General features: G+C 44.0%; 2 non-coding genes across 2 annotated transcripts; one reads left to right on the top strand and one right to left on the bottom strand.

The window, feature by feature from the left end:
- Window positions 1-36628: 36628 nt before the first annotated feature.
- On the bottom strand, window positions 36629-36703 carry Trnas-cga. Its single transcript has one exon. It is a non-coding gene; the product is annotated as a tRNA-Ser (tRNA).
- Window positions 36704-36811: 108 nt separating this feature from the next.
- On the top strand, window positions 36812-36886 carry Trnas-cga. Its single transcript has one exon. It is a non-coding gene; the product is annotated as a tRNA-Ser (tRNA).
- The last annotated feature ends 35203 nt before the right edge of the window (window positions 36887-72089 follow it).

Raw genomic sequence — 72089 nt, 5'->3', positions numbered from 1 at the left:
ACACTTCCTTTGGGAACGCCGGATGTTACTTCTGTTTTACTCGATGACTTTCCATCTATTACTACGAACTGTGACCTTTCTGGCAGGAAATCACGAATCCAGTCGCACAACTGAGGCGATATTCCGTATGCCGCAGTTTGGTTAGAAGACGCTTGTGAGGAACGGTGTCGAAAGCCTTCTGTAAATCTAAAAATGTGGAATCAATTTGACATCCATTGTCGATAGCACTTATTACTTCATGAGTATAAAGAGCTAGTTGTGTTTCACAAGAACGATATTTTCTGCAACCGTGCTGACTGTGTGTCAATAAATCGTTTTCTTCGAGGTACTTCATAATGTTCGAATACAGTACATGCTCCAATATATGTAGATGTACAAAGTTCTGGGGAGGCACTACATAACAGACAATCACCGCTTAATTCAGCTAGTTTGAAGGAAATATTTTTAATTACACACGCGAACTATCCTGTTGAATCCACTAGTTGTATCAAAAAAATTTTACAGTAGTTCCTGAATTGGCCTTCACAAACAGACTGAAAAACGCGACAGTGAAGTTTAAGTTATAGTATTTATAAATGAATCATCAAAAGGAAAATACACGCGAAGTGACGGTTTTGTGCAGATTCTGAAGTGATGCTATTACAATTCGCAACTATGTAAGTGGGGGGAAACTTTCCTAGGAGACCTCACGACTGAGCAAATTTTTTTGTCTGAAAGTAATTCGTTGCTCTCAACTGATCCGTTCACCGGAGAAGCCCAGAAGACCTCATCACACCCGCAGTTCTTTCGTTTGAAAGTGATTCGTTGCTCAAAACTGATTCCTGCACAGATGTCGTACGTGCGATAACCGAGGACGCGGAGTAGCGTTAACATCTGCCACTTTTCCGTGCTTTGGCATAATCAGCGCACGCGGTTTAATTAACAATGGCCACAGCTTGCTACTTGTTCCCACACGAGCCGTGGAAGCGCCGCGCCTCCGCCCCCGCGCGCAGCGGGAGGAACGCGGGTCACCTGTTCCATTATTAGCTGCCTAATTGCCGGCTGCCGCGATAAACGCCTCTCTGTCCGCCTCCCACGGAACTGACGCAGCGCCGGGGCGACGGCACACGCGAGGTGACGCCCACGCCTTCCCGAGTCCCGAAGACGCTACTGCTGCCGCTGCCGCTGGCGCAGCACGTGGTCGCTGGCGAAGCCAGGGCCGCAGCCGGCGGAAAAAAACGCGACGCTCGACCGCAGAGCGGGAACGAAATGACTCAGATCAGCGACTTTTTGCTGCCCCGCCGCGAGATAACCGCTCACACACACACACACGTCCGGCGTGCTTTGCTGGCGCGTCGACCTTCGCCCCAACTGCGATCTCACAGCTACTCCCAAAGAATTTCGAGGGAGCAGTGACCGGAACGTAAACAAGTGTCAGTAGTGACGAGATCTGTCGTAAATCAATTTCGTACGCATTCTGCACAACCCACTGTTGTTGTCGTCTTTAGACCAAAGACCGTTTTGGAGCAGCTCGCCATGCAAGTGCCCCATTGCTGGTTGTTAACGAAGGTACGAGAATATGAAATAAGTTCATAGATATGTTAGTGGCTAGAAGACTTCTTATATGATAGAATCTACCATACCGTCTCCGTCGCCATCCGTTGTGGCCGAGCAGTTCTCGGCGCTTCCGTCCGGAACCGGGCTGCTGTTACAGTCGCAGTTTCGAATCCTGCCTCAGGCATGGATGCGTGTGATGTCCTTAGTTTAGTTAGGTTTAAGTAGTTGTAAGTCTAACGGACTGATGACCTCAGATGTTAAGTCCCATAGTGCTCAGACCCATTTGAATTTGAACAGTCTTCGACGCCGAGGAAGGATAATTGGCCCCCATTTTATCGATGGCAATCTAAATGGTGCAATGTATGCTGATTTCCTACGTAACGTTCTATGACTGTTACAACAAGATGTTTCACTGCATGACAGAATGGCGATGCACTTCCAACTTGATGGATGTCTGGCACATAGCTCGCTTGCGGTTGAAGCGGTATTGCATGGCATATTTCATGACAGGTGGATTGCTCGTCGAAGCACCATGCCATGGCCCGCACGTTCACCGGTTCTGACGTCGCCGGATTTCTTTCTGTGGCGAAAGTTGAAGAATATTTGCCATCGTGATCCACCGAAAACGTGTGACAACATGCGTCAGAGCATTGTCAATGCATGTGCGAACATTACGGAAGGCGAACTACTCGCTGTCGAAAGGAACGTGGTTACACGTATTGCCAAATGCATTGAGATGACGGACATCATTTTGAGCATTTATTACATTAATGTGGTATTTACAGGTAATTACGCTGTAACAGCATGCGTTCTCAGAAATGATAAGTTCACAAAGGTAGATGTATCACATTGGAACAACCGAAATAAAATGTTCAAACGTACCTAAGTTCTGTATTTTAATTTAAAAAACCTATCTGTTACCAACTGTGAGCCATTTTTTATGACTATTACAGAGCCATCTATCACAAAGCGAAAAAAGTGGTCCAACTGAAACATTCATATTTCATTACGTACTACACGAATATGTAAAAAAAATGGTGATTGCTATTTAGAAAAGGCAATTTATATCCGTTTGACCTATGGCAGCGGGCCAACCATAGCGCCATCTGGTTTCCCCCTTCAAGCTAGACAAGTTTCGTTCTTTGTAATTTTTTCGTTTGACACTTATTTCGTGAGATATTTGGCTCGGTCACGATCAATGGACCATCCTGTACAACATTTCCAGTTGGTGTGCTGAACGGCAGCTAGCCATAAATGATCAAAAATCTGAGTTAATGCGGATGAATAGGAAGATCAAACATGTAAAGTTCGGAAACAGTTTTACCAGCGTCCTGTTTGACACAATCAAGTGGTTTAAATATCTGAGCGTAGCGTTGCGAAGCGGTATGAGGTGGAGAGAGCATGTGAGAACTGTGGTGGTGAAGGCGAATGGTCGACTTCGGTTTACTGGGAGAATTTTAGAAAACAGTGGCTCGCCTGTAAAGGAGACCACGTACAGGACGCTGGTGTGACCTGTTCGTCAGTACTGCTCGAGTGTTTGCGATCCGTACCGGGTTGGACTGAAGGACGACATCGAAGCAATTCAGAGGCGGGCTGCTACATTTGTTACCGGTAGGTTGGAACAACACATAAGTGTTACGGAGATGCTTGAGGAAGTCAAATGGGAATCCGTGGAGGGAAGGCTTCGTTCTTTTCGAGAAATACTACTGAGAAAATTGAGAGAATCGGCATTTGTAGCTGACTGCCGGACGATTCTACTGCCGCCAACATACATTGCGCGCAAGGAGCACGAAGACAAGATTCGAGAAATTAGGTCTCATACGGAGGCATGTTGTTGTTGTGGTCTTCAGTCCTCAGACTCGTTTGATGCAGCTCTCCATGCTACTCTATCCTGTGCAAGCTTCTTCATCTCCCAGTACTTACTGCAACCTACAGCCTTCTGAATCTGCTTAGTGTATTCATCTCTTGGCCTCCCTCTACGATTTTTACCCTCCACGCTGCCCTCCAATGCTAAATTTGTGATCCCTTGATGCCTCGGAACATGTCCTACCAACCGGTCCCTTCTTCTTGTCAAGTTGTGCCACAAACTCCTCTTCTCCCCAATCCTATTCAATACCTCCTCATTGGTTATATGATCTACCCATCTAATCTTCAGCATTTTTCTGTAGCACCACACTTCGAAAGCTTCTATTCTCTTCTTGTCTAAACTAGTTATCGTCCATGTTTCACTTCCATACATGGCTACCCTCCATACAAATACTTTCAGAAACGACTTCCTGACACTTAAATCTATACTCGATGTTAACAAATTCCTCTTCTTCAGAAACGCTTTCCTTGCCATTGCCAGGGAGGCATAGAGACAGTCAATCTTCCCTCGGTCTATTTGCGAGTGGAACAGGAAAGGAAATGACTAGTAGTTGTACGAGGTACCCTCCCCCACAAAGCGTACGGTGGCTTGCTGAGAATCAATGTAGATATAGAGGTCTATCGTGTGCGTATATGCCGCAAGCCACATCCTTTCGAACTTGCTTACTACATTAAACCATTAATCTCCCTTTGCAACGTTTACCAACCACACGTCATTCCATTCTGAAATTGACAATTCCTTGATACCTCAGGATGTCTCCTATCAACCGATCCCTTTCCTTAATCGTGCCATAAATTTCTTTCTCCCCGTATCCGATTCAGTACCTCCTCATTTGTGATTCGATCTATCCATCTGGTCTTCAGCATTCTTTTCTAGCATTACGTTTCAAGAACTTACGTTACCTACGTGTCTGATTTCCAAACGTTCGGTTTATATTTCCGTACAAAACTACGCTCCATTCAAATACCTTCAGAATAGACTTCCTAACACTTAATTGTGAGCCCCGATAACGGAGTGGTCAGCGTGACGGATTGCCGTCCTACGGGCCCGCGTTCGATTCCCTTCTCTGTCGGAGATTTTCTCAGCTCAGGGACTGGTTGTTGTGTTGTCTTCATTATTATTTCATTCCCATTCGGAGCGTAGGTCGCCCACTGTGGCGTCGAATGTAATGAGACCTGCACCAAGGCGGCCGGACCTGCCCCGCAAGGGGCAACACTTTAATTTGTATGTTGACTAATCGTATTTTTTCAGAAATGCTTTTTTTCTTGTTTCCAGTTTTTAATTTATGCCTTCTCTACTTTGGTTATCATATGTTATTTTGTTGCTCAAATAGCATAACTCGTCTACTACTTTCACTTTCCTGATCTAATTTTCCTCAGCATCGCCTGATTTAATTCAACTGCATTCATTTACTCTTCTCTTACTTTCATTGATGCTCATCTTATGATCTCTTTTGAAGACAGAATTACAGTGACATCGGCAAACCTCAGAATTTTCATTCTTTTCCGTGAACTTTAATTCCTTTCCCAAATACCTTCGTGCTTTACTTCACAGCTTGCTCAGCCTACAGATGAATACCATCGGCGTAGGGTAGACTGTCTCAATCGTTTTCAGCTGTGGTTTACCTTTCATATCCTTCGACTCATATCTGCAGCCTGGTTTCTATACAACTTGCAAATAACTTTTCCCTCCCTGTATTTTATACTAGCTACCTTCAAAATTACAGAAAGTGTAGTGTAGTCCACATTATCAATAGCTTTCTCTAACTCTACAAATGCTATAAACGTAAATCTTCTAAGATAACGGCATAGGATCAGTATTGCTGTACTCCTGCGGAACCTAAACTGTTACGTATCTGCCCGCATCTCGTGGTCGTGCGGTAGCGTTCTCGCTTCCCACGCCCGGGTTCCCGGGTTCGATTCCCGGCGGGGTCAGGGATTTTCTCTGCCTCGTGATGGCTGCGTGTTGTGTGATGTCCTTAGGTTAGTTAGGTTTAAGTAGTTCTAAGTTCTAGGGGACTTATGACCACAGCAGTTGAGTCCCATAGTGCTCAGTGCCATTTGAACCATTTGTTACGTATCTAAAATGCAATGGTTTACGACGTTCCTGTTTGTAGCGCGTCGTGCCTGCTGTACGCATTCCTGTGCAATTTTTTAAAGGACACTGTGGTCACCTTTCACAGTTTATCTCATCGAGTACAGGTTCCGCTTTTTTAGCGTTCGACAGAGCTTGTTTTGTTATTTAATTTTGTGGTCTAATGTACTTCTGGCGCAATTTTCGTCATGGTGATGTATGGGAGTGAAGTCGTGTGCCCGAATTGTATAAAATCTGTTCCATGTGTTATCATAGTTTAATTGTTGGGGGTGTCGTACCTCTTAACTGGAAATTTGGGATCAACCCAGTATATCTCTTACCGAGCGTTATAAATCGCCTGAAAACGAACCTCAGGTTGGTGATACGCTAGCAAAGTCTATTGATGCAAACTTCTCATCTGTATTCCACTGATCTTCCTTTTCGATGTACGTGATTTGCGGTGAAAATAAAGATATCTTTCTTTGCAACCATAAAAATAATCTTTCCCTATATAGTCTTACCGTCTGAGAGAGCGCCGTTTTAAGCAAAATTCTTCCGGCCGTCAACAATGATGCGTGAATGGTGCACGTATGTCCATAAGATGACACTGATGAGGATATTTGCCATGATGAACGAAATGTTGGCGTCAATTGTATCAGGGCGCCGAATTGTTGCCGTAGAAGTCAGTTTTATCAATAAACAGAGAACTTGAAAAAAAAAGGAGGAAGAGAACAACTTCTGGTTGGGTAAAAACGTCGTGTTTAAAATACTTTAAGTACTTCGGACACTTTAGGAACCCGAGATATAATTGCCTATCGTACTTATCATATGTTTGAAATTGCTAATAAAGACTTTGCTAAATCTGCTTATGATTCTACGTCTCCACTTGTATACACGTAACAAAAGAAAACTTAATCCTAATGAATCTGTATTTATTTGGATAAAAGGGAAAGGTGTATGTGAATATGTAGAATTTGTTGGTGATTGTACTGTATATTTCCATAAATAAAGATCTGTAGCGTCAGCCACTGACCGGTCAAGAGTACATCTAGAACCGGAGGCTCAATGATGCAACAGTTTTTTTATGTAAACACAGTTATCTTTTAAATGACGGACGAATCTTGGGATATTTTATTATATGGTTAAAGCCACACTCGGAATGTGTTTACTGAAAGTGGCTGCGGCCGCAGAAGTCTGCGCTCGCGTAGTGTGAAGATTTCCGCTGCCGTCATCGTGCGGTTTAAAACATTTTTAGCCCAGCGCATCGCTTCATCTACCGTAGTATTCTTCTCAACATTTTGGCGGCACTGTTGGGGCCTTTCTCCGGGACCTGAGGTGTAATTCCGACGAAACGAATAGCTGGGGATAGCCGCGCGGCCTGAGCACTCTTGTCACGGTTCGCGCGGCTGCCCCTGTCGGAGGTTCGACTCCTCCCTCGGGCATTGGTGTGAGTGTTTTCCTTAGCGTAAGTTAGCTTACGTTAGATTACGTAGTGTGTAAGTCTAGGGACCGATGACCTCGGCAGTTTGGTTCCATAGAAACCTACCAGAAATTTAAGTTTTACCGACGAAACGAAAGGGGCGAAAAGTAACGAAACGGATGCCGTACCTCGTTCTGAGAATGTTATAGCTCAAAAAGAATGATTCACTTAAGGTGTTTGTTGTAAAAACTCTGAGGTGTGCGTCCAGCATGAACAGTTATAGAGAAGTTGTAGGAAGTTTATTGTTTACTAGCACGCTGACATCGTTTTCGTCGTAAATAAAGAGATAGCTCCATTTTATGTTGTTTATAAACTTCACTGGTTGTGCTCTGGAAGAGTAGTTTTCACATTCGCCGGCACAAATTTGGGGATGTTGTCGTTGTTGGCCGCGCGGGATTAACCGAGCTGTCTTAGGCGCTGCAGTCATGGACTGTGCAGCTGGTCCCGGCGGAGGTTCGAGTCCTCCCTCGGGCATGGGTGTGTGTGTTTGTCCTTAGGATAATTTAGGTTAAGTAGTGTGTAAGCTTAGGGACTGATGACCTTAGCAGTTAAGTCCCATAAGATTTCATACACATTTGAACATTTTTTGTTGTTGTGGTCTTCAGTACGAGGATCGGTTTGATACCGATGTCCACGCTAGGCTATGCTGTGCCAGCCTCTTCATCTCCGAATGACTGCTGCTCAAACATTCATTTGAACCTGTTTACTGTATTCAAGCTTTTGCCTGCCTCTACGTGGTGTACCCTCCACACTTCCTTCCATTACCAAGCTAACAATTACTTGAGGCCTTGGGGTGTCTCCTATTAAACTACCTGTCCTCTTAGTCGTGCCATAAATTTCTTTTCCCCGCAATTCGACTTAGTATCTATTCATTAGTTAATCGATCTACCGATCTGTCTTTGGCATTCCTCAGCACCATCACATTTCAGAAGGTTTTCTCCTCTTCTTGCCTGAGTTGCCTATCGTCCGTGTTTCACTTTCGTACAGAGGTACACTCCAGACAAAAACCTTCAGAATAAGGTTCCTAATATCTAAATTTATATTCCTTGTAAACAAACTTAACTTTTTCATAAATTCTTTCCTTGCTATAGCCAGTCTGCATTTTATATATTTCCCACTTCGCCCGCGTCAGTTAGTTTACTGCCCAAACAGCAAAACTGCTTTTAGTGTCTTATTTCCTGATCTAATTCTCTCAGCATCGCCAGATTTAATCCAACTTGTTTTACTGCGTATGATGCTTATCTTATAACCTCTTCTCAAGACACTATGCATTCGCTTCAACTACTCTTCCACGTCCTTAGCCGTCTCGGAGAGATTTAGAATGTCATCGACAAAACTAAGAATCTGAAAGACCGATATGATGCTGCTTAACATGATAGTCCATCCTGGGCAAGCCTCTTCATGTCCGTTACCAAAACCAATAATGTGGCCAGCATGAACCTCGCTTCCCTGTAACCATGAACAGTGCTTCAACCAGTTCGCCAACTCTCAAGGCTATAATCAGTTATACGACATACTTTTATTTAACATTTAAGCGAAAAAAAGCTTGTCAGTTGTTAAAGGGAAGAAGGAAGTACAGGAGTATAGCCGAAGGTCTCGTCCATTATGAGCTCGTTCGACCGCAAGCTCGGATTGGAGAAGGAAACCGGTCGTGTCCTTTGAACCATCCCATCATTCGCCTTAAGGCGCAGGTAAATCACGGAAAATATAAATATGAGTAGCCGTACAAGGAAACTGATCCTCCTTTCTCTCGGTTGGAGAGTACTTTTAGTACTGATAACTGATACATCGAGTTATTAATATTGGGATAGATCTAGAGTGAAGCAGCAGCATGCGAATTAAGCATCCCATTTCTACATTCTTTTACTTATAGTGAAGAAATTTAAAACAGATAATTAGTGAGAATATTGCGAAATTGATTATGTCTATGAATATAAAGCGAATAGTAACCGTTTTCGTGCGATAGGAATGGTCGGCTTGCATCGGTACGATCCACTCACCATTCTATTATAATGTTGTAATGTCTGTTGCACCCAGACTGACACACTGGTGTACGTTGTGCTTCGATTAATAGATTGTAACCCATGAGTTTCATCTGAATTTGGTAAAAGTCTCGTTGGTAGAGACACACTAGTGATAGTGGATGATCGGCAGGATTCCCTACAAGAAACCTTGAACCTTAAGCAAAGCAATAGTATATGGTCCCACGTAGAACACTTTAGCAGCCAGCTGGCCGGAGTGGCCGAGCGGTTAAAGGCGCCACAGTCTGGAACCGCACGACCGCTACTGTCGCAGGTTCGAATCCTGCCTCGGGCATGGATGTGTGTGATGTCCTTAGGTTAGTTAGGTTTAAGTAGTTCTAAGTTCTAGGGGACTTATGACCACAGCAGCTGAGTCCCATAGTGCTCAGAGCCATTTGAACCAGAGTGCACTGAAAATATCTAACTGTTCAACATATTTAGTACCAACCTCAAAGCGTACAACTATAAAGGAGAATCGTAATTTCTACTCTTCTGAGCAATTGTTAAATCGCCTATATTTAAAAGATCATTTTATCCCCTTTATGCGTGAACTGCCTAACGGTGGGGAATTACGAAGGTAAGGAGATTAATGTATATCATTTCTTCAACGACCAAGTTTTTACTGACAGTGCAAAGGTATAGAATTGAAAGATAGATGAAGTAGGAAAGAGAGCGTCGTCTTTTCAATGAAATCATCCCAGCACTCAGTGATCTAGGTAAACCATGCAAAAGCTTCTTCTGAATGGCCCAGATAAGTATTTAACCTCGAATCTCTGCGCCTGCGAATCTAGCCGAAGCACAAAACTTCTGACAATACCACGAGCAAATTTTAAGTTCCCTTATGTGACTCTGGCATTTATTAGACAGTTGTGGAAGACAACGAGCCAGTGGTATCTGTCTGAAACAACTACTACTTCGTCCACATTCAAAGACTTGCTCGTTCCCATCTGTATGTACATCTACATCTATACTTCGCACTCTGTGCTACGGTGTCTGGCGGAGGGTACTATGCGTACCACCGTCGCTTTCCCCTTTACCTGTTCCAGTCTTGAATAAATCACGTAAGAGCAATTGTTGGTAAAACAACGTGTGAAATCGAGCTTCTCCAATTTTACACTCATTTTCTTTTCTCTAAGTACACATAGAGGAAGCAATATAGTGGCTGCCACTTTAGTTGACTCTCAGAATTTCAACGGTAAACCACATCGTTTGGTTTGATCCGTTAGCAACGTTTCGTGAAAGCGCGCGACTATAAAAACAATGGGTTTGTTGATGAAACGATTGTTATGGTATCAGTAAAGATTTTATTTATATTTATATTTTGTGAGAGGCGTTTCGGGAAATGATTCCCATTTTCAGGCGCGTTTTTCATAATTTTTAATTAAGGTTAGATCGTTATATAGTAGCGAAATTTGGAAACAACTTCTACTTACAGTTTTATTGTCGTTCAGTGATGCAGAAACTCTCACGTATTAAATAGCACGCACAAAATTTCCTGTGCGCAGTACACAATGAAAGTAGCAAATTTACATAAGCAAACAGTCGCAAGGTATTTTTGCATGAAGTTAGCAGAGATAACGCTATAGATCGTCCACAGAATTTGAATACGTACCTTCGTACAGAGGGTGCTTACCTTACTAATATGGATTTTTATTTGCTTGTATAATATATTAACACTGATATTTAATTCTATGCGTCACTATTTTATTTAAGGATACTGTCGAAGTATCTGAAGAAATTCGTTGATTCAGTGTCCAGTTTTTAATATTTACATGTCCGCCCTCGGTAGCTGAGTGGTCAGCGCAACCGAATGTCTATCCTAAGGGCCGGACTCGGTACCCGCCTGGGTCGGAGATTTTCTCCGCTCAGGGATTGGGTGTAGAGTTGTCCTAAACATCATCATTTCATCCCCATCGACGCGAAAGTCGCCGAAGTTGCGTCAAATCGAAAGACTTGCACCCGGCGAATGGTCTACCCGACGGGAGGCCCTAGTCACACGATATTTACATTTTTAATATTTACGTAAATTTTATATTGTGAATGTGGCTCCAGTTCTTTCAACAGATCCATTTTATGATCTTCATTTAGTCGGTGGAATACTTGCTCTACTTTTCCAAATGGATGTCCTATATTGCATATGTTTGTAGCTACTGGTGATGTTGTGTCTCTCTTGTGTGTGTGTGTGTGTGTGTGTGTGTGTGTGTGTGTGTGTGTGTGTGGTGTCTGTGTGTGTGTGTAGGCTTCAATGTGCCCTGTATACCCACTGTTGTACTCTTGGCTGGTTTGTCCTCGGTGGGCCATGGAGCTTTCCTGTTATGTTATACTGTATATGCCAGAGTCTAAATAGGAAGAATGATTACACATTACGTTATGTATTTTTATTTTGCAGCTTCTAAAGATATTTGCAATCTTTTGTGATATATTAACAATGTATGGAATACTAGATAATCATTTGTTTTAATCTTTACCGTCTGCGTGGTGTGGTTTGTGTCTTGGTCCTTCTTCACTGTGCCTAGTACTCGGTCATCCATGGAAGCAGCATAGTCAAGAACATCTCTCTTTCAGCGTCTGCCACCCGAGATGTTCCAACATCTCCGTGACGCTTACGCGCTGGCCATTTGAACCTATAACGAAATGAGCTCTTCCTCTTTGAATCTTCTCTTTCCGCTGTCAATCTTCTGTGAAACGGATCCCAGACTGGCGAGTAATATTTAAGTATTGGTCGAACGAGCGTTCTGTAAGCTTCCCCTTTGTATGTAGATTAGATTTCTTGAGGATTCTTCCAAAGAATCTCCATCTGGCATCTGCCTTATTTCTATGCAGCTGTGGCATCTACCTTATGTCCGCCCCAATAGCTGAACGGTAGGCCGGCACGGTAGATCGGCGTGTTCGGTCAGAGGGTTAGCTGCCCTCTCTAGTAAAAAACTGAATCAACGGCTCAACACTGAACTTGAACGGGTGTCATGGGACATCCGCAACGAACAAATGCAACGAACAAAATCGAACAAAATGAGAACAATAAAAAAAAAATGGTCAGCGAGTTGCAATTCCACGCACGGGGGCCCGGGTTCGATTCCCGGCTGGGGTGGGAAATTTTCTCCCCTCAGGGACTGGGTGTTGTGTTGTCCTGTCATCATCATTTGTCGACGTGCAAGTCGCCCAATGTGGCGTCGCACTCAGTAAGACTTGCATTTGGCGGCCGAACTTCCCGTCTGAGAACTCCCGGCCACTGAAGCCATACGATCATTTCCATCTACATTATTTCTATGCGACTGTTCCATTTTCAAATACGCGATCTCTTACACATTTTATGGATGCGACTGCTTCCAGTATTTCTTCTGCAATCGTGTATTCATACAATAATAAGTCTTTCTGCTTATTTGTTCGCAGTACGTTGAGGGTCAACGTCAATTCTCTACAGGTCTCCCTGCATTTCTCTACAATTTTCTAGCGTTGCGACTTCTCTGTATCCAAGAGCATCATCCACGAAAAAGCTCATTGACACACTGTATGCTGTTTGTTAGAAAATCTCCGATACAGCCATACTTCAGGTCTGATATTCCGCACGCTCGTATTTCGTTCATCATGCGGCAGTGTGAGACTGTATCTAACGCCTTCGCCGGCCGCGGTGGTCTCGCGGTTAAGGCGCTCAGTCCGGAACCGCGCGACTGCTACGGTCGCAGGTTCGAATCCTGCCTCGGGCATGGATGTGTGTGATGTCCTTAGGTTAGTTATGTTTAAGTAGTTCTAAGTTCTAGGGGACTGACGACCACAGAAGTTAAGTCTCATAGTGCTCAGAGCCATTTGAAACATTTCTAACGCCTTCAAATAATCCACAGCCTATCAACAGAACGGCTAACGCCTCACTACTATGCGTGTGTATGTGAAACTTTCAGAAGTATTAATGCTCCAGTAAACAATCTGAGTAGTTCTTTGAATTTTGTATCCAGTGCCCCGTAATTCTGACTGTATTTTTCGTTCTTAGCACTAACGTATAAAACAGAGACTGGCAAAGTAATTTCTGCTACTTTGAAAATAGTTGATTCGTGAGACACGTACGAAACTGCCTCGTGTGGAATAACTCAACGCAACTCTCCGCCGGCAAAGAACACACGTTTGACCCGCGCGGTCCGAGCTGATAAGTGGGGCTCCCTAATTACGTATTCTATTATGTCATCAATTAGCTGCTGGTATCGGCGACAGGTCGTAAGAGCCGTCTCATTGCGATATCGGCCCGGCCAATTGTCTCCCCTGCTGTGCTCGCTAGCGGGGAGATTATTTTTTGTCTCGTCCAATCCCCGGTGGCTCAGTGCGCCGCTAGGCCGCTTCGTGGAATTCGATACCTTCCCTCCCTCTTACATCTTGCTTCAGTGGCTCGTCTGCAGTGGCCGGGATTTGTGAAGGCGACTCCTCGTAATTTGGATATAAGACTAATGAGCGTATTAGGGCAAGCATATCAATTTGTGCTGGCCTTTCTTATTGGATTAGTACCGTCTGAAAGCCCAGAGACGCCCGACTATCAATAGCCATTAAAGTATACTGACCGCACGAAAAACGCGACACTTCGATCACTCAAATAAAATTTATTTTTTATTTCTTTATTTTAAATTACAATCACTTTAAAGCAATCTACTGCTTTATGATAAAATATTTTGTTACATTTCCATCTAGACGTCCATTAATGGAAAATAGCGATTATAAACAAAATTATATCAGAGATGCGATAATGACACGAATAGATTCACACTTCAAGCAAATTTCGAGGAAGCTCTTAAAAGTAATACACGTCGGCTTTCATTTTCTAAACTTCATAGACCTTTCTTCATATCTTCAAAAGCGTGTAACACCCCTTCTTGTACCAGTTAAGGCAGCCAACGATGCAGGCATGCTCTTGATTAATGCTGCAATGTCCTCTTCGGGAACCATCTTCCATACTTTTACCGAGGGATTTCTGTAGGTGCTGTAGTGTCTCTGAACAGTGTTGACAGGTTGTTTCTCCCATGTGGACCCATACATGCTCCATAGGATTCAAATAAGAGATTCGAGCAGACCAAGCCATAGGTTGAGTCTCGCTTCATCCAAGTACTTGCACAGTTGTCGCAACATTTTGTCATACGTTGTCATACATTAGTATAAAACACTCATCAATAAATGGAGCGGAAGGTACAAATTCTCCAAACGGATTTTCTTCACATACTGATATGCTGTAAGCCTCCCACGCTCCTCGAAGACAAAATCCGTCCTCGCAGTCGTACTGATTCCTCGCCACTCCGTCAGAGAATTATCCCGAAAAGGTGTAGTGTATGAGAATGTGCAAGAGGAATGTGGAATACCTTTCCCCAGGCCTTCTCCAGGCCCTTCCTACAACGACAGTTATTGCAGGCGTAATCGTGACCCATCGTTGAACAACACTTGCTCCCATTGTTGTACACTCCAACCGCGATATTCCGTTGCAAAATGTAGTCGAGCTGTGCAATGCTCTCTGGTGAGTTCTGGACCTGTAGCTGGTCTTCTTGGTTTAGAGATTGGCTTCTTCCAGTCTTCTTCGGGCGGTTCTATCACAGACATTCACCACTCGCACTTGCTGGAGTGGATTTCGTGCTTCAGTTGTGGTGGTGTGACGGCCGCGGAGAACTTCTAAGTTGCAAGAAGTGGTTATATCTTATCGATATTGCTCCCATCGGGTCTGATTCTGTCTTCTTATGATTCTGGAAACCGTGGTAGGTGTAGTGGGAGGTATAGTTCTCGTCTTCAACATAAAGCATGTTGCGACGATCTTCCGCCACTGTAACAGCTTTTGTGCCATCTTTAGGGTGTGACGACGTGTTTATTCCGGAGTCTGACCATGATTATCACAGAAAGATACAGCAAACACGTTTGACTAAAACGAAAGAGGTTCAAGATACAAAAAAGATGCTACAGGACCTCGATAACATTATCGCCTGACATCCAGTGATGTGTTTTTCAGGTTGCGCGGGGAAAAACATTTAAGTCTAGTGCAGTAAGCAATTGACGCATTTCAGCAACATGCCGCGTCTAAAAGTGCACGATATGGTGCTACACTTTGATATACTATTCTTGGTTTTCAGATTACTGACGGGGGTGACCTTCCACGACTTCCAGTTCTCCTTCATTACCGTTCACATCGAACACTGTCAAATCTTTGTTGCTCAGATTCTCGAAGTCAGAGTTTACGAGGTTACGCACATTCTCGTCATCGACATCAGTGAATCCAATCTGCCGTGCCATTGCTGCAGTTTCTCTCGTTGCAGCACTCTTAACACTTCACCTTCTAGCACTGATACAGCACAGGCTCGCAGTTTCCTCCATATATTTTGGAGTAATGTCAGTCCATGTGTCTCTAGTAAAACATCAAAAGATGAATGTCAACAACACGCTCACCTTTCTCATAGCGATCTAAAACTTCTGACTTTGTTCCTAATGAATATGACTTTCGTACACATTTCTTTCCCTTGACAGACACACTTTCCTACCTTTTACCCGACATTTTAAATATAGACCCTGCCAAGCGCAGCTTCATAGATCTATTGACCTTAACTGACGACTCACTCCCGACAAACACAACAGCAGATGCTCTTACGCTTCACTGCTTTCCCGTACTGTTACCAGATTGCAACACTGTACTTAAAATTAAAATGTCATGTATGTGGTAACGTGGATAACGAATCTTCGTATAATGAAGTCTACCTTTACTTGCATACAAACATACGTACACAATATACTGATAAGCAAAACGTCATGACCACTGCCCACTGCCTATATAGGGAGAGAGTGGCCAACCGGACGATACGGCGGCCATTTTTCTGCCAAACTGCGGGCGGGACTTTTGAATGGCCAGTAGTGGAGTACACACTCACCGAATCAAAAGCACAAGACAATATGGCGAAATCATTCGTTAAATGCCTTTGTTTATAAGAATAATGTGTTATAATAATTTTCAAACAGTCAATTTACAGGTCTGTTTTCAAATTTAACTATTTATATTGCAAGTTGTTTTATATGTAGTAAAAAGCAAAAACGACTTACTTAGCATAGGTAAGAGTACTTGGTTGGTTTCCACAAGGTTCCTGTTTGATTTATGTCAGCCCTGTTGACTGCGACTGCCCACTGCTTTCGTCTTTCTTCATTGCTTGGAAATGCTAAAATGCGAAATCCACCTTCGCCTCTATTGAGCCGGCCTGTGTGGCAGAGCGGTTCTAGGCGCTTCAGTCTGGATCCGCTCGACCGCTATGGTCGCAGGTTCGAATCCTGCCTCGGACATGGATGAGTGTGATGTCCTTAGGTTAGTTAGGTTTAAGTAGTTCTAAGTTCTAGGGGACTGATGACCTCAGAAGTGAAGTCCCATAGTGCTCAGAGCCATTTGAACCATTTGAACGAGCCTCTATTGGAACAACCAAATGCAGCACAACCTGGCATCGTTTACAAATGTCTGCAGAACGAATTACAGGTGTCAAAAACAATACTGTACAATTACTAACGTGTTTACTTCAGATATGTTGGCCTGCCGACTTCATCACAAAACGCTTCATTATTTCAACTCGTATATAAGATCGCAAACGCTACTTACGTACTAAAAACGATATACAACTAAATCGAACATGCTTGCGCAACGCATAACAAGTCTCTCAATAATTCAAATACCTTTTAATCGTTTCCAAAAGTCTTCTGAACTTCAATTCAACTCAAAAGCACGGCGAACACGGAAGCGCGAGAGCCGTTTGACGCCATTTTTCTGCCAAAGCTAATCAACCAATCACGGGCAACTTCACCTATGGCCACTCTCTCTCTCTATAGAGGCTCTCTAGCCCTCCGCGACGTCGGATGGCACCTGGTGGCGCTGCGCGAAGTGAAGTGGTAACAAAAGCATGTAAGCGGAGCAGACACGGACGGAAGATCACCCTAGCGAAAATATGGGCAGTAAATGAGGAAGTCCACTGAGAAAAGCGACTCTGACAAAGGGCAGATTGTTATTACGCCGAGCCTTTGAACGAGTATCTCGAATACAAATATTCACGTGCCACTGTCGTATCTGCGGAAAGAACTACGACAGTGAAACTAGCACTAGACGCTGAATGGTTGGACGTCCACGACTCTTCACACAACGTGGCGTTCTGAGGCCTGCCTGTTCTGTAAAGTACGGTAGGTAGTGATCTGTGGCACCTCTGCCGAAAGAGCACAATACTGGTGTACGCACAAGTGTTTCGGAGCAGATCGTTCATCGTACATTGTTGAACATGGAGCTCTGCAAAAGACCAGTCCTACGTGTCCACTTGTTGACCCAACGACACCTTCAGTTACGATTGTAGTGTGCACGAGACCTTCGAGGTTTGGCGTCGATCAATGGAAACGTGTCGGCTCTTCGGGAGAATAACATTTTTGTTACACTAGGTCGATGGTCGTCTCCACAAACGCCGTTATCGAGGTGGACGCAGGCTTCAAACGTGCAGCACGCTACGGACGAAGGTTGGTGGGAGTAGTATTATGCTACGGGAGACATTCTCCTGCACTTTCATGGGACCTGTGGTAGTAATCGAAGACAGCCTGGCAGCTGCGAATCACTTGCATCCCTTCATGCTTGATGACTTCTCCGACTGCTGTGTCTTCTTTCAGCAGTATAATTGTTCTTGTCTTGAAGCCTAAACCGTGCTACAGTGGTTTGAACAGCATTATTGTTAACCCACGTTGATGTTCCGGCGACCAGATTTGTCTGATATAAATCCTATGGAATCCATCTGGGTAGCTATCGGGCGCCATCACAGCGTACTCAAATCAGCTGCTGTGACTCACGCGAATTACATGACCTGTTCGTAGTCATCTAATGTCACATGGCTCCACAAACCTACCGAAAAACTGTCGGATCCCTGATACACAGAATATGTATTTGTTTCTAAACAAGGACAAACTAGCAATTAAGCAGGTGGTCTTTTGGATCGTCAGTCTGCATTCGCGTTTGTATATAGAGACTGGAAAAATGGTTCAAATGGCTCTGAGCACTATGGGACTGAACATCTATGGTCACCAGTCCCCTAGAACTTGGAACTACTTAAACCTAGCTAACCTAAGGACATCACACAATACCCAGTCATCACGCATAGAGACTGGAAAGACAATAACACGTACAATCAGGTGGCATAGCTAGTTGCTCACGGCCTTCGAGAACTATGCCAGAACACACATACACACACACACACACACACACACACACACACACACACACACACACACACACGCACACATACATACATACATACATACCGACAAATAAATCTTTCTTCACCGAAGAACTTATTTCTGCTGTCAGTACGAAAACAAAAAAGGCGTTAATGGTAAACGAAGTAATAAATGCCTTCTACTGCCTTTATAGCATTTTTAATATGCCAATATGCATTTCGAAGTCACGGCTTCACTATCAGGGTTGTCTGTTGTTATACTCGGACGTTCTATGCGATGCTGACACACCTGACACGCGTTTATGAATGCTCTGAAGGTGAAGCTGTGTAAACAGTTCTGTTGTCATGTCTAGATAGTACTTACACACCTGGAAAATATTCATTTCTCCATCTGCAGCTTTTGAAGGAGTTCTTACAGGTCATACAAAGAACATTTTATGATTAATTTCGATATATTGTCATTAATATGGACTGAATTGGGAATATCCCAAATGTGTATCAACGGCGATATACAATTCCTTATTGTGTTACCAGTAGGATTCTTACACTATACTGCCATTCTGTATCCTGCATTCCACTTTCGTCTTGTTTAGTCTTTTTAGTATACCCTGGTTGTAAATCTTGTTTTATATGGAATCAGTGCTTTGTTAATCCTATGTTACTTCATACCGGTGACGACTTAAAATAATGTCTAGCATAAATTGTCAAACCAAATTATGATATAACATTTCCTGTGTTGAGATGGCTGTATGGGAACGTTCCGAAAGACAATAAATTTAAAAAAAAAAGTCTTAAGCTGTGACTTCGGAATGTCCATTGGCGTAATAGAAATGCTGTTTAGTATTAAGTGTTCCATTTTTTCCACTGTCTCGGCATGCCGAAATTAACCACTATGGCAACTATAAAAATATCGTTTATTATCAGGTTTTACCTTAACACGACGTGTATGTGCGAACGACTTTATTTTGTAGTATAAATACCGGTACTTAAATACACCGCTACGGTCGCAGATTCGAACCCTGCTTCGGACACGGATGTGTGTGATGTCCTTAGGTTAGTTAGGTTTAAGTAGTTCTAAATTCTAGGGGACTGATGACCTCAGCAGTTAAGTCTCATAGTGCTCAGAGCCATTTTTTTTAACTTAAACACACCCGTTTCATGGACCAGGTGAGCTCTATGACTGCCTTGCGCATTTTGTAAACAACACAGTGTGGAACTTCATAGAGTTTGATAGCGATATTGTTATTAAACTTGACTGAAATAGTTAATAGTATTACTTATGAAATAGTTATACTGTTAAAATCATGTACTCAAAATAATTTTCATTAGTATAAGTCCATTAGGTTCATTTTTCTGCGCAGTACCAAACTGACATAATAACTGGACCACCGCAGTAGTATTGTGCATAAAAACGACATCGTCATTCGTGTTGCATTCCAGAAACGATACCTTACATCTGTGTCACGAGTTGCCTCACTTGCCGAGGTGAAACAAGGGGTGTCTCTAATTTCCCACCTCGTAAACAAAATCTGTGAAATTCTATACAGTCGAGCGCACAATCGGAACCTGCTCGTACAACTTGTCGCGAGCAACAGGCCCACCGTTAAACTGTGTCAATTTTAATGAATTATCGATAATTCTGTAATATAAACTGGAGTGGCAGGAACTCGGTAGCAGCTCGTCATCAGCTCTCGGCTGTCGGAGTACGTCGATGTCCAATTTACGCCGGGATTAAAATTTCACAAAAACCAATACACTGGGCGCTGTTCGCATTTCATCGCTGAATGTCGGGCTACGATTAGCTGGTAAGCAGGAATGGGTGGGGAGGGGGGAGTGGATGGGGAGGTCGGGTAAAGGAGTAGTTGTTGACTGTGAAAGGTGGGGGGGGGGTGAGAAAGAGGGGGAGTTTACGGCGAGGTTGAAAATAGCAGCCTCGTTTACAGCATCTGCCTTCGGCTTAGATACTTATAATCCCTGCCGCAAACGAATCGGTTAATCGCGGGTGAATATTGAAAATGGCAGCGGTTACACGCCCGATATCGGTCTATCGGGTTGGCTGCACTGCGCTGCGTGTGATAACGCGTCAGTCCGCGGGGAATACCCGCAACGGCAGTCGATAGCCCGTAAACGATTAGCAAGAGGCGCGTCGGGACGCGACGCTCTGCTACTGGGAAAATTTGTTTTACCAAACTTTTCTCCACTTTTCCCTTTTTTTTTTATTTAACGGAGAACTCGGCCGGCTCTGCTGTGCGGCTGCGCCGTCCCTCGCGAAAGTTTTCCGGGTCGCTTTAGGAAACTGGCCGCCAATTACGACAACATTTTGCGAATTACCGACCGCCTTCTCTCATTAAAAAGAATGTTCACAGTCGCGAAAATAAGGTGCCCGGATGAATAATGTATAACAGGGCACGCAGCTCTTCAGCGAGTCAAAACACCGCGTGGCGACACGGCGATTTTCCGCGCCGCTGAATGCCGCCTGCCTGAACATAGAGTGTCGCTCTCTGCATTTTAATACTCGTGTCTCGTCTCTCCCGCTACGCGATGCGGCAGCACTCTTAAAATTCCACCGAATGGCCGTTGTTTTGGGACGACAGTTTACATTTCGAAAACACGCACGGAATCACCTCGATTAGATATCAATGTCAATGTGGTCTTAACTTCAAAATGAGGACGCCGTAATTCATTGCGTGTAGGCGTTCGCTTTAAACTTTTTACGTTACTGTTTGTATATGGGATGACCTTCCGTATTGTTCGGAAAACTCGAACGTCCCAACCGATAATGCTGAAAGAAAGATTAGATACACTACCATTTTTCATACATACCACAATTTAGAATGCTGCCGCTACTTTTGTGTTAAAAAACGATATAAAACTGACTAACTGTGATGTGAAACACTCACAGCTTAGGAGTCATTCGGTAAAAGAACTGGAGATATTTTCGAAGTTTCAGAAAAAGTCTGTAAATTGTGGTTCTAGAGGGGATTCAGTTTGTGTTTACTAGATGTCATGAACATCTCTGCGCGCTAATTACTTAGAACGATCCTCTTGAGTACGAAGTCGCAAGTTCAATCTTTAGTATGGCTCATTTCAGAGTGCTGCGTTGATAATTGTGCCAGAAGAATGACTCATGCTAATGACTCACCGTGTGCATCAGCAGGGCGATAGAACAATGAGTTCACGAGGTGCAGAAATCAACCGTCTAGAGGAAGCACTTATTACACTTCACAAACTGGACATTGTCGGCCGGCCGGTGTGGCCGTGCGGTTAAAGGCGCTTCAGTCTGGAACCGCGTGACCGCTACGGTCGCAGGTTCGAATCCTGCCTCGGGCATGGATGTGTGTGATGTCCTTAGGTTAGTTAGGTTTAATTAGTTCTAACTTCTAGGCGACTGATGACCTCAGAAGTTGAGTCGCATAGTGCTCAGAGCCATTTGAACCATTTTATTTGACATTGTCGACATTTAGCTGTTGGCCAAAAGCAGTGCTCATATCATAGTTGTAGTGATCTTACACCCATTTCCCCACTGTAGCTTGCTGTGACGTAAATATTCACTACTGTCTGTCGAGAACATGCGCACGAGAGAGAAGCTTTGGGGAGAGAGCACCTCCAACTTCTCGCAGGACAATAAATAACTTTCCAGCCAGTTTACCATCCAGTTTAACAGTTGTAATAGTTGTATACGAATGCGTTAATGGCGCTGGTGTTAGTTGATCTTGATACAACTACGTTGGTACCCCTAATTTCCAGGGTTCTTTTCATATATTTCCTCTTTAAACCCTGATTGATCGGAGTTGAAAGCAAATTCCCTACCTGACTATGGGAAAGGTTTGTTTACCTCACCTACAAATTTTCGGGCCGATTCTGCGATTTGATGTCTGTCGTCAAAAAAATGGTTCAAATGGCCCTGAGCACTATGGGACTCAACATCTGAGGTCATCAGTCCCCTAGAACAAAGAACTACTTGAACCTAACTAACCTAAGGACATCACACACATCCATGCCCGAGGCAATATTCGAACCTGCGACCGTAGCGGTCGCGCGGTTCCAGACTGAAGCACCTAGAACCGCTCGGCCACATCGGCCGGCGTCTGTCGTCAAGCTGACTCAAGTTTCGTTATCTTACGTCTCCCAATTCTGTAGCACCGTTTGTATTAATTCAGTGGATTACATCTATGACATTTACAGTCGCCGGCCTGTGTGGCCGAGCGGTTCTAGGCGCTTCAGTCTGGAACCGCGCGACCGCAACGGGTGCAGGTTAGAATCCTGCCTCGGACATGGATGTGTGTGATGTCCTTAGGTTAGTTAGGTTTAAGTAGTTGTAAGTTCTAGGGGACTGATGACCTGAGATGTTAAGTTCCTTAGTGCTCAGAGCCATTTGAACCATTATTTACAGTCTTTTCCATTCTCTTCAGCCGGCTCAACTCTTCACGCAACACATGAAACAACACGCAAAACCGCAGACGAACACACTGTATTTTGCTAGCGCCGAAACAGAGAATACACGAACTTCCATTGATGGTTCGTTAAAAGACCGACAACCAGGGGAATACGAGAGAGCACCAGCCAATGCGAACCGAACACGACCGAATGCTGTCTGCTCGCGCTCACCTACTGTTGACACAACTGGGAATTCCCCTTCTCTGATACTCGCTTGTGTTCGCTCCGGTGTAAATCGGGCTTCATGGTCGTCCAACGGCGATACTTTCTCGTAGACAGCAGCATCGTCAGCGGTCTAGCAAATCAACAGGAGTACTGCACAGTTGCTGTTTGGTCACTAAATAAGAATCCATCAGCTGATAAACCAATAACTATAACTGACGCGTTTCGAGTTATACACTAAATGTGTGAATATGAATAATCATCAGCTATGTTATGGAATGACGACAATGATAAGTTGTGGATGCATTTCCGAAGGAACTTTTCATTGTATTTCTGAATAATAAAGGCACTGCAATATCGTAACTATCCACCTACAATGGGCAAGCGACTTTCAGGTAAAATGTGTCTCCTGTACGAAAATTACATAATTGATGTGCGGGCACAGGATGTAGACACTTGGTTGACGACATATGGAACTTTGGATATGGCTGAAAATCGTGCTCGGTAGCCAAACAGTAAAGCTACTGGTCACGGTAAACGAGAAATCCGGGTTCGAGTCACGGTCCGCTACAAATTTTTGTTGTCATTTCATTAGACAGATGATGGTTATCCATGTTCGCAACTGCCAATACATTTAATGTAGCCGGCCGAAGTGGCCGTGCGGTTAAAGGCGCTGCAGTCTGGAACCGCAAGACCGCTACGGTCGCAGGTTCGAATCCTGCCTCGGGCATGGATGTTTGTGATGTCCTTAGGTTAGTTAGGTTTAACTAGTTCTAAGTTCTAGGGGACTATTGACCTCAGCAGTTGAGTCCCATAGTGCTCAGAGCCAGCCATTTAATGTATTTCATAACGGCTGTAGTTGCCGCAGTGCAAGGAACTTTGCAGCTTGTTTCTGAGTAATACAAATATTGAATTATTTCAGATCTTCAGATTGTTTCCAAACCAGAAATGCAAAGCAAATAATAGAAACTCTATCCATACAAAGAATATGCAAGAGTATGAAACTACACACATCGTCAAAATTAAAAAGCTGAAATACACGCCACAAACATCCTGGTGATCAGATATATAAAGAAACAGTATGTAGCAAATAAAGTTGTCATGGCAGACTAACTGACCAGCTACGCCGTGATGGCTTTTCTTATACGTATTTCTCGAGGGTTCGTGTCCCCGGCATTCTTGACATCTAGTATACGAGGGTAATCCCAAAAGTAAGGCCTCCTATTTTTTTTTATAGGTTCAGAACTCTGTTTGTGTGGCAGTTGGTCACACTGTTGTGAAAGTGCTTCATGCGCTGTGTGTAAACATACGCACGCCTCTCTGAGACGCTCAGTCTTGAGAATGGAGCTACCGTTGGACGTCACCTCCAAGTTCGCATTGCGCACAGTTATTCGATTTTTGAACGCAAAGGGTACCGCGCCGATTGAAATCCATCGCTAATTGACTGAAGTGTACGGTGAGTCGTGCATAGATGTCAAAAATGTTCGTAAGTGGTGTAAAGAGTTTGCAGCTGGTCGTCCCGAAACTCGCGACGAACAAAGGAGCGGGAGACCATCAATTTCTGAGGAGACAGTGTTGAAGGTTGAGCCACTGGGACCACAATTGACGCTGACGGGTACTGTGAGACTCTGAAAAAACTCAAACGGGCAATTCAGAATTGTAGAAGAGGGATGTTGAGCAAGGGCGTACGCATTCTGCATGACAACGCTCGCGCCCATACATCGGTCGGCAAACCGTTGGTCTCCTGCGACAGTTTCAGTGGAACATAATCACCCAGCCACCCTGTTGTCCTGACTTGGCACCCAGTGACTGTCACCTGTTCCCTAGGTTAAAGGAACATTTGGCCAGAAAGCGATTCAGCTCGGACGACGACGAGGTGAAACAAGAGGTTCATAACTTTCTGATCAGCATGGTGGCGAGCTGGTGTGGCATGGTCATACAAAAACTGCCACAGCGTCTACAAAAATGCATCGACAGAAACGGTGATTATGTCGAAAAACAGCTAATTGTTCCAGCTGTCAAGTGAAGTAAACCATTGTAGAAATAAACAGGTCCATGTACTTATAAAAAAAAATAGGAGACCTTACTTTTGAGATTACCCTCGTAATTAATGCTCATGTACCGAATAGGTTGTTCTTACCAGCCGGCCGGTGTGGCTGTGCGGTTAAAGGCGCTTCAGTCTGGAACTGCGCGACCGCTACGGTCGCAGGTTCGAATCTTGCCTCGGGCATGGATGTGTGTGATGTCCTTAGGTTAGTTAGGTTTAATTAGTTCTAAGTTCTAGGCGACTGATGACCTCAGAAGTTAAGTCGCATAGTGCTCAGAGCCATTTTTTTGTTCTTACCACTGAGCCTACTACTTTCGGAAATTGTATTACGCCATCTGTTTTTCTTTGCGTTCCTTTGGTCTTCTGTTATCACATTATTTATTTTATTTTTAACGAGTTTTACTTATACGATCACCCTCACCTAATCTTGCTAGGGCTTGAGACCCTCCCCCAACTTACGACTGCTGTCATTATTTCTGTTTTATTGTACTTAGTAGATTGTTTTCCTCCACTTATTTTACTTACGTAACTTTGTATAAAGTTTTGAGTTTATATAAATTATCTGAAATTTTTGTTCTGTTATCTGTCATTTTACATGTATGTCATTTTCGTCGTCTGTATTTTCTATACAACTGTAAATCTATGTTCATCGCTCATTTTATTATTCACACTTTGTAAACTTTTGTAAAAGTTTAATTTTGTGTATTACATTTCTTATGAAAAAGACAAAAATTTTTTATGCTGCTCTTGTCGCTACGTGGTACTACTTCGGCATTCATCAGTGCTCTCTGATGGCGTTTCTTGTCTTCCTGGTTATCGCGTTGGAGGTAGTCAGTTAATCCGCCAAGACAGCTATGTTTGTTACACACTGTCTTTCTTATATCTCTGATCGCTAAGATGTTCATGATGTGTATTTCAGCAGTTTAATTTTGACGATATTTGTCGTTTCATACTCTTGCATATTCTTCGTATAGGTCCACTTTCTGTTATTTGCTAAGTGTTTCTGCTCTGCAGACAAACTGAGGATGGGTTCTACTTGAAACACGTCAAATAAAGTCATTGGTTAATAATATAGTGGCTTCTCATTAAGTGTCCTATATAGTAATTTTGCAATACTCCTCTGGATCTGCAATATGGTCATATTCTTCTTGCGTCACGTTATGCCACACTTACAAGGAACAGTCTCGCAATGTTTAAACTTCTAATAAACACAGAATCTTCATCTCTACTCTGTATATCGCGGTGCCTAATAAATTAACACACAAGTAGAGACCTAAGTGAATAGTGACTACTCCAGACCTTTTTCCTGAGTCGTTCTGAGGAGTAAACAACTAGACTGTCGGACACCGCTGTGCGATATCGTCAGAAGAGAGTGTTTCCGCGGAATGGCAGACATCACATCGCGAACCCCTACGCGGTTCGGAGACCCCGTCCCCCCAGCCGCACGTCAAAACAATGCTCCTTATCCGGCGCCCTCGACCACAACTGACGTTCCCCGATCGCGAGCTACGTGCAACGGTATTCGTGCATATCGGGTGCGCGCCGGGCCGTGAAATTCTCTGAAAGGGACACGCCGCCATGGAAATTGGTTTCGCCGGCCGGGACGAAGACGGCGCCGGTGGAGCTATCTGTGCGCCTCCGTGGGGGCGGGGCGGGCTTTATCTCCGCGCCTAACGGCACGTGTATATTTTGTCAGCGGGGTAAACGAGACATAAAGATAGGGGGGAAGCGTTCAATAAAAGCCGAATAGCTGTCCCGGCCCGGCTACCGGCGGGGGGCGGATCACAAGTCGCCGACGCATCGCAGTCACTGCCGCCACCCCTCCCCCCTCCCCACCCCCCTAATCGGCGGGGGCCTATCAGCTCATCTGAGTGCACGAGATAAAAAACTCGTACGTCAACAATTAATGGGAACAAAACTGTTTTGATAGTAAGGATATCGGGCTTTTGCTGTTGCGTGCAGAAAGTTTTTATTTTATTCTCGAGTCAGAAACATACAAATTTACAGTAGCCATACACATCAATATATATATATATATATATATATATATATATATATATATATATATATATATATATATATATATACAAAGATGATGTAACTTACCAAACGATAGCGTTGGCATGTTGATAGACACGCAAACACTCACACAAAATTCAAGCTTTCGCAACCCCAGGTTGCTTCGTCAGGAAAGAGGGAAGGAGAGGGAAAGACGAAAGGATGTGGGTTTAAAGGGAGAGGGCAAGGAGTCATTCCAATCCCGGGAGCGGAAAGACCTACCTTAGGGTGAAAAAAGGACAGGTATACACTCGCGCACACACACACATATCCATCCGCACATATACTGACACAAGCAGACATTTGTAAAGGCAAAGAGTTTGGGCAGAGATGTCAGTCGAGGAATGACAGGTGATGTATGAGCGGCAGCAACTTGAAATTAGCGGAGGTTGAGGCCTGGTGGGTAACGGGAAGAGAGGATATACTGAAGGGCAAGTTCCCATCTCCGGAGTTCTGACAGGTTGGTGTTAGTGGGAAGTATCCAGATAACCCGGATGGTGTAACACTGTGCCAAGATGTGCTGGCCGTGCACCAAGGCATGTTTAGCCACAGGGTGATCCTCATTACCAACAAACACTGTCTGCCTGTGTCCATTCATGCGAATGGACAGTTTGCCTTTACAAGTGTCTGCTTGTGTCTGTATATGTGCGGATGGATATGTGTGTGTGTGCGCGAGTGTATACCTGTCCTTCTTTCCCCCTAAGGTAAGCCTTTCCAATCCCGGGATTGGAATGACTCCTTACCCTCTCCCTTAAAACCCACATCCTTTCGTCTTTCCCTCTCCTTCCCCCTTTCCTGACAAAGCAACCTGGGGTTGCGAAAGCTTGAATTTTGTGTGAGTGTTTGTGTTTTTTTGTGTGTCTATCAACATGCCAACGCTTTCGTTTGGTAAGTTACATCATCTTTGTTTTTAGATATATTTTTCCCAAGTGGAATGCTTCCTTCTATATATATATATATATATATATATATATATATATATAATTGGTGTTTTGCCCTTAAAGAGCACAGTTGGACTAAACTACATGGCCAGTTCCTTTTGCTGCCTTCCTTGCTGCCCAAACTTCCCTCATTCGCTCTGTGTGTTTCTGCTTCCGGTCCTCTGTCCATGCTTCTTGTCGGCTTTGTTTCTTTGGCTTCATCTTGATTGCCTTTTTGGTTGCCCATATTTCTTTCATCTTCCGTCTGTGATCTTGCTTGCGTTCTTCGGTCCACTTTACGCATGTTCGTTTGTCACAGTGTATCTCATGTACTTTACTTTTCTTAATGATGTTTCTGAATTTTATTCTGTCGTTTATTGTGACTGCTGTTATGTTGAGTTGGTTCAGGTCGTTTATTATCTCTGCCACCCATTTGTTGTTTCTAGTGGTTACCCAGTCAAAGATCTGTTTGGTCAGTCTGTGTGATGGCATTCTGTATAGGTGTCCACAGAATTGTAGTCTGCGTTTTCTAATCTTTTCTGTGATTGTCTCTGTATGTTTGTATAGTTACTCTGTAGATTTCTTGACCCATATTCCATTGCTGTTAGTTGCGTCAAATATTATCCTAAGTATTTTCCGTTTTACTTTTTCTAGTTGTCTGATACGTGTATGCCCTAGGATTAGTGTGGTCTCTGCTGCATATAGTGCTTCGGGGAGCTCCACCGTGTCGTAGTGGCGTAATTTGGCTTTTTGTGAGATAGACTTCATGTTGTAATGATTCCACACTACTTTGTATGCCTTGTTTAGTTCATATATATATATATATATATATATATATATATATATATATATATATATATATATATAGTATTTATATTACATGTGCCCAGTACTTTGCAACCTCCAAGACGCTTGGAGTGGCTTGCAGGAGATCAATGTTCCTGCAGGATGTAGGGCACAAAAGGCACTGGAGCATGTGGCTTGTGGTTTTATCTTGTCCACAATCACAGGACGTATCTTCTGTTGTGAAGCCCCATCTCTTCAGGTTGTCTCTGGATCGTCCAACTCCTGATCGTAATCCGTTTAAAGATTTCCACACCAGCCAGCTCTCGTTGTGTCCACGTGGTAGTTCTTCAGGTTCTGGTGACTGCAGGTGAGGCGTCGACTTCTTCCATAACTTCTCTGGTGAAATGGTGAGCTTCTCGGATGTTCTCAGGAAGCTCTTTCGCGATCTCAGCCGTTGCTGTGGTGGATTATGTCGGTGCAGTGGATGGGCACTGTCCTGTTCCACTTTCAGTCTCTCCTTGTTGGCAACCACTGTTCTGCGGACCCATGGTGGCGCCATTCCAGCCAGGCAGTAGAGCTTATCAGTTGGAGTAGGTCTTAAGCAACCTGTGATCAACCTGCAGGTTTCATTGAGAGCAATGTCTACTTGTCTGGCATGAGATGACCTGTACCAGACTGGAGAAGCATATTCAGCAGTAGAAAAGCACAGTGCCATTGCACAACAGCGAATAGTTTGTGGATGTGATCCCCACTGTGTCCCCGCTGGTTTGCGAATTAGGTTGTTTCGAGTGGAGATTTTCATTTTGGTGTTCTTGCAGTGAGTTTTGAATGTCAGAGTTCTGTCGAGAGTGACTCCCAAGTATTTAGGTGCTTGATGATGCTGGAGTTGGATGTCTGACCATGCAATATGTAGCTCACGATTTGCTTCCCTGTTCCTTAAATGAAAGGCACACACTTGTGTCTTCGAAGGGTTTGATCTGAGTTGGTTCCGATTGCAGTAGCTTGACAGTGTTCTAAGTGCTGTTGTCAGGTTTCTTTCCACTCCGTGTCAAGGGCTAGGTCATCTGCATATAAGAATCTCCTTTTGCATGGGGTCAATGGCTGGTCGTTGGTACAAATGTTGAAGAGGAGTGGAACCAAGACGCTTCCCTGAGGTAGACCATTTTTCTGCGCTCTCCAGCGACTGCGTTGTCCTTGAAATTCAACAAAAAAACCTGCGGTTTTGGAGGAGGGTGCTGAGTAGTCTAACGAGGTGGGAGTTCTTGATCATATTGTATAATTTTGCATGGAGTAGCCGATGACGGACAGTAAGATCCACGAAGACCACGCCCGTTACTTGACGGGTTTCACAGCCATCCTCTATAAACTGAGTTGAGATTCAAAAGTTGCCCTGTGCAGCTTCTGTTTGGTCGAAAACCTGCTTGTTCAGGTATGAGAAGACGGTGTATTACTGGAAGGATTCTATTCAGAATCATACGTTCGAACAGTTTGTAAAGGTGACTCAAAAGGCTAACTGGTCTGAAATTCTTGGAATGATTTGCTTCCTTTCCAGGTTTCAGAAGAGCTATCACCCTGCTCTTTCGCCAGATCTTTGGTACTTGGCACTGGTTCATGCAGTTGTTGCAAAGCTGGAGGATCCACTTTCTTGTTTCTGGGTACATGAAAGGAGACGCCACGAAGATTGCAATGATTTTCGACCAAGATAAGACTTGCAATCGGGCGTACCCAGCGTCAGGTTTCTCTGACGGCTGATCCTTTCACACCACAAATATCATCTTGGTCCTTTTCAGGACCACAGTTGACCATCATATCGTGCAGAAAGTACGTCCCTGTAATAATTTAACGAGCACGATTGAAATTGTTATACGGTATCACGAAACACTAGTTCGATACATATCAAACTTTGTGCAGGTTTTCATCACTTAATGGGTACCGTATTAAAAGACTAAAATTTCATTCTGTTCAGAAATGACGACCATCATCGACATCAGTATGAGTTCTGTGGCATGGAAGAAGACAGAATCTGAATGTCATCTTCTTACTGTGCCTGAAACATATGCCGTGACAGTATAAGGAGGGTCAGGCCTGTCAAGGAGTCTTACTTTCCACAGGCGTTTCTGGTGCCAACTGCAGTTTGGGGTCGTGCGTTATAGTGCTGGAGTACGCAGTTGGGTCCCCTGGTCAGGAAGAGAATGACAATAGGGGTTACCATTCGTGACATATAACTGCGAGAATTCAGTCTCTATTAAGCTGTAAAATCAGTGCTATTGTTAGATCCAGTAGCTCCCATCACCACGGTTCAAAGAGCTGGAGAGGTTTGGGTTTCGAGAAGCGCTGAATCCTGTGACCCATTGAGTAGTTAGGGTCCATCTGATTGCGACAAACGATACGAGACTCAAAGCTGAACAACACATCTACATCTACGTGATTACTCTGCTATTCACAATAAAGTACCTAGCAGAGGCACTCAGAATGCTACTGTACATCCAAGTTAACAGTGGTTATGCACCATGCATGTCTCTGTTGCCCGTGATGTGGTGGCAGCGGTAACTGACGCATGATAAGGCGAGTAATCTGTTTCCCACGGTTCTTGTTGACGATATGCCCGTAACCTCTGTCCGAATTTCAGCTGGTCTGTTCGTCAGCTTCAGTCGAACATACATACGGTCGCCTTCCTTCACTTGTCCTGAACGCATCTCTTTACCAGTCTCCTGCACTACAGCCAACCTTTGTCCTGCAGTCGTAGAAGTACTGGAATGTCAGTTTGATACCGTTCGGACAAAGTGTTCATGGTTGAATTCTTTCCGTTTCTTTTAGTGTATGTAGAGAAGATGTGATGAGCCAGTATGTGACTCGAATGTAGTACGAATTTTGATGTTATGGTGTTATGACACTCTTATTTTGTGTCTTATGACCCCTTTTTATCTTAACAGTTGTCTAATGATGTTCCTGAGACTGAATGCGCTCCCGATAGTAATTGTGAATGAGATAGTTTCAAACAGTCAACACTTTATAGAAGTGATTTGATTTGAATAGTATGAACTCAGACCTTTTGCCATACTTTTTTATGTAAAACAAGATTCGCTACGGGAGTAGGAGATGAGGGAAAACAGGTGGAGGGGCCCAGTCAATTATAGAGTGTCGATGCTGAGTAAATTGGGTATGTATTAAATAGCCACTCCATTTCAGGACACGATGAATAAAATGGGAAAGAAGTTGTGTGAGAAAGAGCGAGGGAGGAGAAGAGACGGGGTTGAAAAGAGAGGAACAAATAGTAAAACAAAACAAAAAAAAAAAGGAAGAGCAAACGAGACAGTGAGAGACAGACAGACTGAGTGACAGAGACAGGAAGGGAGGGAGAGAGAGAAAGACAGAGAGAGCGAGAGAGAGAGAGAGAGAGAGAGAGAGAGAGAGAGAGAGAGAGAGAGAGAGAGAGAGAGAGTGACAGGGAAAAGTGGGATTCGGGGTCTCGAAGTGTGTGTGAGAGAGGGACTGTAGAAAAGATAGATGTTAAGAAAAAACAAACGAGAAAGAAAGGGAACGGAGAAAGAGGAAAAGAGCGACTCAGGGTTGGTGGATAGTGGTAGAGAGAGGGAGAAAGATTCTAAGCAAGGAAACAGTTTAGATCACGTTCCTTCAAAATCTGCCTGTTATTATTCTGTTTCGGCCCAATTACCACGTCTTGAGACCTGAAACTAAATTACAAGAAAATTATTGCTACCATCTGTGTAAAACGGTGCACACTGTTAAACTTTCGTTTCAGACTGGTTTCAAATTGCAATAGGACTGGCACTTTGGAATCCAGGGGCGTGATTTCGATCTCCGACGATATCTCAAATCCAACCACTGCTTCTTTACGCGGTTTTTGCCGTTAGTTTTCATAGTTACCGTTGGTGAGGCAGAGGCCAGCTAAGTGTCTCAAAGACGACTAGTAACGTAGCCGGTACGACGTACGACCGGTAGGGCGCGGGGCAAAACCGTGGATATGCAGAAACGGCCGCAAGTTGTAGGACGGCAAGAAGCAGCAGAGTCCTCGGTGGACCGAAGCAGCTGTTGCCGCTTCTTGCCGGACACAGACGCGGACCACTGTTGCTGTGCCGGGAGCAGCGGCCAGAGCACGGTTAATTAGAACGCAGCCGGCCTGGCCTGCGACAATTACAGGAACAAGGCAGGCGCTGGGACCGGCCGCGTGTGCCTCCTAATTACATTAGCCGAGCCCGCTGGCCAAGGCCAAGGGACCGGCGGAAAGCCGCGTCTCCAGTAGCAAGTGGCGTTCCGCAGCGCGGCAACGCTACACTGCGACAACCTGCCGATGTCATTACAGACGTATTCGTGTACGTACGTACCAACCAGTGTCCGGTGCTTCGTATCAGTATTATCCAATTTCAGGCTAAACCGTCTGCACATACTGCGTACAGTATTACACTACTGGCCATTAAAATTGCTACGCCAAGAAGAAATGCACAAGATAAACTGGTATTCTTTGGACATATATATTATACAAGAAATGACATGTGATTAATATTTCACGCAATTTGGGTGAATAGATCCTGAGAAATCAGTACCCAGAAAAACCACTTCTGGCCGTAATAACGGCCTTGATACGCCTGGGCATTGAATCAAACAGAGTTTGGATGGCGTGTACAGGTGCAGCTGTCCATGCAGCTTCAACACGATACCACAGTTCATCAAGAGTAGTGACTGGCGTATTGTGACGAGCCAGTTGCTCGGCCACCATTCACCAGACGTTTTCAGTTGGTGAGAGATCGGGAGAATGTGCTGGCAGGGCAGCAGTCGAACATTTTCTGTATCCAGAAAGGCCTGTACAGGACCTGCAACATGTGGTCGTGCATTATCCTCCTGAAATGTAGGGTTTCGCAGGGATCGAATAAAAGGTAGAACCGCAGGTCGTAACACATTTGAAATGTAACGTCCACTGTTCAAAGTGTCGTCAATGTGAACTAGAGGTGACCGAGACGTGTAACCAATGGCACCCCATCCCATCACGCCGGGTGATACGCCAGTATGGCGATGACGAATAGGCGCTTCCAATGTGCGTTCACCGCGATGTCGCCAAACACTGATGCGACCATCATGATGCTGTAAACACAACCTGTATTCATCCGAAAAAATGACGTTTTTGCCATTCGTGCACCCAGGTTCGTCGTTGAGTAAACCATCGCAGGCGCTTCTGTCTGTGATGCAGCGTCTAGGGTAACCGCAGCCATGGTTTCCGAGCTCATAGTCCATGCTGCTGCAAACGTCGTCGAACTGTTCGTGAGAACGGTTGTTGTCTTGCAAACGTCCCCATCTGTTGACTCAGGGATCGAGACGTGGCTGTACGATCCGTTACAGCCATACGGATAAGATGCCTGTCATCTCGACTGCTAGTGATACGAGGCCGTTGGGATCCAGCACGGCGTTCCGTATTACCCTCCTGAACCCACCGATTGCGTATTCTGCTAACAGTCATTGGATCTCGACCAACGCGACCAGCAGTATCGCGATACGATAAACCGCAATCGCGATAGGCTACAATCCGAGCTTTATCAAAGTCGGAAACGTGATATTACGCATTTCTCCTCCTTACACGAGACATCACAACAACGTTTCACCAGGCAACGCCGGTCAACTGCTGTTTGTGTATGAGAAATCGGTTGGAAACTTTCCTCATGTCAGCACGTTGTAGGTGTCGCCACCGGCGCCAACCTTGTGAGAATTGTCTGAAAGGCTAAGCATTTGCATATCACAGCATATTCTTCCTGTCGGTTAAATTTCGCGTCTGTAGCACGTCATCTTCGTGGTGTAGCAATTTTAATGGCCAGTAGCGTTCTTTGGATGGCGGTTACAGCTGAAACAATAGGTTTTCGGTTAAATCTTTTCTTTTTTCACCCCAGTTTAACCTGACTGTTTCAATCACTCAAAATAACAAATTTCCGTAACCGATTTTCGTTTTTTAGTTCTGTTACTTTCTATAGTAGCCAACAGCCTTGCCGCAGTGGAACACCGGTTCCCGTCATATCACCGAAGTTAAGCGTTTTTGGGATAGGTTTGTGCTTGCATGGGTGACCGTCTGGTCTGCCGAGCGCTGTTTGTAAGCGGAGTGTACTCAGCCCTTGTGAGGCAAACTGAGAAGCTACTTGATTGACAAGTAGCGGCTCCAATCACGAAAACTGACAACGGCCAGAAGAGCGGTGTGGTGACGTCACGTCCATCCATATCCGCATCCAGTGACGCCTACAGGCTTAGGATGTCACGGCGGTCGGTCAGTACCATTGGGTCTTCCGAAACTTGTTCGGACGGAGTTAAGTTTTTGTTTCATATAATAAACGTAGAAACCGAAAAAAGATTGAAAAAATTTTGATTTTCTCAGGTTCTGGATACATACAATCAAAAAATTAAATTAAATAGCCAAATAAAAGAAAATTTGCAATGAAATGAATACCCCTAGCTGCATACAGCCGTTGATATAAGTCAACGGGGTCAGTTGAAAATGTGTGCCCCGATTGGGACTCGAACACGGAATCTCCTGCTTACATGGCAGACGCTCTATCCATCTTTTTTTTTTTGTCTTTTTTTTCATCGTTGATCGTTGTGTTTGGTCGATGCGGACGTCACATGACATCCGATGACATCCGTTCAAGTTCGTTGTTGATCCTTTCATTCAGTTTTTTATTACAGAGGCCAACTGGCTCTCTGACCAATCCCTTCCCATCTGAGCCACCGAGGACACAGAGGATAGTGCGACTGCAGGGACTAATCTCTGGCACGCCTGCCGTGAGACCCACATTCGCAACTTTTGTTCCGCACTATATTCATAGTGCCCCTGCCCATCATACTCATTACTCGTGGCTTTACTGCCGATTCCCGTAAGAGTTCGGGCACTGTCTGTGCATCCGCACAGAAGAAGATGCTCAAATGGCTGGTGAGTCTTATATATATATATATATATATATATATATATATATATATATAAGATGGTATCTGTTCTTTCGGACATGTCTAAAAAGAAAAGTAAAGTTGGTCCGTCCAGAGTTCGCTGCTTTTGTCGAAAAGTGTTAGGTGGATGAATGCTAAAAAAAAAAACCAGTATTGTCCTACTGATTCTAATTTTTCGAAAATCTGCCCAAAAGTCATGTTGTAATTGAGGGTCATATCACTATTTCGGCATATCGAATAATTTGCGCTAAAGCATGAAAACTTAGGTTGAAGAACTCTGTTTCTTTGTTAATTTGTAAGTTTTCAAGGGCTACAAGCAGATAAACGGATATTATGTAGACACAGGCAGCAAATCGGTTGCTTTCAATTTTTGTTGCATACTGTGAATGAATTGTTGATTTTTTAATTTTTTACTGTTACCTTAATTCGCTTCTCTTTTATTATTTCTTAGAAACGAAAGACAAATCTCCACTCTTTTAAAGTAAATGAAGCATTGTACTTCATTGCTATTTCACATCATAAAAATATTTCCGAGCTAGGGTTGGTGCCATTCTGCAACACAACGGTTGTCCGATGACGATAGCAAGAAACTACCGCATAGACCAGGCGGGGCAAGTTTTGCACATTGTGTGTGCACGCGTACCTGAAGCCACGACACGTGGCGATAGGATGATTATTGTCTCAGGAATGCTGTACCAAATCTGTAGGCAGTGTGATTAAAACATCACTGATTGCTTTTCCCATATTCTATCATAACACAATATTTCAAACCAAACTACTCCTTGAAACTTCCTGGCAGATTAAAACTGTGTGCCCGACCGAGACTCGAACTAGGGACCTTCGCCTTTCGCGGGCAATTGCTCTACCAACTGAGCTACCGAAGCACGATTCACGCCCGGTACTCACAGCTTTACTTCTGCCAGTACCTCGTCTCGTACCTTCCAAACTTTACAGAAGCTCTCCTGCGAACCTTGCAGAACTAGCACTCCTGAAAGAAAGGATATTGCGGAGACATGGCTTAGCCACAGCCTGGGGGATGTTTCCAGAATGAGATTTTCACTCTGCAGCGGAGTGTGCGCTGATATGAAACTTCCTGGCAGATTAAAACTGTGTGCCCGACCGAGACTCGAACTCGGGACCTTTGCCTTTCGCGGGCAATTGCTCTACCAACTGAGCTACCGAAGCACGACTCACACCCGGTTCTGCAAGGTTCGCAGGAGAGCTTCTGTAAAGTTTGGAAGGTAGGAGACGAGGTACTGGCAGAAGTAAAGCTGTGAGTACCGGCCGTGAGTCGTGCTTCGGTAGCTCAGTTGGTAGAGCAATTGCCCGCGAAAGGCAAAGGTCCCGAGTTCGAGTCTCGGTCGGGCACACAGTTTTAATCTGCCAGGAAGTTTCATATCAGCGCACACTCCGCTGCAGAGTGAAAATCTCATTCTGCAAACTACTCCTTTTTTTTTTTTAAAAAAAATGTTATTTAGAAACAAAAAATTTTACCATTTGCACAAACGGCTATCACGCGCAACTTGTAAGCCACAGCTAGCGACGCTATAAACGATCGTATTAACAGATTATGCCAGTACGACAAGTAATTCGACAAGTCAACCGTTTATTATTACAAACGTAACAGGTACAGTATTACGCTGAAACTGCAACAGAGGGAGCGATTTATTTTCACCTCTCTTTGTATACCATTTATTCTTTCTCTTGTTGCCATGTTAAAACTAGAGCTTTTCCAAAAACACAGCGGCGATTACACAAAATAACCTCACTAACATGCTAATGCAGCTATAATTGCGACAGGATCCTGAAATAGGATTAACCAGAACAACTGAGGACAAGTAAGGTCAATAGCTCATGAAAAGCCCATGCATAGTATAAAAATAAAAATGTGATTCTTTCACTTACATTGTTACAAACTCATACTATTTCTCATTTCACCAGCTACCATAGAAAAAAATCTGTAGTCGCTTGTATACCGCAGTGGGTAAGAAAGTTCTGATGGTCAACTATAAGGAAAAGTACTCTCCGCTTGGGATGCTATCATTTGCCAAAAATCTCGTTCGTTATCTCGAACCTTTTCTGATATGAGACATGTTTTGAATATTTCACTTGTACTCATTTGCGCACACGATCGGTCATGAGTGCACTACATAAACTCATTTTCTCAAGGTTGAGCACAGATAGGTCTCGTCTCAAATGTAAAGAAATAATCAGTTTTTTTTTCATATGGCCTAATAAGTACCAACTGTTGATTCACTGTGACCCCTCTTTTTCATTGCAGGGTATTCGAATTTCACCCTGTTGCTTACTTAATATAGAAAAACTATAATAACTACAACCGTTAACGAAACGACAGGCAGTTCATCATGAAGCTGACAAATTACAGAATCACTTTTTTTGCCGTGTAGCTTCTTTAAAATCGTCGTAGAAATTTGCAGTGCAGATGGCGTGAGCTCGCCTCAGTTCCAGTAGTGTAACCGAGCGGGCAGGAAACGTTTCATGAGAACTGACGAAGCACTATGTAATAGGCAACTGAAGTGGCCACCCCTTCGGAACAGATGGGTGGACTCGCCCAGAGCTGGGAACGAGAATGCGTTTCTGCGCAACGGCCAAGTTATCTTGCGTAAGCACTCCCGCAGCTGAATGTTATGTGTGAAACAAACAGAAATGAAAAGATTAGACAACGTAGAATGACATTACAACAGGATAGTGTGGTGGGGAAGATCAGAGCAAGAAAGAATAGAAGAGAGGCGACGGATGTAGCAGCAAAAGAAAAAAACAGTTGGCCATAGAGACGGAAAATCTGAATCAGAACGAGAGAGGAAAAGAAATTGGAGAAAGTGGGAGAAAATGATGAAAACTAGTTGGACCAGTAAGACGAGAAATGAGAAACTGGTTCAAATGGATCTGAGTACTATGGGACTTAACATCTGAGGTCATCAGTCCCCTAAAGTTTAGAACTACTTAAACCTAACTAACCTAAGAACATCACACACATCCTTGCCCGAGGCAGGATTCGAACCTGAGACCGTAGCGGTCGCGCGGCTCCAGACTGTAGTGCCTAGAACCGATCGGCCACTCCGGGAGGCGAGAAATGAGAACTCTCCCAGAAAAAACATTGACTAGCGGAAGAGACAGGACGGCAGGATATCAGGGAACAGCTTCTGTGGTGCTAGAGAGAGTCGTAGAGACCAGAAAGTTGAGGAAAAGAAAGAGAGTGGGATATACACAATAAATAACTGAAGACGCTGGGTGCAAGTACACCTCTGACAAGGAGTTGCACAGACGAGGAAGTCGTGGCGGGCCGCATCACGTTAATCAGAACACCAACTGAAAAAGAGCTTCCATAGAAGAGAAGAAAACGAAGACCCTATGCAGAATGGAAAAATCAAGTAAAGCAAGAGGTCTGTAACGCTCGAGGGGCTTGACTAACTGGTTGCGAGAAACGACTCCAAGAGCTGTAAAATGACTTGCAAATATACAGTGACGGAAATAAATCGCAGCACCAAAAAATAATTAATGTAGAGTAATGAAATTTCGGGAATACATACGTCTAGCTAGCGTATGTAAATGAAGCACGTGCAAATGTGAAATGTTGGTACTTGAATAATCGGTGTTGCCGCCAGAATGTTGCGTGCAAACATGCTAAAGTTCGTAGATAGTGTTGTACAAGTACCGGATGTCAGTTTGTGGGATGGAGTTTCATACGTATCGCTCTTGGTCAGTCAGTACAAGGACGGTTAGTGCTTGTTGGAGTTGTCGTCCGATGTTGTCCCATGCGTGCTAGTTTGGGGTAAGGTCTGACGATCGAGCAGGTCAAGGCAACACGTCGACACTCTGTAGAGCCCGTTGGGTTACAACAGCGGTGTGTGGACGAGGGTTATCCTGTTGGAAAACACCCTCTGAAACGCTGTTCGTGAAGGGCGGCTCAACAGGTCGAATCACCAGACTGAAATACAAATTTTTAATCAGGGTGCGTGGGATGACCACGAGAGTGCTCCTCCTGTCGTACGAAATCACATTGCAGACGATAACTCCAGTACATATACAGTGTGTGTAGCAATCAGGCATGTTGGTTGCAGTCCCTCAAGTGGCCCCCTTCTAACCAGGACACAGTCATCAGTGGCACCGAGGCAGAACCAGCCTTCATCAGAAAACACAGCAGACCTCCACCCTGTCCTCCAATTATCTCTCGCTTGACAAGACTGAAGTCGCAAATGGCTGTGGTTTGAGGTCAGTGGAATGCACGCTACAGAGTGTCTGGCTCGGAGCTGTCCTTGAAGTAACCGATTTGTAAGTGTGGTGCCTGTCGCTGTTTAAATTTCTACTGCAGAAGAGTACGATCACTTAAAGCCCTGTTAGACGACCTCGTTCGACCTCAGTGACGTGTTTGTAATGGCGTTTTAAAGGTATTCTTAAAGTCCGACCATAAGGGTACATCTACATCTACATATATACTGCGCTAGCCACCAAGCGGTGTGTGGCGGAGGGCACAATTCGCCCCCAAGTCATATTTCTCCCACTCTGTTCCACTCGCGGATCGCGCGAGGGGAAAACGGCTGTCTGAACGCCTCAGTACGAGCTCTTGTTTCCCTTATCTTTGAATGGTGATCACTGCGCGATTTGAAAGTTGGTGATAATAATATATGCTCTACATCCTCGGTGAAGATCGAATTTCGGAATTTAGTGAGCATCCCCTTTCGTTTAGCGCGCCGTCTATCTGCAAGTGTGTCCCATTTCAAACTTTGTATGAGATTTGTAACGCTCGCGATGGCTCAATGTACCAGTCGCGAATCTTGCCGCTCTTCTTTGGACTTTCTCAATCACTTGAATCAGACTCAACTGGTAAGGGTCCCATACAGACGAACAATACTCTAAGACTGGACGAACCAACGTATTGTAAGCAATTTCCTTTGTTGAAGGACTGCATCACTTCAGGATTCTACCAATAAACCGCAATCTACAGTTTGCCTTACCCGTTACTTGTGTAATCTGATCATTCCATTTGAGATCATTTCGAACAGTCACACCCAGATACTTGACGGATGTTACCGCTTCCAAAGACTGGGCATTTATTTTCTACTCGTACATTAATGTGGATTTTCTCGTTGTTGTAGGCAGTAGGTTACACTTACTAATATTGAGAGATAACTGCCAGTCATTAAAAAAAAAAAGTTCAAATGTGTGTGAAATCTTATGGGACTTAACTGTTAAGGTCATCAGTCCCTAAGCTTACACCCTACTTAACATAAATTATTCTAAGGACAATCACACACACCCATGCCCGATGGAGGACTCGAACCTCCGCCGGGACCAGCCGCACAGTCCATGACTGCAGCGCCTAAGACCGTTCGGCTAATCCCGCGCGGCCAGTCATTACACTACGCATTAATTTTCTGCAAATCCTCATTGATTTGTTCACTACTTTCGTGTGATACTACTTTCCTGTAGACTACAGCATCATCGGCAAACAGTCTAATGCCGCTGTCAATACCATCAACCAGATCGTTTATGTATATCGTAAAAAGCAGAGAACCTATTACGCTGCCCTGGGGCACACCTGAAGTTGCGCTTGTTTCTGTTGAAGTCACCCCGTTCAGGACGATACACTGCTCCCTATCTGTTAGAAAACTTTCTATCCACCCGCATATGTCATCGGATAGACAGTAAGCGCTCACATTTTGGAGCAAGCGACAGTGCGGAACTGAGTTGAACGCCTTTCGAAAGTCGAGAAATATGGCATCAACCTGGGAGCCGGTATCTAGAGCCTGTTGTAATGCACAAAGAGGGCCAGCTGTGTCTCGCACGATCGCTGTTTCCTAAAACCGTGCTGGTTACTGCAAATGAGCTTCTCAGTCTACAAAGGTCATTATGTCTGAACACAAAATATGTTCCATATAACTGCAGCTCACGACCGTGATAGCGTGTATCTAAAGCAAACATGATTTTCATACTCATAGTTGCGCTACCAACGGCGCTGTTATGAGACTGGAGCGAAGCTGAAATAGACGTCATGTTTCAGATGCAGAAACACGCATACCAACGTTGATTTATGTCGCAGAACTCCTACTTGGTGTTGCGATCTTTTTTCTGTCTGTGTGCATGTATGTATTACGAACGGCTGAAGATCTACATCTACATTTATACTCCGCAAGCCACCCAACGGTGTCATTACCTCCCTTTTCTGTTCCAGTCGCGTATGGTTCGCGGGAAGAACGACTGCCGGAAAGCCTCCGTGCGCGCTCGAATCTCTCTAATTTTACATTCGTGATCTCCTCGGGAGGTATAAGTGGGGGGAAGCAATATATTCGATACCCCATCCTGAAACGCACCCTCTCGAAACCTGGACATCAAGCTACACTGCGATGGAGAGCGCCTCTCTTGCAGAGTCTGCCACTTGAGTTTGCTAAACATCTCCGTAACGCTATCACGCTCACCAAATAACCCTGTGACGAAACGAGCCGCTCTTCTTTGGATCTTCTCTATCTCCTCCGTCAACCCGATCTGGTACGGATCTCACACTGATAAGCAATACTCAAGTATAGGTCGAACGAGTGTTTTGTAAACCACCTCCTTTGTTGATGGACTACATTTTGTAAGGACTCTCCCAATGAATCTCAACCTGGTACCCGCCTTACAAACAATTAATTTTATATGATCATTCCACTTCAAATCGTTCCGTACGCATACTCCCAGACATTCTCAAGAAGTAACTGCTACCAGTGTTTGTTCCGCTATCGTATAATCGTACAATAAAGGATCCTTCTTTATATGTATTTGCAATACATTACACTTGTCTATGTTAAGGGTCAGTTGCCACTCCCTGCGCCAAGTGCCTATCCGCTGCAGTTCTTCCTGCATGTTGCTACAATTTTCTAATGCTGCAACTTCTCTGTATACTACAGCATCATCCGCGAAAAGCCGCATGGGACTCAGACACTATCTACTAGGTCATCTATATATACTGTGAAAAGCAATAGTCCCATAACACTCCCCTGTGGCACGCCAGAGGTTACTTTAAGGTCTGTACACGTCTGTCCATTGAGAACAACATGCTGTGTTCTGTTTGCTAAAAACTCTTCAATCCAGCCACACAGCTGGTCTAATATTCCGTAGGCTCTTACTTTGTTTATCAGGTTTATTTGATGATGGTGATGATGATGATAAAGTACGCGTTGCTGATGACTTTATCGCTTCAGTGCAGTATTCACTAGCTGGCGTGTCGTGCCGTGCCCCAACAGAGAATAGGATATTAACACGCACCGTGCGCAGTACATTTGAGTTCTCACTGAGCTGGAGACTGCTGCAGACGCGGAGTCCGGCGGCTAGCCCGGAGTCTCAAGTGCTCAAAGGGCGAACACGGCGACGACGCGGCCCCGGATTTGGAGAGAACGCGGCGACGTGCTGGCGCTCCTGGCTCACCGGTGCCAGGACACCGAACCATTACGGCGCCTGTAAATAATAAATGGCCGGGTAATGGCGGCTAAACGAACACGGCGCATCGCAACGGTAGCGCCGGCAGCAGCGGTCGCCGCTGTGTGTATAAAAAGAGCGCTGCGTTGGGAGCGCCGTATTGGCGCACAGTGCGTAGCTGTTACAGTGTGTAATTAGCGCGCTGCCGGCCATTGTGCGCCTTGCTTTAATTCGCCCTTTGTCATTTCGCCCGCCCCCCACCACACACGCACACCACCCACCGCCGTCCGGGCGGGCTCTTCGCTGCTTCCCGCTGCGGTGCCGCTGCTGTAGCCACCCCTTGCCACACACCGCACCGACCCGATGCCATCGACACATTACCCGGTGTGTGTGCGCGCGCGCGCTCTTTTCGCGTCCGTTTGTCGGTCTCTCCTGTGAAGGGACGGTGGAGGAGGTAGGGGGAGGGGGGAGGGAAAAAAAAGCGAATGTAGCGCGAGCTTTCGGCCGAATTCCGCTTTTCCTGCACCAGCTGCCGACAGCTGTCATCCACCTTCCCTGTGCGAGTCAGCTGATCAGAGGATCTTCCCTTTTAGCTTTCTACGGTCGCCATCGCCAACTGCCACATCTACTGCCTTGATCTATTTTTCAGCAGTCGTTAATGGCGATGATAACGCACACGAATGCTACGTCACCACGCGAGACGCAAATAAGGAAGTCGTTTACTCTCGTACAATCGACATTCCGCCGCTTTCCTGATCTTGACAGGAAAAGCGAGCAAGGCAAGACAGATGCAGTCCTTCTGGTCTTTTTGGCGAGTGGACTGATCAGAAAATATTCTGTTTACAAGAGTATAACGTTGTAAAATATCACAGCTACATCTGACAGCGTGTCTTGATCTATTTTTCAGAAGGCACTAATGGCGTCGATAATACGTAGCATGCGACTGCAATAGGCAAGAACAAACGCTTCCTGTGACCCGTCCGACGTTCCATCGCTTCCATAATCCCAACGTAACTACCGAGTTTAAGTTGCTGATCCTGCCTAGAAAAGTTTTGGGAGACATCTCCGGGTAATGAAACCATTCAGGTAAGATCCCTTTGACAAAAAACAGGTCATTCTCAATCAGCAGACTTTTGTCTGGAGACCGGTGTTGATCCGTTTCTCAGCTGTCGTTAATGTCGTTGATAAAACGTACGAACAGATCACCAAAAGAGACGCAAATTACGGAACTCTTTCTTTTGATCTATAAGACATTAAACCTCTTTGCTGATACGTTCTCCTGCGCTGAAGTTTCTGTTCCGGACAGGAAAAGAGCTCGACATTCTTTTGTGGAAGCCGACTGATCATAAAACGTTCTTTATTAGTGTGAAATCAGACGATTTACTTCAACATACGTATATGTCGTACTATACTTCATTGCTGCTGCCCTTTTTTCTTTCAATTTCTGCTTTACTTTAATGTCGGGAGGACGACGGTTCAATCCTGCGATCGGCCATGCTGATTTAGGTTTTCCGTGATTTCCCTAAATCGCTCCAGGGAAATGCCGGGATGGTTCTTTTGAAAAGGCACGGCCGGCTTTCTTCCCCGTCCTTCCCTAATCCGATGAGAACGGTGACCTAGCTGTCTGGTCTCCTCCCCCAAAAACAACCCAACAATCCAACTTTAAGTGTTCTCCACCATGTTTCAGTGAGGTCAGACTAAACGAAATTCACGAAAATGTACATTCATAAGTATCAACATTGGATCTTTTTTATGTGTACAATTCCGATATCATGAAACTCAGAAAAGCCGGCGCTGGCCATAGCTCAGTCCGAAAACAAAAAGCGTAGGCCACAGGCCAGTATGAAATATTGGTTTGTGTAAAAATGATGTGAAGTGCCTGCAAACGTTCTAAGTACGTCATGGGACTTGTGTTCAGAAGTCCTCAAGTCCAGGATGCAGTTGTGCGCAGGGTTCCTTTCTTATAATATGTAGCTCTGAGCAGTCCCAATTTATATAAGGGACAGTCAAATGAAAATGAGACACGTGGAAAAAATAGTAATCGTCATACTGTTAGTACATTCATCTCACTGTAAGACAAGACGTTCAGTGTCTTCATGAAGAGATATTTGCGGTTGTCTATGGAACCATGATTCTACTCAGGCGTGCACGTCTTCGTCCGAAGCAAATCGGAGACCAAGAATGTCTTTCTTCAGCGCACCAAAAGTTTGGAAATCACATTATTGTATGGAGGATGTGTAGTGCCTTCCCAGCGAGACGTCTGCAGCGTGCTCGAGGTAACCTTGGCAACGTGTTTACCAGCCAGGGTGTTGCCAATGTCGTTTCGACTACGTTGCAGAACTGTCTGCTTTGTTAACTAAACGACACATTAACACTGTCTCTGTAAGTCTATCTTTGTACAAGACGGTTGAGGGACTTCGGCTGTTCAGAAAATGTAAAATTAAAAACACCTTTGGCGTGCTGTATTTTGAATTTCATTTATTTGAGTGACCAGTATCGGCGTTTGACTACGCCATCTTAAGGCCTCCTGACCAACTTGTAGGAGGAATCGAACCTCGTATGCAATCGAAATGCCGGCCAAAGTGGCCGTGCGGTTAAAGGCGCTGCAGTCTGGAACCGCAAGACCGCTGCGGTCGCAGGTTCGAATCCTGCCTCGGGCATGGATGTTTGTGATGTCCTTAGGTTAGTTAGGTTTAACTAGTTCTAAGTTCTAGGGGACTAATGACCTCAGCAGTTGAGTCCCATAGTGCTCAGAGCCATTTTTTTGCAATCGAAATAGGGGCCCGTGTTAAGTAAGTAGACTTGCATTTTCAACAACGCGATCTCTTCTTTCGTCAACTGAAGACTACTAGAAAGTTTGGTTTGAATAGTTGTCTAGCAGTCTTCAGCTGATGAACCAGGGGATCGTGTTGTCGAAAGTAGAAGTCGTGCGGATATCAGTTACTTTATGCTGGCCTCTAGGTGCTATGTTTTATATTAACACTGTCGCCTAAGATATTAACATTTACTGAACTCATAGACTGTGTTAATATAGGCCAATTGGCTGTGCATGATGCGATCCAGAGCCATTGCTCTATGCTCAATTACTTCGCCACAATTTATGACAGGAAAATTTTGCGTCCACTACAAATACTTTACTGAGATGACTTATAATTGTGCAGATTACGGCCACCCCACGTCCTTGACGATAGAAAAGTTTCGTCGCACTGTATTGAACAATACCAACTTCGCCAATTCAGAACATCAACTGTACTACTTCGCTGCCTAGAGCCTAATCTCATTCTGTCTTCAGTTCTACCCTTGAACGCTAAACGTGTCAGTCATAAAAAATAAAAAAATAAAAACAGCCGTGCCAAAGGAAGAGACAGTGTGGTTCCCCCTCTCGGTTTAATTGAATGACTATTGGCTGTTGTGGCCGAGCGGTTCTAGGCGCTTCAGTCCGGAACCGCGTTGATGCTACGGTCGCAGGTTCGAATCCTGCCTCGAGTATGGATGTGTGTGATGTCCTTAGGTTAGTTAGGTTTAAGTAGTTCTAAGTCTAGGGGACTGATGACCTCAGATGTTAAGACCCATAGTGCTTAGAGCCATTTGAACCATTTCGAATGACTATTACAAACACGAATTCAACATAATATGAAAGTAGAATAGTCGTTCACAATTAATAGCCCGTGTACATAGTTAAAATACTTACCTCTCTGAGTTCAAAGATAGTACCATAGTTCTCCAGTTTTTCTGCTCTAGTTACTGTCGACTCACAATAACATTGATTTTTAACTTAACGAAAAATTTCAGAAACACTGAAATTCATATTTTCGTAACGTTATAAGCTGCATAAGTTGATGCGGTCTTTAAAGCACATGCTCAGTCACTGGACGTTTTCTGCCTTAACCAAACAGAAATCTAGCTTGCATTGGGCATTGTCCACTGCTAAACATCCGCCTCTCCTGCAATGATTTACTAGTCAACTTTGTTTGCATTTAGGACTAGGTCCTCCACTGTCCTCACCATATGAGCTTCTGAATGTGTTCATCCATGCAGTTTGGAAAATTTCTTTCTTTTTTCTTTTTGGTCATCAGTCTTCTGACTGGTTTGATGTGCCCCGCCACGAGTTTCTCTCCTATGCTAACCTCTTCATCTCGGAATAGCACTTGCAACCTACGCCCTCAATTATTTGCCGGATGTATTCCAATCTCTGCCTTCCTCTACACTTTTTGCCCTCTACAGTTTTGGCCCTCTACAGCTCCCTCTAGTACAGTGCAAGTCATTCCCTTATGTCTTAACGGAGGTCCTGTCATCCTGTTCCTTCTCCTTATCAGTGTTTTCTAATTATTCCTAACCTTATCAGTTCACCTAATTTTCAACATTCTTCTGTAGCACCACATCTCAAATGCTTCGATTCTCTTCTGTTCCGGTTTTCCCACAGTCCATGTTTCACTACCATACAATACTGTACTCCAGACGTAAATTCTCAGAAATTTCTTCCTCAAATTAAGGCCTATGTTCGATATTAGTTGACTTCTCTTGGCCAGGAATGCTCTTCTTGCCATTGCTAGTTTGCTTTCGATGTCCTCCTTACTCCGTCTGTCACTGGTTATTTTACTGCCTGGGTAGCAGAATTCCTAAACCTCATCTACTTCGTGACCATCGATCGTGAAATTAAGTTTCTTGCTGTTCTCATTTCTACTACTTCTCATTACCTTCGTCTTCCTTCGATTTACTCTCAGTCCATACTCTGTGCTCGTTAGACTGTTCATTCCGTTCAGCAGACCATGTAATTTTTCTTCACTATCACACAGAATTGCAGTGTCATTAGCGAATCGTATTAGTGACATCTTTTCACCTTGAATTTTAATTACACTCCTGAACCTTCCTTTTATTTCCATCATAGCTTCCTCAATGTACAGATTGAACAGTATGGTCGTCCACTCTTGCTATTCCCTCTTGGCTGTTGTACATATTGTATATGAACCGTCTCTCCCTACAGCTTACCCCTACTTTTCTCAGAATTTTGAACATCTTGCACCATTTTACATTGTCGAACGGTTTTTCCAGGTCGACAAATACTATGAATGTGTCTTGATTTTCCTTTAGTCTTGCTTCCATTATTAACCGCAACGTAAGAATTGCCTCTCTCGTGCCTTTACCTTTCCTAAAGCCAAACTGATCGTCATCTAGCGCATCCTCAATTTTCTTTTCCATTCTTCTGTATATTATCCTTGTAAGCAACTTGGATGCATGAGCTGTTAAGCTGACTTTCGGTAATTCTCGCACTTATCAGCTCTTGCCGTCTTCGGAATTGTGTGGATGATACTTTTCTGCCGGCCGTGGTGGCCGAGCGGTTCTGGGCGCTACAGTCTGGAACCGCGCGACCGCTAAGTTCGCAGGTTCGAATCCTGCCTCGGGCATGGATATGTTGTGATGTCCTTAGGTTAGTTAGGTTTAAGTAGTTCTAAGTTCTAGGGGACTGACGACCTCAGATGTTAAGTCCCATAGTGCTCAGAGCCATTTGAACCATTTTTTAAATACTTTTCTGCAAGTCAGATGGTATGTCTTGAGACTCATACATTCTAAACACCAGCGTGAATAGACGCTTTGTTGCCACTTCCCCCAATGATTTTAGAAATTCTGATGGAATGTTATCTATCTGCCTTATTTGGTCTTAAGTCCTCCAAATCTCTTTTAAATTCTGATTCTAATGCTGGAACCCCTAACTCTTCCCAATCGATCCCTGTTTCTTTTTCTATTACATCAAGCAAATCTTCCACCTCCTAGAGGTCCAAAATGGCTCTGAGCACTATGGGACTCAACTGCTGTGGTCATAAGTCACCTAGAACTTAGAACTACTTAAACCTAACTAACCTAAGGACATCACACACTTCCATGCCCGAGGCAGGATTCGAACCTGCGACCGTAGCGGTCGTGCGGTTCCAGACTGTCGCGCCTTGAACCGCTCGGCCACTCCGGCCGGCCCCTCCTAGAGGCTTTCAATGTATTCTTTCCACCTATCCGCTCTCTCCGCTACATTTAACAGTGAAATTCCAGTTGCACTCTCAATGATATCACCCTTCCTTTTAATGTCACCGAAGGTTGTTTTAACTTTCCTGTATGCTGAGTCTGTCCTTCCGACAATCATATCTTTTTCGATATCTTCACATTTTTCCTGCAGCCATTTCGTCTTAGCTTCCCTGCACTTCCTATTTATTTCATCCCTCAGTGACTTGTATTTCTCTATTCCTGAGTTTCGCGGATCATTTTTGTACTTCCTCCTTTCATCGATCAATTGAAATATTTCTTCTGTTACCCATGGTTTCTTCGCAGTTACCTTCTTTGTACCTACGTTATCGTTCCCAACTTCAGTGATGGCCCTTTTTAGAGACGTCCATTCCTCTTCAACTGTACTGTCTACTGAGCTATTCCTTATAGCTGTATCTATAGCTTAGAGAGCTTCAAGCATATCTCGTCATTCCTTAGTACTTCAGTATCCCACTTCTTTACGTATTTATTCTTCCTGACTAATGTCTTAAACTTCAGCCTACTCTTCAACACTACTTTGTTATGATCTGAGTCTATATCTGCTCCTGGGTACGCCTTACAATCCAGTATCTGATTTCGGAATCTCTGTCTGACCATGACGCAATCCAACTGAAATCTTCCCTTACCACACGGCGTTTTCCTCCTCTTGTGATTCTTGAACAGGGTATTCGCTATTACTAGCTGAAACCTGGTACAGAACTCAATTAGTTTTTCTCCTCTGTCATTCTTTGTCCCAAGCCCATATTCTTCCGTAACTTTTCCTTCTACTCCTTCCTCTACAACTGCATTCCAGTCTCCCATGACTATTAGATTCTCATATCCTTTTATATACTGTATTACCCTTTCAGTATCCTCATACACTTTCTCTATCTCTTCATCTTCAGCTTGCGATGTCGGCATGTATACCTGAACTATCGTTGTCGGTGTTGGTTTGCTGTCGATTCTGATAAGAACAACCCTGTCACTAAACTGTTCACAGTAACAGACTCTCTGCCCTACCTTCCTGTTCATAACGAATCCTAATCCCGTTATACCATTTTCTGCTGCTGTTGATAATAACCTACACTCATCTGATCAGAAATCCTTGTCTTCTTTCCACTTCACTTCACTGACCCCTACTATATCTAGATTGAGCCTATGCATTTCCTTTTTCAGATTTTCTAATTTCCCCACCACGTCCAAGCTTCTGGCATTCCACGCCCCGACTCGTAGATCGTTATCCTTCCGTTTATTATTCATTCATTTTTTTGTGATAACGACCCCCTTGGCAGTCCCCTCCCGAAGATCCGAATGGGGGACTGTTCTGGAATCTTTTGCCAATGGAGAGATCATCATGACACTTCGTCAATTCAGGTCACATGTCCTGTGGATAGACGTTACGTGTCTTTAATGCAGTGGTTTCCATTGCCTTCTGCATCAATTGCTGATTCTTCCGCCTTTAGGGGCAGTTTCCCACCCCTAGGACAAGAGAGTACCCTGAACGTATGTTCACTCCGCCACCCTCTTTGACAAGGCCTTTGACCGAATGAGGAGTGACTCCTTATGCCGGAGATCTTCGGCCGCCAATGCTGATTATTAATCAAAATTTAAGCAGCGGCGGGATTTGGACCCGAGACCGAAGACGCAACCCCTAGACCAAGGTAGCAAGCAAATTTCTAATTGCTGTTTATTTCTTAGGTGATTTTATTTAGCACTATATTAAGACATAAGGGGAGACAGTGCAAATAATATTACGAAAAATAACAGAACGGACGATGTTAGAAAACAGAAATGTGAGAAAGCCACAAACAAATACACCTTATGAAAATATGATGTTTTGCCCCTTCTGCTGGCGAAATTAATATTATTTTCGCCTTCGAGAGACCTGAGAAGCATCTCGGTTCTCTCTGCGGCAGTAAAACGTTTTAACGATGGGATGTTAGTTATTTGTTCCCTCAATATGTGAGTGTTTTTTGGTAAACGACAGTCCAAGTTTTATAGCTTCACGAGAAAATCTTATTACTTCCGCCTTGGTATACCTTACGTTGGCGTCGATGTTCGTATATTTCTTTTCCAATATCCGAAAGGCGGGAGCGGGGCAGAAAAATATTATCGCAATAATATTTCAGAGAAGCTTCTTAAACGTTCCTGGCGAATTGCCTCTGCTTTAAGGACTGCGCACTAACAGTAAATTATGGGCGACAGATATGAATATTTCGGACGGCCTCCCCCACGTGTTCGCGGGCCACACTTTTCAGCGGCCCCGTTTAGCTGCTATACATTCCGCAAGACGTCGCCAAAAATGAGATCTGGACCTCGCAGCAGTAAGGGATGGGCGTGCAGCGGCTCCTGGGGCAAGTTACGGGGCAGCACCGAAGAACGCCGGCCTCGAAGCGACACATCGCCACCGAGCTTCTTCGACAAGGCAGGAATAATGTGGAGCTGAAGGGTTCCCCTCCGCAGCTTATGAAAATAGCTGGCATATTTGAGGGCGTAAAGGAATTATTAGACGGAAGGCCTCCTTCTTGTACTTTTTATGAGGTTGAGGTGAAAATACTTGTGGCCTGGAACAAAGGTGCAGTTTATATATCGACGAATTTTGTTTCTGTTTCTTGATTTCTCATTGACATAAAACTATGGTAATAGCAGTTTCAAATGGTTCAAATGGCTCTGAGCACTATGGGACTTAACAACTCGGGTCATCAGTCCCCTAGAACTTAGAACGACTTAAACATAATTAACCTAAGGACATCACACACATCCATGCCCGAGGCAGGATTCTAACCTGCGACCGTAGCGGTCGCGCGGTTACAGACTGAAGCGTCTAGAACCGCTCGGCCACAGCGGCCGGCGATGTAGATGTAATCAAAGTGTTTTTACAATTTATTCCCACTTCCTCCGTTTGGTGAAACATTAAAGTGGCATATTTTATTGATTATTTATGTCCATATCTAAAAGTGTTTCTATAGCCGTCCTGATATATATATATATGTATCCTTTATAATTTCAGTGTCAGCCAGACAGTAGTAGAATATAGTAATCTGTGCGATATCTAGTACTTACCCTGGATGTAACCATATGACGATAAAATGTCAGACTGATGGATAAAAAAAAATGTAGCTTCTACGCAAATCTTAATAATATCAAAATATTGCATACATCACCGAAATATGCATACCGTTCAGGTAACTAAGTAATCTACCATAATTATCATTCGTTTGAGATACGGTTACTTTTATGTACTTCCTGTCAAAATTAGTACTTTGGGCACGACACTTTTTCAAACTCATCAAATTAGTGGAATCCTCCCCTCCCCCCTTCCTCGTGAATAAATTTCTGCGAACGCCCAAGGCGCTATCTAGAATATATAGTGTTAACTATGGTGATTGTAACAAAGTTTGTACAAGAAAACTTGTCGGAAGGTACGTACAAGTCGCAAGGAACAAATTTGCAAAAGTAATAACAATTGTAGAATTTTATTAGTATTTCAAAAGCGAAGATCATATTTTTTCGCATACAGATGATAACCTAAAATTGTTACACACAGCTGACAGAGGCATAGAAATGGAGATTTAAGAAGGGGGACTTTATAGACATTCACAGAAAATACCAAACCCTGTTTCATATTTCAAAGCAATAAAATTGGAAATGTTATGGATAAAATAATTTTCAAGGACGTGCCTATAAGATTTCCCGTTTAAGATGTTTCCACCAATTTTCTCACTGTATTACACAAAAAAGGGTATGCAAAGTGCCATCTACAGAGGCTGGACAAAAATAGGTATACACCAAAAATATAACACATTCACTGTCTAATACGCTCTAGAAAAACCCGTGGGTTTCAAAATAGCTTCCAGTCTTCCCGGAGTGGATACATACTAGAAATCTTACAACATTTTGCTGCCAAATACTGGTAAATTCACGTAGCAATCATGGAGGTGTATATAGATCACGCAAATTTTTGTCGAAAGTACACCACAGAATCTGAACTATATTGGAGTCTGTTGACTGTGGTGGCCACGCGAGTAGTGAAAGTTCATCCTAGGTCTCATAAAACCAGTCCTGGACGATCCAAGCTGGGTGAACGGGGACCTGTTGTCTGGGAACACACCATCACTATTGGGGAACAAGCATAGACCTGATCAGACAGAATGATCACGTAATCCTTGGCAGAGTATCCACAGAGCCCATTGAATACCATATCATTGCTGACCATATAATCACCGAACCTCTGCCGCATTTGCCGCGCGTGATTAGCCGAGCGGTCTAGGGCGCTGCAGTCATGGACTGTGCGGCTGGTCCCGCCGGAGGTTCGAGTCCTCCCTTGGGCATGGATGTGTGTGTTTGCCCTTTGGATAATTTAAATTAAGTACTGTGTAAGATTAGGGACTGATGACAGCAGTTAAGTCCCATAAGATTTCACACACAAATCAGCCGCATTTCACTCATGGGACGTAAACTGACCAGAAGTTCACTATGCAACCAGTCTACATTACCCATAGTCCAGTTTTTGGGGCTTCGGTACCACGTTTTCCTGTTACAGGTATTTGCATCGCTGATCAGTGGTTTTGGAATTCCAGCCAACCATGCAGTTCCGTGGTTACGGAACTCGGTACTGTTTTGGTGCTGAAAGGGTACGCGGGTGCGATATTCAGTTCTGCAGTGCCTTTTGCAGTTCCCACCTTCTTATTTTTCGTCACACTTCTCTTCAATGACCATTCGTCACGATCATTCAACACACACTTTCGTCCAAGTTGTGACTTAGCGGTCGTCGTTTTTCGGCTTTACCTGTGTGATCTTCGATTTACTGCGCCTCATGAAACACCAAACCATGATTACGGTGGTACTCACCATACGCGCACCAACAATTTGCCCACGTTCAAATTCACTTAGCTCTGATTTAATGCACTCACAACTACACAGAACACTGCTTTGACCACGACGGACACTTGAAGCGTATTGGGGGCAGTGCACAAGTGCCTCAGTGGTCAAATGCAAAAGCAAAACCAGCAAGCTTGGCAGGCATCTGAATTATGTTCAAACATGCATTTCTCGTGGCGTTCCCAAATTTGTGTCCAAACATTGTAAATCAGTAGGGAACATATACAGTAAATGGGCAATATACCGAGGCCGGCCGCGCGGGATAGTGGCGCGGTCTTAGGCATCTTGTCACGGTTCGCGTGGCTCCTCCAGTCGGAGGTTCGAGTCCTTCCTCAAGCATCTGTGTGCGTGTTGTCCTTAGCGTAAGTTAGATTAAGTTAGATTAAGTAGTGTGTAAGACTAACGACCGATGACCTCAGCAGTTTGGTCCCAAAGTACAACTTACCACAGATTTCCAAATTTCCTAAGCTCAGTCAGTTCTAAAAAATGTATTTTACTCTTGACGGCAATGATACAGAATGGCTTTTTTATAATTCTGCTTCTGTTATTGACGCAACAAAATAGATGTGATACCATATAACTCACTACAATAATTTTATGTTGCTTAATGACTTCTTAAGTAATAGAACCCAGTTCGTTGTCCTCGATGGTGAGTGTTCATCGGAGTTGAGAGTATCATCTGGAGTGCCCCAGGGAAGTGTGGTAGGTCCGCTGTTGTTTTCTATCTGCATAAATGATCTTTTGGATAGGGTGGATAGCAATGTGCGGCTGTTTGCTGATGATGCTGTGGTGTACAGGAAGGTGTCGTCGTTGAGTGACTGTAGGAGGATACATGATGACTTGGACAGGATTTGTGATTGGTGTAAAGAATGGCAGCTAACTCAAAATATAGATAAATGTAAATTAACGCAGATTAATAGGAAAAATAATCCCGTAATGTTTGACTACTCCATTAGTAGTGTAGCGCTTGACACAGTCACGTCGATTAAATATTTGGGCATAACATTGCAGAGCAATATGAAGTGGGACAAGCATGTAATGGCAGTTGTGGGGAAGGCGGATAGTCGTCTTCGGTTCATTGGTATAATTTTGGGAAGATGTGACTCATCTGTAAAGGAAACCGCTTATAAAACACTAATACGACCTATTCTTGAGTACTGCTCGAGCGTTTGGGATCCCTATCAGGTCGGATCATCACGCGAGTGTTGCGGAAATGCTTCAGGAACTCGGTTGGGAGTCTCTAGAGGAAAGGAGGCGTTCGTTTCCTAAATCGCTACTTAGGAAATTTAGAGAACCAGCATTTGAGGCTGACTGCGGTACAATTTTACTGCCACCAAGTTATATTTCGCGGAAAGACCACAAAGATAAGAGAGATTAGGGATCGTACAGAGGCATATAGGCAGTCATTTTTCCCTCATTCTGTTTGGGAGTGGAACAGGGAGAGAAGATGCTAGTTGTGGTACGAGGTACCCTCCGCCACGCACCGGGTTGAGGATTGCGGAGTATGTTTGTAGATGTAGATGTAGATGTAGGTTCCATAAAAATTGATAGGAAATAACATTTGTTTTATGGGGAGCTATTGTGTGACTTTCTTTAAATATTATAGGAACATTAAATCCCAAGGACACCATCTACCTTCTGTAGCACTCTTTTAGCATGCATAAAGCTGTATTATTTATCTCATGTATGTATATAAATCGTGTTATTCCTTTGTAAGTTTCAATCAGATTCTGGGCAGTACAGACCTTACTACTTCGTTTGTCGCCTGTCTGAACCTCTAGCTACTTCATTCTGGGTCACCGGATGTTGCGTGTAACGAACCCTAGGTCGATGAAATATGTTCGTCGCTAATGCTCAAGTTCTCTCCAATTCACAAACGATTCTCTGACTTCACTGACAAGGACTGTCATCTTTCCCAAGCTACCTCATAATCAAGAGTCTTTAGTTGTGGCTCTTTCTAGTCAACTTGTAATGACAGCCTTTGCAGACAGATGAAGTTAAAGGTCTTTAAGCTTCCAGCTGCCCTCTCTTTGAACAGAACCCAAATTATACCTTTGGCTCCCTAGAGCAGCTTAAAATTACAGCCACAGTAATGGAGTGCAGAGTTTTTGGAACACAATCGAAATGCGAACAAACGTTGTACGTTGCAGAGTGTGCATGGAGCTTCAAGATAAAAGTGTGTTATCATGTTTTGGCCTTTAATTTCTGCGAGTAATGAAATCGCTGACTCTTTACTTAATTGTAATGTTGCTCTGTAAAGAGGGTAAAGAGAACCGACTTTTCGTAAGGGAGAGTATTGTACCTTGTTACATACACTTGTCAGAAATTCGCCTCTACTCAGCTCTGATTTTTAAATGGTGGCGTTCACTTCTTAGGTGCTACAGTCTTTCTCTGAAATTACAAATACTACACCCGTAAATTAACGTTGTTTTCCAAATGTGAAAACTTGTTGCACCATACAACGTAGTTATGTTCCTACGAACAAAATTCTATTAAAATTTGGAAGTGTTTCAATCAAGAACATCTTCTCATTTTATACAAGACTATTCCCTCACCTCAAAATTTGTTATCTAGTTAGTTAGCTGTTTATTCATCAACAGATCATTTAAAAAAGGATATTAAACATGTCATCCTAATTTTAAAAAGAAACTTTTCTTTAAGTTCTAGTTAATGCATATACAGGAAGCAGGTTCAGAAAGGTACAGGTTGCAGTAGTTGTTTGGAGATGAAGGGGCTTGCGTGGGATAGAGCAGCAAAGGAGAGCTGCGTCAAACCAGTTTTCGAACTAAAGACCAAAACAACAATTCACGCTTACTATAATATTATTTTAGCAGAAATCTACTTTAACAGTAGTCATTTGTATCACTACACCGATATCACTACTCAAGTGCGCGCACACCCCTCCCCTGCCACCCACCAACCCACCCACACACACCCACATACACACACACACATACTCTCACACTCACACACACACACACACACACACACACACACACACACACACACACACACACACACACACAAGCGCGCACGTAGGTGAATGACAGGAAATAAAATGTATGTTAAATATAAAATTACTGGCATAAAACTTAATATGATCATGTGAGGTACATTATCAATTCCAAAAACATCTTATTTTCCAAATTAGTATTCTCTTCCAATTTTCAGTATAAATTGTAGGATAAATCATGCTTCCATTGTGTAACATGATTTTTAGCCACATATATAAACCAATATAAATTTAACTACTAATCATCATTTTTAATTATGTTACCACCATTTGACTTTAATAATTTTTGTATTATTGTTATCTAAGCCAGAATTAGGTCTTAGGCCATTTTCTAGTACAAAAACTTATTTATATATCACAAGACATCAGACTGGTATGAAACACAGACCTTGTTAAAATTTTGACACAGACTTCTATTTCATACCAGTCTGATTTCTATTGAGATATAAACAAGATTTTGTGCTTGAAAATGGCTCAAAACCTAAATCTCGATTGTGTAACAACAACATAAAAACTATCACAGTCAAATGGTGGCAGCATCATTCAAAAACTTCACCTTGACTGCGGCTCCATCCAAAATAAAAATTATTAATTGGCTCTGAGCACTATGGGACTTAACATCTGAGGTCATCAGTCCCCCAGAACTTCTAGGCGCTACAGTCTGGAACCGCGCGACCGCTACGGTCGCAGGTTCGAATCCTGCCTTGGGCATGGATGTGTGTGATGTCCTCAGGTTAGTTAGGTTTAAGTAGTTCTAAGTTCAAGGGGACTGATGACCTCAGAAGTTAAGTCCCATAGTGCTCAGAGCCATTCTTCAATCCTTATCATAATAATTGTCAGACAGAATAATAAACTAAAACCCACCTAGGACAGCGAACAGAGTGCTGAAACGTGTTTGGATAAGGCAAAAATAAATTGACAGAGTGTTGCACAAGGTGAAACTTCTCTCCAATTTTTGAATGAAATTACTTAAAAATTCATTTGTTCCTTATCACTGTGGCGCATAGTGCAAGAGAGTAAAGGAAAGGGAGAGTGGGATAGCTGCAGTGTCACAAGACTGAGTGTAGCGCCACGCAAGGGTGGGAGGGCGGCCAGCACTGGCGCACGCATCCTGTCACGGTCGCCAGTTCTCGGCTCCCGGCGGGGCCCCAGCCAGCGGCGCTGATTACTGCGCGCGGCTATTCACTTTGCGCGCCAGATTACGCGCTCCCAACTCTGCCCTCTGCCACGTCTGCCGACGCCCCATTTGCACTCGCGCAGCGCAAACACCATTTGCTGCCCATCCCATCAATCGACCCATCGCTGCCAAGAAGTGAAGAGCTGCGCCAGTTCCTGTGCCCTCGTCAGTTAGCAGTGCCAGGTGCTACAGTTTCGCCAGCTAAGCTTTTTGTCCGAATTTGAAGCTGAAAGCCCGATTTTTTACTTGTTAGCTCAGCCATGTGTAAGAGTGTGCAGCTGTGTCTGGCGGGTCCTTTATGAGGTAAAACTGATAGTTTCTTTGCGTTGGACGAGAAAATTGTGTAATTGATCGTCACTAACTATTAGGTTAACTTCTTCTATGCTACAGTTAATCTATGTCACTTCCTATTGAATGTGGAAGGTGGCTGAAACAAATGTTACCACTGCTTCTCATTCTGCGCTCATGCAAAATATATCTGTGTTCGATTGTGACGTGAATTATAGCCGTCAGACGCAGGAAAGCATATTTTAAGCGTATCTTTCAAATCTGGAAGTACAAAAAATGGCTCTGAGCACTATAGGACTTAACTTCTGAGGTCATCAGTCCCCTAGAACTTAGAACTACTTAAACCTGACTAACCTAAGGACATCACACACATCCATGCCAGAGGCAGGATTCGAACCTGCGACCATAGCGGTCGCGCGGTTCCAGACTGAAGCGCCTAGAACCGCTCGGCCACTTCGGCCGGCTCGGGAAGTACAGCTCAAGCAGCTCATCAGTTAAGGAAAAACTGCATGGAAATGTCTCGTGGTCGAAGAGTCTCATGGTAGCAGAATTTCCGATAACATGATACCACGTATTCATACGTTTGTGACTATTACATCGCCATCTATCACAAAGCCAAAAAAAGTGGTCCAACTAAAACATTCATATTTCTTTACGTACTGCACGAATATGTAATAAAAAATATGGGTTGCTATTTAAAACAACGCATTTGGTATCCGTCTCACCTATGGCAGCGCCATCTAGCGGGCCAACCACAGCACCATCTCGTTTCCCCCTTCAAGCTAGACGAGTTTCGTTCTTTGTAGTTTCTTCGTTTGATGCTTATTTCGTGAGATATTTGGGCGGGTCACTATCAATGGAGCACCCTGTATATCACATATGCTTGAATATCTAATGAAAATGTCTTTTCCGAGTTGCAGGTAGTTCCTGCAATGGACCAGAAATTTCTTCATTATACACTTCGAAACGATAACTATTGACAACATAAATCAACAGTAACTAAGGAATGCTACAACAGTGCGTAGGTCCTAAACAGTATTATAATAATAATAATTATTATTATTAGTGAGAGTGGTCAGTTACCAAGCATTGGCAACCTGACGGACTTCCAGTTTGCTGAGATCAGAAGGAAGGAGTGCTTCAATTAAGTGATTTACAAACAATAAGTATAGTGGATACATTTAACCTGACTGATTTTGGGTGAAAGAAGTGTTGCTAGGTGTCTGAGTGGTTTAGAGGAAGTATACCCTCAATATGGATAGTTAGCTGCCTTTTATGAAGGGGGATTTTAGATGGCACTCACGATGCACCGAGAATTCTTCAGCGTTCTATAAAAACAGGTTTTTAGAAATAAGGAGTATCAGTTGTCTCAATAAAGCTTCCGTTCTTAGTTTAATAAAACACACGCAAAAACTAAGTATTGTTTATCACACACCATTTTAAAAATGAAAGTGTTAAAGAAAAATCTTTTTATTTTTGAAGTTTAGCTAGGCCCTAATGTTAATATTGGTGGCAGGAAGTGGAGGAGGAAGGTGAGGCGGTAACAGCTAATATCTGATTGCACTCGGGGATAATGGTCTCAACAAGATCGGAAACCACTGAGCTACACTATGACAACACACACTGATTTTGTCTGGCGGGCCGCTTGAATTTCCGCACCCAGCGGCCTGATTCTATATGAAAAGAGCCCGGAGAGCAAGGATCGACATCAAATTGAACAGCACGGCTTCATACGTGGGAGGTCAACAGCTGACTCTTTGCAGCGAGGCAGCTCCTGGAACACCACTACGAATTTGGGAAAGACTTAGTGACGGCCTTTCTCGATACAGAAAGGGTATTTGATACCATATGTAGAAGAAAGGTCTAGAAACACTAGAAAAGAAGGGAATGGAAAAAGAGATAATAAGCAGAATGAGTGAGATGTACTGTGGAAGTCCGACTTGTGTGAAAGTGGGAAATGAAAAGACGGATTGGTCCCAGAAAACAAGTGATGTGAAACCGGTCTGTGTATTGTCACCTCTCCTCCTCATCTTGTGATGAGATAATGACTAGGAGAAGACAAGATTAAAGCAATGGTGTTTGCGGATGACTTGATGATCCGGGGAAAAACAGGGAGCAGGAGATTTAGGAACAGCTGGATCTTTGGGAAAAAACTGTGAGACAGGATGGAATGAAATTTAATGCCAACAAATGTGAGATCCTAGTTACGACTAGAAAGGAAGATGGAGCAACTAGCGGAGTAAGGGTAGGAGGTGAACAACTGAAGAAGGTGGAAAGTATCAAGTACTAGGGAAGTGTGATAGAGGAAAATGGAAGAAATGAGAGAGAGATCAGTCAACGTGGCAGACAGGCAGAATCATTATCGCGAAGTGTTAGGAGCCAGATATGGAGCAAAGACGTCCTACAAAAAAGCAAAGAAGAAATATATAGAAGATACTGCATGTCACAAGGGGAAGGCCTCAGACACGGCCAACCGATTCGGCTCAGATTTGGCAGGTCGCTTGTGTACAACCCAAAACGAAGGAATCTAAGATGTTACGACGAGCAGTCGACTCAAAATTGGCGGGATCGATAGATAATTGTAAATAGAGCATTTTTCATAATCAGGTACGGGGTCCGAAAACGCATACTTTTCCAGAAATCGAGGTAAGAAACTTTTATAACTGACGCTTCTGTACCCACATGGTAAATACGTTTCGCCGACAGCGCAGAGAGCGCAACGGCCAAGGCTGCCGGCACGGTAGCTCAGCGTGTTCAGTCAGAGGGATAGCTACCGTCTGAAACAAAACAAAACTGAGTGAATAGGTCAACGAAGAACCTAAATGGGTGTCATTTGACGTCCGCCCCGAACGAATTCAACGAACAACATAGAACAAAATGGGATCAATAAAGAAAAAAGTAACTGGCTGGGAAACTGAGAACCGGGGTTCGAATCTCGAAGAAACCTATCGGATGTTCTTCTTTTCGTTTGTATTATTCCATATCTCAATTGATAGGGATAGGAGGATTAATAAGGTAGGCAAATAAATTTCTCAAACCTCTTGAGATAGTAAACAACTAAAATGTTACTCCAGGTCACTTTACAATGGCTCTTCCAGTCACTGTTACGTGTCCTCACTTTTCTTCGAACAACTAGATGGATGGTACTTTTCATATAAGCATTCGCAACAAATGTACTCACTTCACCAAGAACATCTAATGAATGCAATCTTTCGACAGCTACACTATTCCTTCCGAAGAGTCGGCGGAAAAAAACTTGATTTACATTTAAAAATATGTCTTTCTCGGGAATTAATTTTGATGCGTACCACGCAGACGATATCATGGCCTGAAAAATCGGTGCTGAAAGTTGTTTATGAATTATGCTGTGAATAGTTATTGCATCCGTGCGGTTGTGCAATTCCTGCTGGGATTCCAGAAGTACACTGCATTTCTGAAGCCTGGAAATAAAGTTTTTAATCTGGCGATTGAAATAAACATCACACGGCTGGCACATAGGTGTGCAGTTTGGCGGTATTACTTTTACTGTGCACGTCGGCTGACCCTCGCCATCTATGCATATTGTGTCATATATTGTAGTATTAATTTTTCCACTCCAGGAATCCAATATTAGACAAAACTTGTCATCAGAAAACGTATGGTTTTAAAACATTCTCAAGAAATGTTCTCTAAATCGCATTCGCCAGTTTTCCGGATTTGGAGCAGGTAATGTAAACACTTTTCAACGAGTCGGTTAAACGATTGACTTCTTCTATAGCCCGAGGACCAAATGTAACAGCCGGCCGCGGTGGTCTCGCGGTTCTAGGCGCTCAGTCCGGAGCCGCGCGACCGCTACGGTCGCAGGTTCGAATCCTGCCTCGGGCATGGATGTGTGTGATGTCCTTAGGTTAGTTAGGTTTAAGTAGTTCTAAGTTGTAGGGGACTGATGACCAAAGATGTTAAGTCCCATAGTGCTCAGAGCCATTTGAACCATTTGAACCAAATGTAACATTCGTTTCTTGTAAACACAGGAAAACTTTAGGCAACACTTTTCCAGAGGCTTTGATGGCATATTGCGCCGTGTACGAATGTGTTAGTTTGCTTTTACTACCAACTGCGACAAGGGTTCGTCTTTCTCCCTTATGCGATAACGTGCGTCGAATGTTCGCCCAATACTCGCATCCTGTTTGATCGGTGTTGATCACGTAATCACGCCGTTTGCATGCAGAAAAGAACCGCCACTTTCTGCATATCTTCTATTTTTTGCACCTCCTTATGAGAGACGTATTTAGTGACGTGCCATTGACGAATTTTATACTCCGATTTGAAATTTCTTGCCGAAGATAATGATGCAGCAAATGTAAAATCCTTGTTGGCCGTATATTGAAGCGCTGAACCTGCAGCCCACGCCTGCATACTCGTTGTTACATTCTCGTTACGAGAACAAGATTCGACAAATCTGTCGTATGTCCACTTATTTGTCGTCTAGTATTTGTCGTATCTTGTCCCTCCTTTAACGATATCACTTTCCCACAATTTCAAGTCTTTCTTCCTTTTCAGGGCTGTTGTTGCTCCATTCTTTTGCAGTGTTTGTAAGTTCCAATTTGGATGATTCCTGGCTAGCGTTACTTTAACTTCTAGGGGTATAGCGCCGTGGTCCAATCGTTTAGTAATCGGTTCGTAATACTCATCGGGAACACATATTGGAGATTTCCAAAGTGTTATGACCATTTTGCGATTCACTAGTCGGGGTATCTTCCACTGAATCACCTTCTGCTTCGTCTTCATGATATAGTACTTCAGTATCAACAAAAGTCTTTTCGTTCGTCAGCTCCAAAGATCACTCGACGGTAGCCGCTCCTATCAATCTGGAACGCCGAGAAACAGAACTGCCTGCTTCCGGTAGTGCATTGATAATGCATCTGTCTTGCAACACTTTTACAAACCAAAACACAGCTTCGGTAACTTCCCGCTTGCCATCGTCTGTGACAGGCTCCCAACTATATATCACAGCGCTAGTCGAAGGGACTAAAGATATGACACAACAAACAATAACTAGTTACTACGGCATAAACAGACGAGCTAATTACTACAAACTACATACAGTACTCGTCATATGTTACTTACGGATAAACACTGTATTCATTCACAAAATGTATTTCATTCGGTGCATTAACCATGGAAAAATCACTACATGTATCCACGAGGTTCGCGGCAGCCTAATGACGGAAAACAACTCCTTCCGGATGACTTCTATAAGGCTCGTGCTGGACACCTTCACTCTTCCAGATTCACAACTATGATATGACGAAGAGGCAACCGGGACAACATAATTCTTCCCGCGTGCGTTCTGTCCAGTGCCTCGCTGTAAACAAGCGTCGCGCGGTTGGCTTTATGTGATCCCTCGTGAGAAATTCTCAGCACTATTACACAGAGTTGTTTCCATGTGACAAGGCTTCAAAGTTTAATACTTTACTAACTCACGGCGTTTGGGAAATTAGTTTGCCTACCGTATTATCATCATTCCTTATTGATTTACTTATCTTATTAACCCTCCTACCCCAATCAATTGAGATATGGAAAAATACAAATTAAAAAAAAAAGCATCCGCTACGTTTCTCCGAGATTCGAACCCGCTTTCTCCGATTCCCAGCCAGTTATCCTTGCCGTTGCGCTATCGGGGCTGTCACTGATAAGCGTTTACCATGTTGGTACAGAAGCGGCAGTTGTAAAAGTTTCTTTCCTCGATTTCTGGAAAAGTATGCGTTTGCGGACCACCTGATGATGAAAAATGCTCTATTTACAATTATCTATCGATCCCTCCAATTCTGAGTCGATTGCTCGTCATAACCTTTAGGGGTGATTTTCTCAAAATTGCGAGGGTGTTGACACAAAATATCTTAGAGTCCTTCGTTTTAGGTTGTACACAAGCGACCAGCCAAATCTGAGCCGAATCGGTTGGCCGTGTCTGAGGCCTTCCCCTTGTCAGTACTGACCTATGCATCTGAAACATGGCTAATGAAGAAAGGATGTGTAAGCACATTACTGGCATGTTAAACGTTCCTCATAAGTAGGTTAGGAGCAGCGTGCAGAGATAGGATGAAGAATGAGAAGGAAAGGGAAATAGTGAAAGAGAAACACTTGCAGAGCTAGAAACGTCACGGCAAAGCTGGTATGGGGACTTCAAGATAATGGAAAACAAGAAGTTCCCCAACAAGATACATGAAACCAACAAGATACATGAAATGGTGACCCGAAGGAAACGTCCAAGAGGAAGGCGAGAGGACAGATGATTGAAAGGTGTGGAGGAGTATGTTGAAAGAATAGACGAGGGCTGGACCAGAGAGAAAAAGAATTGTTGGGAAAACAGTACTTGATGGTGAGACTAATGTTCCAAACAGCCCCAGCACGGGGCTCGAAACAGTTGGAAATGATGATGATGTTGATAATGATGATGAATAACAATCTGATTGGCTGACTTTAGTGCCAGTTAGCTCGGAAACGGCTCAACGTATCGAAATTTTTTCTTAACAGTTTTTTCTCAGCCGAACCAACCCTGCAACATCCTTAGAAGCTTTTAGGCTGTTTCTGACCACTCTGTATAGCGACAATGAAATTTGAATTTCTAGTTCGTTGAAGAGTCGGTTACAAGATGGCTGTTTGCGAAGACCACATTTAGGCCTGTAGATTTGCGAAACTCCTCGAAATCAGTTGGAATGTATGTTAACTAAGTTGTGTAATCGTTTTCCGGAAGACCAAGACTTCGCACCAAATTTCTCGGTTTGTGTATGGATACATTATTACCTGTGCAATAGCGCATGGAGAGCCATGGTTAGTGTCAGTTATATGGTGCAGGTTGCAAAACGGACTGCACCACGCAAGTAACGAGCAGCCCTTAGTGCCTCGCCATCACATTTTCTTTATCTTAAATTTCTTTGTGACTAATGCCCTTTTTGCATATTTATTATTTTATAAATAACATATAAGTACTGCCAGTCTTTCACGACGATTCCGTACTTATATTCTATCATACGTTTTTGGTCATAATTCTGTGACCATGTTATAGAATATAGACCATTCTTTGGTTTAAATTCCGAGGAAGACACTCCTAGCAGTGTCGAAACCAGGTTAATTTGTTAGAAATAGTGACCGAGGGCTGATTTTCTTTCAATTGTAACTATTCACGGTCTCTGAACGTGCACCATGTACATGATTTTGCTATCTTGAGGTCTCTCTTCTCTACAGCAGCCTAGGATCCGGCAGCAACCGCCGCCAGACTCCACCCCTGCGCACACACGCAAAGGCAAACACACACACACACACACACACACACATCTGCCACCCGCGCGTGCTTTCGTCACAAGCTCCTCTCCGCCGTCTACGCATTATACGCCAGCCGTGACGATTTCGAGTTCCGGCATTAATATTAATGCCAGCCGAGGTGAGTGTCTATGTCCGTCGGTCTGGACCTTTGGCTCTTGTTCGCCAGTTTTCTTCTCCGAATGGATCCAGGCTTTCAAGAGAGCAGATGCCCGAACGATAAACTCGGCGAAACACTGCGCACCGTTTTCCAGGCGGAATGTATTCCTTATTTTAAGTTACGTAACGGCTGCACGTCATACTCAACAGCTTGGTCTTTGTCAGCATAGGCAATTTTAAATTCGTTACTCGACGCGGAAACAAAATCAAAATGTCGACCTTTCGCAAGATTATGAGATCATTGTCAGGTTTATCAGATGATCCTGTCCCGCTTCACTTGTAATCCTCTGATGGATTTCGTGCACCATTGTCCCCTCCAGGCCTACGAAGAAACTATTTAAATCGGTATTATAAGCAGTCCTGACCGCAATAAAATATTAATTGGCAATAGTACCCGGTTTCGGCCAAAATGTGACCATCCTCAGCTCATATTACACCGCGGTGGCATACGGTGGCGCTGAATGGAGCAGGAACCGTCAACTGTTCCGTCCACGATACCTGCTCTCTTCGCAGCCACTGGCTGCCACCATGGTGTAATATGGTCTGAAGATGGTCTCATTTGGCCGAAACCTTTTACCATTACAATTAAATATTTTACTGCGGTCAGGACTGTTTTTAAATCAATTTTAAAATGTTTCATCAAGACCGCTGATGTTCCCCACGAGAACTGTTCTAAAAAAAAAATCACTGATTTCAAAGAAATAGTTTTCTTGGTCTATCTTTGTCCAGTTTTATCTAGTATTCTGCTTTCCGAAGACAGTATTGCATTTATTATGCCTGAGCATGGGGTCTTCAAGTTTTACCTTCTCCCTACATATTTTTTCTGCAAAACAATTTTTGAAGGACAACATTTTCGTCTTAAGCTCATTAACTGCAATCACCATGATTGAAATTTCAACGTTACTGTCATTTTCAAGTATAAGATTTCGTGACTGAGAACATTAAATTAAAGAAAATTTTTAAAATTTCTGTCATACACTCTAGTTCTTGAAATTTGTGTGACTATGGGGTGAAACCTTTTGTACGTCAGACGATTTTTAAATTTTTTACTACACTTAGGCCTTGAACTGTTCTCTTTTAAAATTAAAAGACACTTACCTCATCTTACTTTGGGTATTTGCTTATTTTTATTTCCACTTTTCCCAATGCGCTTTCTGAAATTCAAATACAGGCTTCTGCCTTACCTTCTATTCAAATGGTTCAAATGGCTCTGAGACTATGAGACTTAACTTCTGAGGTCATCGGTCCCCTATAACTTAGAACTACTTAAACCTAACTAACCTAAGGACATCGCACACATCCACGCCTGAGGCAGGATTCGAACCTGCGACCGCAGCGGTCGCGCGGTTCCAGACTGTAGCGCCTAGAACCGCTCGGCCGCAGAGGCTGGCTACCTTTTATTTTTGTCTCAAGACTCACTTCAGTAAAGCAGAACACTCCAGATACAAAATGTAAGTATTTTTCTTGGTGTAAAGGATTTTTGCGTTCAGGGACGTACTTTTAGTAAATGGCACAAGTTTCGAGATACCCGGAGCATTTTTTTCTGTCTTCAGACGTGATGTTCACTCAGTATTAAAGCTTTTATTCTTAAATTTTTGGATTATGACGTCCAATTTATGTATTGAATGGTCATGAGCGTATGGTGATTTTATAAAATTTCACATTTATAAGATTTTTTCGGTAAAATGAGCTTTACGCAAACAAATTAAGAATGAAACGATTGTTGCACCCAACATTGCGAGTAATCTGCTGTAAGCAAATGGAGCTGCAGAATGATTTTATATATTTAGGATTGTCGAAAAGAGCTGTAACAAATCTCAATGAAATCTGTAGTAATTTTCACAGTTTTCATGCATATTGACTTATGCATATCAGTAAATGTACATAGCGTTAATCGGGAACAGACCATTTAGCCAAACCGTTGGCATTAGTGGATTTCTTGCTAATACCTGATTCCTTAGATATCAGTTTCAGATAGAGAATCCAATTTAGTGGCAGCACAATCGCACATGATGAACTTTATCTAGTTTCATATTTCTTGACACTCAGTTTGAATGTGACGCATGAACTGCCTCGTAGAAGTGTTCGAACCAGTCGCAAATGCATCACTTGCTGCATGTAACAGCCGAAAACAAGTTTTAGGGGTCTCTGTACGAGAGGAAAGTAGCGTTTGGTAAACACAGCGCAATCTGAATCTCCTCATGGCTTTCTTTTATTCATCTCCGCCCATTTTACTAGCCTCCAATTATTTCCTTTCTTCTTTTTCCTATCCTTCCCCTCCTACTTTCCCTTTCTTTTTTCTTTATTCAGTTTTTCTCACGTCACAAATCCGCGCCTCAAGAGGACAAGGCTGTGAACGGGTGCGACCGCTGCCAACATCACACGCGTTTCCATCGTCATTTTTTCCAATTTGTAACTCTGATACAAGTACCGGTTTTGATAACTGCGGACGCGGCGTGACAGAAAAGCAATACCAGCTCAGTCGAATACCTGAACCGAAATAGGTTCGATTGTTCGACCAAGATAGCAACAAGAGACTGTTGCCAATTACAGAGATAGTAAATGAACAGATGACAGATAACAGGTAAGCTATTCAGTCGTTCAGAAGCAATCAGGACCGCGGTGAATATCGATGAATAAATCGCCCCCGATACAATGGCTGGCGGAGGCCGGGGGATATCAACACGTAAACAGAACGGCGTCTGGCTACCTGCCCGTTATAAATCGCCGCCCACGCCACACGGTCCGCTACCGCCGCTCCTATCAATTGACCGACAGACTGGGTGCCGCGGGATGGCCGTCGCCCCGCTCCCTTCTCCCCCCCACCTCCACCACCCCCTTCCTCCACTGCCACCACACGCTGACAATCGCCTCCTAATGAACCGATCCGGCGGACTTGCACGCTAAGCCATTCGCCGGCGGCAGGCAGTGAAACTCGCTGACTGCTCCGAAAACGGACGCCAGGGCGCCTGCGACAGCTGCGCTAATAGCCGGGGAATTAGCGGCTCCCCCTCCACAGCCCTGGGCCTTCCCCCACCACCTTCTGGAAGCTACCGACGCCGTGGGAAGGCGGACGCTGCTCCTTGCGGAGGAGCGGTTCTTCTGCTATAGCGACGTTAGGCTTTCTCTGCCGGTGCGAAATTGAGTGAATCCTGTACTGTCAACGAAGAAATACAGTGCACGTAGCCACAGTTTTTGAATAAATGATTTATTTCTTCGTAACTACACTACTGGCTACAGGGTTGGCGCCGGTGGCGACACCTACAACGTGCTGACATGAGGAAAGTTTCCAACCCATTTCTCATACACAAACAGCATTTGACCGGCGTTGTCTGGTGAAACGTTGTTGCGATGACTCGTGTAAGGAGGAGAAATGCGTACCATCACGTTTCCGACTTTCATAAAGGTCGGATTGTAGCCTATCGCGATTGCGGCTTATCATATCGCTACATTGCTGCTCGCGCTCGTCGAGATCCAATGACTGTTAGCAGAATATGGAATCGTTGGCTTCAGGAAGGTAATACGGAACGCCGTGCTGGATCCCAATGGCCTCGTATCACTAGCAGTCGAAATGACAGGCATCTTATCCGCATGGCTGTAACGGATCGTGCAGCCACGTCTCGATCCCTGAGTCAACAGATGGGAACGTTTGCAAGACAACAACCATCTGCACGAACAGTTCGACGGCGTTTGCAGCAGCATGGACTATCAGCTCAGAGACCATGGCTGCGGATACCCTTGACGCTGCATCACAGACAGGAGTGCCTGCGATGGTGTACTCAACGACGAACCTGGGTGCACGAATGGCAAAATGTCATTTTTTCGGATGAATCCAGGTTCTGTTCACAGAATCATGATGGTCGCATCCGTGTTTGCCAACATTGGAAGCGTGTATTCGTCATCGCCATACTGGAGTATCACCCACGTGATGGAATCGGGTGCCATTGGTTACACGTCTCGGTCACCTCTTGTTCGCATTGACGGCACTTTGAACAGTGGACGTTACGTTTCACATGTGTTACGACCCGTGGCTCTACCCTTCACTCGATTCCTGCGAAACCCTACATTTCAGCAGGATAATGCACGACCGCACGCCGGCCGTGTGGCCGTGCGGTTCTAAGCGCATCAGTTTGGAACCGCGTGACCGCTACGGTCGCAGGTTCGAATCCTCCCTCACGCATGGATGTGTGTGATGTCCTTAGGTTAGTTAGGTTTAAGTAGTTCTAAGTTCTCGGGGACTGATGACCTCAGTAGTTAAGTCCCATAGTGCTCAGAGCCATTTGAACCATTTTTTGCACGACCGCATGTTGCAGGTCCTGTACGGGCCTTTCTGGATACAGAAAATGTTCGAATAGTGCCCTGGCCAGCACATTCTCCAGATCTCTCACCAATTGAAAACGTCTTGTCAATGGTGGCCGAGCAACTGGCTCTTCAAAATACGCCGGTCACTACTCTTGATTAACTGTGGTATCGTATTGAAGCTGCATGGGCAGCTGTACCTGTACACTCCATCCAAGCTCTGACTCAATGCCAAGGCGTATCAAGGCCGTTATTTTGGCCGGAGGTGGTTGTTGTGGGTATGATTTCTCAGGATCTATGCACCCAAATTGTGTGAAAATGTAATCACATGTCAGTTCTAGTATAATATATTTGTCCAAGGAATGCCCGTTTATCATCTGCATTTCTTCTTGGTGTAGCAATTTTAATGGCCAATAGTGAACTTTCGGACTTAGGCCTATCATTAAACGGTGACATGAACTTATCGTACGAACTCCACAATTTTGTCCTATAATACACTGCCGGAAAAAATCGTAGCACTAAAATATTATTAATGTAGAGCAATGAAATTTCTAGAATACATTTATCTTGGATAACACACCTAAAACGATGAATGATCGAAGCAGACGAATTAAAATTTCTGCTGCGGACGGGACTCGAACCCGGTTCTTCTTGCTTGCCAGGTAGAAATGATAACCATTACACTACCACAGCAAAATAGACAACATACCTGTGCGAACTACATAAGCTTAGTGCCCTCCCCAACACAAACTTCAGTTCATTTTTACCTTTTATATTGTCACTACTGCCAGGGCTCTCCGATATTGGCAAGCACCCCGGCATTGGACGTAATGGGTCGTCCTTGTACCATTCGTGATCCTTTTCTTAAAAAAAAAAAAATGTGTGTGAAATCGTATGGGACTTAACTGGTAAGGTCATCAGTTCCTAAGCTTACACACTACTTAACCTAAATTATCCTAAGGACAACCACACACACCCATGCCTGCGGGAGGACTCGAACCTCCGCCGTGATCAGCCGCACAGTCTATGACTGCAGCGTCTTAAACCGCTCGGCTAATCCCGAGCGGCGTTCGTGATCTTATAGATATTATAATTAAATTTTTCCCTGAGACAATTAAGTCTCCTTTTATCATCTACGATAATGATCGAAGCAGACGATATGAATCAAAATTTGTGCTGCGGCCGGGACTCGAACCCTTGTCTACTTGCTTGCTTCATTTCGTCTGCTTCGAACATTATCGTAGATAATAAAAAGAAACTTAAATGTCTCAGGGAAACATTTAATCATAATTAAACGGTTAACGTTGCAAGTTCAAAGGTTAATGGTTCAAAATGGTTCAAATTGCTTTGAGCACTGTGGGACTTAACATCTGAGGTCATCAGTCCCCAAGAACTACTTAAACCTAACTAACCTAAGGACACCACACACATCCATGACCGAGGAAGGATTCGAACCTGCGACCGTAGCGGTCACGCGGTTCCAGACTGAAGCGCCTAGAACCGCTCTGCCACATCGGCCGCCTCAAAGGTTAATGTAAGCGCGAAATGCTGATACATTACTAACCAGTGTAACCGCCAAAATGTTGAATAAAAGCATGCAAACGTGCATGAACTGTGTCGTACCGGTGTCCGATGTCTGTCAGTTTGTAGGCTGGAGTTCCATACCTATCGCTGTCGATCTGTCAATACAGGAACATTTAATGCTTGTTTTGGGACGAAGCGGGAGTTGTCCGTTTATGAATCCGCATGTGCTCCGTTCGAGGCAGGTCTGATGACCGAGCAGGCCAAGGCAACAGGGCGACACACTATAGAGCATGTTTCGTTACAGCAGCAGTATGTGGGCGAGCGTTATCCCCTTGGAAAACACCGGAATGCTGTTCGTAAATGGCAACACAACAGGTCGAATTATCAGGCTGACATACAAATTTGCAGTCAGGGTGCGTGGACAACCACATTGTTCTCCTGCTGCCATACGAAATCGCACCCCATTCTGTAACTCCAGGTGCAGGTCCAGTGCGTCTACGCCTCAGG

The sequence above is a fragment of the Schistocerca piceifrons genome, chromosome 1 (genome assembly GCF_021461385.2).
Source record: "Schistocerca piceifrons isolate TAMUIC-IGC-003096 chromosome 1, iqSchPice1.1, whole genome shotgun sequence".
Classification (NCBI taxonomy): domain Eukaryota; kingdom Metazoa; phylum Arthropoda; class Insecta; order Orthoptera; family Acrididae; genus Schistocerca; species Schistocerca piceifrons.
Note: the sequence above shows the minus strand (reverse complement) of the source record. Positions and strands in the feature narration are given on the sequence as shown.